Here is a 72089-nt window from a genome sequence, read left to right as displayed (position 1 = left end):
AAACCAGTTATTTAAAATTGTTTTTACTGTATTTTTGATCAAATAAATGTAGCCTTTAGCATTAGAGATGATCAGAGAAGGAACATCTAAGTTTATCTAAAAGAAATATATGTACATCTGTATGATGATTACATAATTGTCCCTAAGAAAATACACATGCTAAAAACAACAGAATATTTTCAGGGAACAGTGAGGGCCAGTATGTGTGTGTGGGTCTCACCCAGAGCCTGCATGCCCTCTTCTACTGTAGTGAGAAGCTGGAGAGAATGAAGATACACTTCAAGAGCCTCTGGACTCTCTGACCTACAACACAAACATTTGAATAACCCTTAATTCATATTTTGAAAATGAACATTGATGTGAATCCAGGGGGAACATATTCTCTTAATCTAGCAGCAGACAGAGGAATGAATAGGTTGGTAAACACCTCAGACAGACAGACAGATGAGCAGAAGGTCACATGACTTTAATTAATATGTCTCACCTAAGCTGCGTGGCGGCCTCAAGCAGAGAGGACGCGATGTCCTGCTGTATGTCCTTGTTTGGGTCACTCTCGCTGGGTGGGGTGGACACCCAACTCTTCATTATCTCCTCATCCTCATCAAAGAGCTTATCCACCAGCTCCCCAACCTTAACCAGCAAATCCACTGCAGAGAGAGAGAGAGAGAGAGAGAGAGATACTAGCTTAGAATAGAATTTTATAGAATAGAGTCTAGAATATTAACTTTATTATATATTATTTCATATATTAAATATGAACAATTTAAAAATGGGCAAAATATCTTAATTAGCTATATTAAGTTATAGTAAGAAAAATAATCAAACAATTATCTTCCTTAAATTTATAGAAAATATAAAATGTTAAGTCCCAGACTAGTAAGTGAAAAAAAGTTAAGAAAAATTAAAGAATATGTTAGTTAATAATTTAATCGGTTTATTTCATTTTTATTGCTTAAAACAAACAAAAATAAAAACCACACACATAAATAAATTAAAAAGTTAATAATAATAATTATTATTATTTTAAATGTTTATTTCTAAAAAAGCAAACAAAAATAATAAAATAAATACAACTTAATAAAACAAGTTAATAATAATAATTATTATTATTTATATGTTTATTTTAAAAAAAGCTAACAAAAATAAGAAAATAAATAAAAGTTCATAAAACAAGTTAATAATAAATTTAAATGTTTATTTCATGTTTAATGCTTAAACCAAAAAATAACAATAAAGTTAGTTAAAAAGTTAATAATAATAATTTTTTTTAATGTTTACTTAATGTTTATTGCAACAAGTTTATTTTATTGAAGTTTATTTCATGATCCTTCTGAATGAAGGAATACTCCAGTTGAGTAATGGCTGCTGAAAATTCAGAAATAAATTAATTTTATATTACATAAAAACAAAGGAAAACATATTTAATGTTTATTGCTAAAAACCATACAAAACACACACACGGAAATTTAAATAAATATATAATAAACAATACGTCTTACATGTTTATTTAATGTTTACTGCAAAAAAAAAAAAAAAAAAAAAACTTTAAAAAAAATGAAAACCTTTTTTTGCCCTATTCATTGAAAGTACCATTAGCAACATCATTAAACATCACTGACCATTGGTGGAGCTGCTCATGATGAAACACAGACTGCCACACACTGCGGGCTGATGCTGTATCCTCTCTAGCCACAGCGGGGAGACATCAGGCTGAGACATGCATGTTAGCAGAAGCCTGAAAAAGACACACACCGCCATTCAGAGAAAGTCTAATGCGTCATATATTGAGAAATGTGCTTAGAGTTTTGTAACAGGGCTTCATCAGAACTGACCTGCAAGTTTCCAAGAGTGTAGGTGGGTCATTGTCTCCAAGAAGCAGAAGTAACACAGCGCTGAGATATACAGAGAACATGTCAAACATGGTTTCATTTAACATAGCCTAGTTAGTAGTACTGTATTTACAAAACTAGTTCAATTAACCTGAAGAGAAACAGAAAGGGAAAAAGATGCTCTCTCTCTCTCTGTCTCTCTCTGTGTGTGTGTGTGTGTGTGTGTGTGTGTGTGTGTGTGTGTGTGTGTGTGTGTGTGAGTGAGTGTACATCTCACCCCAAGTCAGAGTTCTGGCTGAGAAAGACACATGTGTCATGGAAACAGGCCATATTACCCAGAATTCCAACACAGATTTCCTGTAACAAACGCTCTGGGTAATTGTATGAAGTCATAAGCAAGTAGCAAGGAAAATATGATATATAATTCAGCATACTGTACAAGCAGCATGTAGGGAAGTTACAGTGGTAAAATGACGTACAGTGAGCCGTGGACTGCGTGACTTTGCGATCACACCCAGCAAGATGTCTGGAGCCTTGAACTCTTGAAGAAAGATAGCCACGTCCTGGAGAGAAAAAGCATGTAAGGTGTATATAGATGATGATGGCTATGTAGGAGGGTGTTGAATGCAGTGTGTTACAGTTTACCTTATCCATAGCCATGTCCCATACTTTACACAAATCCTCTTCCAGATCATCCGTCAGTTCCATGGAAGAATCACTCTGTCCACTTTCTTGATCTGTCACCATCTATAAGGTAATTAAAGTACATATTAAGAAAGAAATGAAGGGGCAGGTGTCATTTGTGTTTTATTAAAAATTACGTTCTTTATGTTTTATTTTTGTAATATTGTATGTGTGGTTTTATTTGACATAAAATGTCATTTTTAATAACCAACATTATGCAAGCCAATGACTGAGATACCTGAATAAGGCGGGTCAAGGTGCTGAAGAGCCAGTGTTTGCTGTACACCGTCTCACCGATGGCGTCCGCCTCTTCACCGGCCTCAGTCTCATCTTCCTCGGGTGGAGGCGACGGGTTTCGGTCCATCTCCGGTGAAGCTGCGGTGGAGGATCCACAACTGTCTCCATCCACCTCCTGAGAGCATCTGTCATTGTGCTCTGATGAACAAATCAATATATGACATAAATGCATGAACAATCCTCTAAAGGATGCATGCATAACCCACCAATACACAGCATAAAGCATATGCATGCAAACATTTTGTAAGTATCTAAACACGTGCACAAACCTCCAATGCACACCAAATGCATGCAAAACTTACAGTAGATGACTACATGTAGGTATGCATTAACTTCTCATGCATGCAAAATAAATAAATACTTTTAATGCCTGACATAAATGCAAGTATAAATCTCCACTCGAGATCAAAACATAAATGAGTGAGCATTTACAGTAATAACGCGTATAATAATTCGAGTCAAGTCCACGCTTCAGCAAAATAAGTGTGAAATGCGATCTTAGAATAACTATTTGTGGTGTATGTTTAAAGCTCGAAAGGTTTTGCCGGCTTATTTTTTATAATAATACCGGTTAAACAACGTGACAAATATTGATTTAATTAAATAAACATTTACTGCAGAGAGGAGCAACACTAGTTTAATAACTAACCCAAATGTAATGACTTACCCATTAATAACGACTTTCCACAAATAACGCTAGATGCTCAGTAATATTAAGCATGCGAAAAATGAATTTTAAGCTTCATGGTTTGTTTGGACGTTTTGAATAAGCGCATAAACGTGTTGTACTTCCGCTCACAACTCTACAAAGCATTATGGGAAAGAATAAAAAAAAGTGGGTAGAAAGGCATTTGAACAAAATAGCGTCTTCAAATAAATGGGTGGAGCTTGTGTCACAGTTTGTCAAGTAAATATTTTTACTCCGCAACACATATTTGAAATGCAATGGCTATTAAAGAGTTTCAGTGTAATTCAGCTGAAATCATTCTCCTGAACCTGACAGAAGCTTCAAGCAACACATTGTCACATCTTACCTCTCTGTTTGAATGAGTTGAGGAGGGGATTTTTAATGTGTTTTTTGCAGGATTTTAACTTGTGTGTCAGTTAACGATTCTCGAATGGATTTAATTCAACGATTAATTTTTTTATTAGAGCAAAAACAACAACAACAACAACAACAAAAAAAAACGTTATTTGAATGCGGGTCAATGAGGGTTTCTGGGCCTCCGTTCGCCCCCTACAGGAAGAATCCGGTTTTTTTTTTGTCAAAGGTCCGTTCTTCCTTAACTCGTAGATTAAACGGCTAGTTTACCCAAAAATGAAAACTCTGTCGTCGTTTACTCTCCCTCAGGTTGTTCCAAACCTGTGTTAATTTCTTTCTTGTGCTGAATTCCAAAGAATATGAAGAATGAGGTAAACAAACAGGCCCAAGGCCCCATTGACTCCCATATGGGGGAAAAAATACGATGCGAGTGCTTAAAGGATGAGTTCACTCCAGAATTCAAATTTCCTGATAATTTACTCCACCCCCATGTCATCCAAGATATTCATGTCTTTCTTTCTTCAGTCGAAAAGAAATTAAGGTTTTTGAGGAAAACGTTTCAGGATTTTTCTCGTGGGCTAGCTAGGCTACTTCAATGTCAAACGGTCTGAAGATCTAAATTGCAGTTTCAATGCAGCTTCAAAGGGACTCACTGTCACACGATCCCAGCCGTAGCTCCTGAGCCAAATGACCCAGGGTTAAGTAGTTCAAGTGTGAAAAGCCTGGTTACCCACATTCTTCAAAATATCTTTTGTGTTTAGCAGAAGAAAGAAATTCATACAGGTTTGGAACAACTTGAGGGTGACTAAATGATGACAGAATTTCCTTTTTGGGTGAACTATCCCTTTAACAACAGTGTCTTTGTGCTTTATATCTCTTTATTGATCAATGATCTCAAACAAATGCACAACATGTTTCTTATGTTGTGCATAAGATTTTTACTTCATAACATTAAGCTTTCATGTTTCAGCGTTGTCTCAGAGTTTTGGACCGGCTACTGCAGTAATGTAATGTTCAACATTTCTGTAGTTTACAAATGATTCAGAATTTGATATGAGTCACAAATTGTAGTAAATTGGTCAAATCTACAGTTTTGTCCTCAACTCAATGGTCAGATTTTACACTTTCCTTAGTTTTTCTTTTCAGCAGAACTCTTGAACTGACTTGAACTCAGCACTTCTGATTAACGAGTCGATGTACTGCAGTCTTGACTTATACTGTAGACACATAACATTCATGTCAAATGAGGAAGTGTCAATAGAAACTCACAGCACTACAGCAGTGTTGGTTTATCTAATCAATGTTCTATATGTTTGTTCCCTCCCTTTGCCAACACTGTGCCCTGTTTCATGTAAGGGTATTTCTGAAGAACAGCTGTTTCTTCTACATTGTCAACTTGCGTTTGCGGTGCCACAAAGAGGTGGAGCCATCATCTCGCTTTACATGCACATCAAAAACCTGATGTTTGCCTTTGGAGGAACTTTTGTGCTACTGAGAGAAGTTGTTTGAATGCTTGGGCAGCTCTCAATATCATCAAATTATGATATTTGCTGTTGATTGAACAATGATTTACAAAGGAGTACCTAAATTTACTTTCTGTCTGATGGCCTGTCAGTCTTCCTATCTACTGTGTCTAGTAATAAATTGGGCCCTGTCAATATTCCCTTTTTGAGTTAAATTATAGGTATTAGGCTATATGTTCATAAGCCTTTAGATAAAAGGGTGTTTCATATTTTATTTTTGTATATCTTAATTTGAAAAGGAAAATAACATTTTTCAATTATGATCATATGGATGTTTACAGATGAATGCATATTTATAACTGCTGTGCGTTTAAAAGTATATTATATATGTATATAATTATATACGAGTGCATAATATATATATATATATAATTATATAATACATATAAAATATTTCTGTTTGTGAGTCCTTTAATATTTTTACATAATGTTTATAGCCTCCCTCTGTCTGTTTGTTTTTATATGTGTTTATGTATTGTTGATGTTCTGACTGATCATTGACTTTGTTTGTTTGAAGTTTAATTTAAAAAAAAAATCTGTATCTAGAGAAAAGTTGCTACTACTTTGGCTGCTTCCGAAAACTTAAAAAATATTGCTTTCGGAGGCTGCATTATCATGCATTATCCCATTATCTGAATCCTATGTTAGCTTCACTGAATTCCTCTCTCCTAGATGCCTTCATCTGATCGATTTATGACGGCACTGCGGCAGCATAGTTGTATGTTGTTTCCTCCGCTGATATCCCAAAATCCTGTGCTGTGCTTTGCTTTCCATTGTGTGACAGTTGAGATTGAGAAAGGAAAGATGGCGTCTGAAAATTGCGGTTGGTTGTCAGTTTGTGTGTAATGTAACGTTTTCCGCTTCTGATGTCTAACGACTATTATAGATATTAAATATTCGCTTAGTTCTCACCAAAGCTTGCTCTATTTTGTTGTAGATAAATAAACCGTTATGCTGCCTCATCTGTCCGAACTCCGAAATCAGTTTCGTGAGGTAGGCTATACAGTCGTGCGTGAACTCTGCCTGCAAAGTCATTGCCAAGTCATTGCCAAGCGAGGCAAGTCAGGCCCATTCACACCAAGAAGGATAACTATATTCGCGTCCTCACCAACGAACGATAACGGTATTTTTATTGTGGTTTGTGGCTGTGGTTTCAAAGTAGCGAAAATGGATGACCTGCTGCTGCTTTACATTACACAAAAACATCAAAAGAACAAGGCGCTTTTGGGTGCACGATATCCTTAAAGGGGTGGTTGAATATGATTTCACTTTTCTAACTTTAGTTAGTGTGTAGCCTAATGTTGCTGTTTGAGCATAAACAACATCTGGAAAGTTACAACGCTCAAAGTTCAAAGCAAAGGGAGATATTTTCTTTTAAAGGTGCCCTAGAATGTTTTTTTATTTTTTATTTTATAATGTTTCCTGGGTTACCCTTATAATGTTAGTATGTTTTTTAGATAAAAAATTATCATAATTTAGAAATAAATGGCATTTTTCCTAGCCTGCTTTTAGCCTTTGATTTGAACACTCTGTTTGAAGGGGCGTGTCTGCTGTGGGATTCAGTGTAACCGCGGCCACTGCTGTGATTGGCTGACATGCTTGCATATGAAATAGCTACGCATTACATGTGAAACTCTTTCCCGAATACTTTTACTACTGCTATTATACGTTTTTACTATAACAGCTATCGAGATTAACGAATCGTGAGATGTTTTTAAAGTATTTAGATCTATTCCCATCACATAAAATGTTGCCGTGATGAGCATTGAGCAGATGACAGTGTGTTGATCGCGAGAATGAAGATCTTATCATTGCAAAGCAGTTTCTGCACTCTCTCTGCTTTCACCAATGCAAACACGATGATGTAAATACAGTAAGAGCTTCGTTGTGCAGTAACGTGCGTCATTGATTTCATAACGAGTTTGGCAAGTGTCCAGATAAACTCACGCTGTGTGGAAAGATTGTTCTTTGATCGCTTTCTGTATATAATTTGTTCACAATTTAAATACGATTATTTTCATCCTACTAAAAGAAACGATGTGAAGCTGATATTTTAGTCACTGGCTTGACTTACTGAAGCATTAACAGTATTGAACGATTTTGAGAGAAAGATTACCTGTCTGAACTTGAACAATTACACATCAGAAAGTGTTGCTTGGTAGCTCGATCCGAGGCCAGCTCTGTATTGGCCCAAGTTGAGGAAACACTCGTGAAATGTTTGGAAATTTCCAGAGAAAATAAAATTAACCCATTGTTTCTTCAGAGGCTCAGATGAAGGAACTAAAAAATACTTTTGTGTTCATGTGTACATCCACACTGAGCAACTGCCATGCTTCGGCTGCGCAGTTCCGCCTGGCATTGAGGGCTGGCATTATGCAAATATTTGGACGCGTACATATTAAAGGTTCTCTAAGCGATCCTGGGTGACGTCACTTCTTGTTGACGTTCGAACTATTGTCAAACAAAACGGAGGCTAGCTAGACCCTCCCTCCTCCTCATCCGCACACTAACCCCCCAAACCACACCCCCAAACCCTTCTTGTCGGTCATTGGCTGGAACAGTTTGTTATGTTTTGGGGAGCGGGTCGCTGCAGTTTGTTTTTGGTGCTGTTTGTGAAGCATGGGCTGTCTACAGAGATCGCGTTTCTTTACAGTGTGTTCAGGGGACAGGCAGCCAGCGGATAGTGAGGAGATGTTTGCTGTATGTGACAAAAAATGTTTTGGCCTAAAAAACACATGACATCGCTTAGAGCACCTTTAATGATCCCGACTATTGCGTCACAGTCGGTATTGTGTGGAGAACCGACCGTTTTTCAGGGGTGTTTTTCATAAACGTGAATTAAATGAGAACGCGAAAACAGTCCAGTTTGAGATTCACTCTATGTCATGTCCATGCACTGAACTCTTGTTATTTGACTATACCAAGGTAAATTCAATTTTGAATTATAGGTCACCTTTAAATAAATTGTTTTTGAAGGACTACAACAAAAGGCTGGTAAGGACTACACGGCATTTCTCCCTGGTTAGTGACATCACTAACCCTAAAATTTACATAAACCCGCCCCCGGATTACTACACATAAGCTACAGAAATTCACCAACTAACCATTAGGAACTGTTGTCTACATGTTGTCACTTCTTCTTCAGTCTCTCCATCTTTCTGACTTTGGTTTGAACACAAAAGGCTAAACGTTTTTGAAATTGCCTGTGCATGTCTGTGTGAGGTAAAAGGACACAAGCTCTTGAAGGTCTGCCCTCTGTGCTGGGAGCAGCAGCTCATTTGCATTTAAAGGAACAGACACAAAAACGGTGCGTTTTTGCTCACCCTCAAAAACTTTAAACATGCTATATAAAAATATCTGTGGGGTATTTTGAGCTAAAACTTCACATACACACTCTGGGGACATCAAAGACTTATTTTACATCTTGTGAAAAGGGCATTATTATTATTATTATTAAAAGAAAGAGGAGTTGGGAGAATCCGTCACTCTGATTAGAGAGTTGTCATCTATTGAAGAAGACTATCACACTTTTGAATGAATCAATATCAGTTTCTTGTATTTACAACATTTTAACAGCATTGCTATTAACAGCTCAGCATGCTACGTTTCGGGCACATCTAAACAGTGAATCTAGTATTATAATCAATCTAATCTAACAGTGAATTTAGCTGATGAAGTCAATAGTGGAATAAAAACAACGCCTAGTCAACACCTTTATATACAACTCCTTTTTCACTGCAACTTCAAAGGAAGCAATACAATGTTGTGGAAACTAGTGCAGGATACCTGAGGTAATTTTGTTACACGATTTGCTAGCCTGCCTGCATAACAATCTCATCGTTAATTCTCACCATTTATTCCAAGGATACGACCGATTGCTTTCCATATATCCATTTTTTAACATATCCTTGAAAAGGGGATTTGACTTGTCAAACAGAGTGTTGTTTTTTTCTGTACCTCGGCGATTAACTTTTCCACAATGTCGTCTGCATTTTAAATGCTCGCGAGCCCTTTAAATTCGAGTGGATTTTGATTGGCTGTCAGTGTTTTATAGTTCGACAGCTGGGGAAAAAATCGTTCTGAAAGTGATCCCAACGATATCATTCCTCATATATCTTTATCGTTATAGTTGTAGTGTGAACTCTGGTATTCTTTAATATGGAGAGCGATTTTTAGAATGTTTATCGTTATCTTTATAGTCATCGTCCTTGATGTGAACGGCCCTAGTATCTCATTTCACAGATAGTTTGTTTCTGTATGCTATTGTTGCAATATCAACAATGTAAAGTATTTGCTCTCGTTCTTGTTTTAAATTATTTTCCGTTATTATGCTTCTTGTTGTCATCTGTTGCTGTTGTGCAGGCAGTGTGGCGGTTGGTCGGTGTTGTAATTGTCCCGCCCCTCCTCCACTGTGATTGGACGGCTGAGTAAAAAGTGACAGTGATGAGCGCTGCGTTTTACCCATGTTTTACCCAAAAAGTTGAACATTCTTCAACTCTCGGCGACCGGTAAAACGTAAAGCCCTCCCTCTGAAAACAGTTGTTAAAATACGCTAGCCTTCGGAAAAAAAGTTTTCAGACGCAGCCTTTGACTCGTGTATGGTGTGGGATTGTAGGCTATAGGTTAGTCGTCACAACATGCGAGAAAGGTTGACAAGGAACTCGCTAATTCTTGAACTTCCAATCACCCGTTTAAAAGAAACACCGAACAGAGGCTAACGTTAACGTACAGAGCTCGTAATAAAACGAGAATCAATAGTGGCTTGGCTTTTCGGAGATGGCGCGAACTGAGGCACTTGAAATGTTGAAAAAACGATCCGGAGATTGCGGTTACTCAACAGGTAACGTTAAGGTAATTTTACTGAACAGATAAATTGTAAGTCTGTGAAGCTTTATCTAAGTTACTTCAAAGGGTCATTTCATTATGAGTTGTTGTAACTTAAGGTTAGTGCTGTGCTGGAATTTATTTTCAAGAAAGTATCGTGTCTATATTAATGGGTTTTAGCTACAGTAACTTAATGTCTTCAGCTAACTTAACGTTAACAGTTAACGTTAGTCAGCTAAGATTCTTTCCATCTAGTAGTCAATGTGTAGCAGTTGTAGGATAAACGCTCTAACTTTTATTTAGTAATGAGAAAAAAACATATTCATCTGCACAGTCACACAGACACAACCAAAACAATGTTCTTCCTCAAAATTAATGCAGTTTTGTTTATTTAAAAGTTACCTAGTGAACCTTTAAAATCCATATAGAATTAGTTTAGTTTTTTTCGTTTGTTTGATTGTTTTTCTTTTTTTTTTTACACATTTTTCAGAACTTTTGACTCATCTACTAGGCTACTGTATAAATACTGTAAAGCCTTTTGATGACAAATGGTTTAATATTTGAATGAATCATATTTCTAAAGGTCCACAGGGTCAAGCATTATTAGTAAAAAAATACCCATGAATAAAGTTATGGATGACATCAAATTTCTCACAAGGCAAAAATCTTTTACTAGAAAAGGATCAGGATATGACCGCTGCCAGATGGTCAGTGATTAGTTTGTTTTAATTCACGAAAGCACAGGTGGCATTCAGGAGCTTGAGACACACCTGTGTACCTGCAAGGATGCTGAACGTCAAATTGTCTGCATCACAGACAGGATGTTCAAAGCTCACACGCAATCATACGTTGTCACTTGAAATGTACTGGCATTTGGCTGCACCTTGTCAAGAAACAGCTTGATGGAAAATTTGATTCATTTGTCATTTATGATCATATCCTACTTGAGAAATTCATACCATATGTCCGTTCAGGACGCTAAAGACTCTAAGTGTTTACACAAGACAATCATTTTAACCATTAGTCTTCATTTCATTCCCCAAATCAGCTGCTAAATGGTTTATTAATCATGTATTGTATATTTATTTTGCAGGTTTTAGTAGTGAATGTTATTTTTACTAATCCTCCTCATACATGTACACAGAAGCTGTAAATTATTCACACCCTGCCGTAAATATGAAATTCATTACATAAATTTTCATCAAACATCGTTCAGAGAGGCCGAGGAACTGCCGCCCACCTGCACACACACGCACGCGCACACACACACACACACACACACACACACACACACACACACACACAATGCCATCACTGGACTTTTGTAATACCAGGTCAGCGGTTTTTTCTGTGACATGCGAAGGCTGGTAGACCCTCCCTGCAGGGTGGTAAATGAGAAATGATATAAAAGGAATCCAACAGTACTGAAGCTCTACCTGTAGACCTTTCTCACCTCCCACCATGGAGTGGAAAACATCTGCAGTCTGCATACTACTTCTGGCGCTTACCGGCATTCAAGTGCATTCAAAGAACGGTAAGAGTTTAACTATTTATGTCATTTAAAATATAAATTATTTTTGTCTAAATCCTGTTCTTATGAATTTAATTATGTTACTGCAACTAAACAACAATCAGAAATGACTTGATACTTAATCATATAACAAAAATATGAGTTACCATTTGGTGTCCTCTTACAGTAATAAGATTTCTTTATTTTTTTTATTATTATTTTTTATTAATAAGTATTGGCAGTCGATATCCCATTTGAAAACTTTTATACTCAAGATCCATTATCTGAAATGTGTTTTAAAATCAATTAAACCTGAAATTATCTTGTCAGATAGCATGATGTTGTGGTTGGAAACAGCGTCAGTATCAACATCTGGAGAAAAAAAAAAGGAACCAACCACCTGATAACATTTGCGAACGTCATAGTTTCATCACTTGAACCTGATACTATCAGCTCCATTGATGACTTGCTTTAGAAGTTACTAAATATTCTCAGTTGTGAAAAATGTCAAAAGTTATCTTACTTTCCTTCATGATAACTTGAAATTTAGCTTGATCCTCTTTGTGAAATTTCATGGATTACAATATTTGATTTTAGCATTAATGTAAAAGTTAAGTTTGCAAACAGAAAGCATAATTGTAATTCAAATTAGTGTTTAAGGACATTAAAATGGAAATAAAGTCATGTAACTACTGTAAGCATAGAAGCATATTCTTTCTCATACACACTTACATTATGTCGTTGATCAACCTTTGAAAGGCCACTTACATAATTTCTTATCTCTATATTAAAAACTCACCTTTCTTTGAATTACAAATCTTTGTTTTCTCCCTTTTTTGCAGTCTATCCCAGTAACCATGTCAACAGCATCTGCAGCATGTGGGGAAACTTCCACTTCAAGACGTTCGATGGGGACGTTTATCAGTTCCCAGGCATGTGCGAGTATAACCTGGTGTCTGACTGCCAAAGCCTCATTCGCCAGTTCTCGGTTCATGTGAAGAGAACAGAACACACCAATGACCCGAAGATCGGCAGGGTTTCAGTTAGTATCAATGACATTGTCGTTGAGTTGACTGAGAAACAGGTCATGATCAATGAAGAAAAGTAAGATTCTGGGGAACCCAACTGCTGCTTATTTGCTCCCACAGCAAAGCCTTTAAAATGTGTTCTGTTTGGTCAATTTTTCATTTGAATCTTTTCAGAGTAACACTGCCCGTGCATATCTCAGGGATCCTTGTGGAAGAAAACACCATTTACACCAGGCTCTATTCCAAAATGGGCATCACTGTCACATGGAACAAAGAGGATGCAGTTATGGTGAGGTTATGTGGCTCGATATGAGTTCAAAACAAATTTAACTATAGATTCTCACATGGATATTAGTCTGATTTAAGTTTTACAAACCTAAAATACACTAAACTTATTTCAAAACATTAACTTGAGTCTATTTTGAACGATTGATGAATAAAACTGGCTCATACAATACGAGTAATCTCTTATTGAATCAGACACTGCTGGTGTATGTTTTTGATTTACTAAAAAGAACTGGCTCATATGAGTAATTTGTTAGTGAATCGGACTACACTTCTAGCGCACAATGATTCACTAAAAAGAATCAGCTTTGTGATCACGCTATATGCTTGTTTTAGCGTGTTGCCCACAAAAACAATTCAATCGAAAGACGGTTTCTTTCCACTAATTTGCGGTTCATGGTTTTTAATTTATATCCTCACACTCAGATCAGACAGTAAACTAGCATAAACTTGGGGAAAATAAGATTTATTTAGTTGTGGTGCTGTAGCTTAATCAAACGGTAGGCCTACATGAATCTGCGTAAGATTTGGTGTACATGGCTGCTTTTTGGATAGGAAAAAAAATATTTTTTTTTTTACTGTGCAATGTTTTACCATAGACTGTAAAAAGTGTCCTACGTGAGCGCCAGGCTTCTCTGTGTGATGATTGGACAAGCGCTCAAATAGGCGGGCAATGATTAAATTAAATAGGCAAATAAATTATTGATAGAACGCTGTAGATGGCGTTTTTTGTATTTCGGAGACAAAATGTAAATGAAGCAGATGTGTGATTGAGACATTACATTTTATGTTTATAACCATGTTTCATATATTCTAATAATACAGTTTTTGATTTGGTAAAGCATATTCGTAAGGCACTTTTTTGAGTAGTTGGGGGAGCAGAATTTATACAACATGACAGTGTTTAACTGAGGAAAAACTAGTTTACGCCACAGGAAACTGCCAGCAGACCTTTCAAGGGAGTAACTAACCAGTAAATGATTTAGCATATTGTGCAAACACTGCAACATGTGAAGTGAAATGCTATACAAGGCAATTTTCTGTTACACATTGAAATATCTGCATTTGTTTCCTTATGAACATGGTGACCAACAGTGAATTTCAGTCTGCAAGTTTGCAATATTCACTGGTGTATATTCACAAATACCATGGTATATGTATGTTGTAATAATTTAGTAACATAGTATTATTAACTGAGGCCATCATTATACCATGTTACTGGTCCCAAGGGCTTGCACGTGCTTTTTTTTTTTTTTACACAAGACTGAATACAAGTGATGTCTATTCCATATTCCAGTGTTTTCATTACTCTGATCAACTATCGTTAGTACTGACTTGATGTCCAAATGGCCAAAATACCAAGTCAAAAATGATCTAACCAAGGAGTTTTGTGTGGTATTGTGTTAGGTGGAACTTGACTCCAAATATTCCAATCGTACTTGTGGACTGTGTGGCGATTTTAATGGAGTTCCAGTATATAATGAGTTTATTGAATCCGGTAAGTTACTTTTACAGTCTGATTTCTTAATTTACTGTTCATAACTGACCCCCAATAATGATTACCAAATACAGTAATGACTAATGCTCATGTTTTCCTAATCTGATGAAAAATCCAAGCGGTTTAAGAATATCTAAGAAGATCAAGTGTCTATATCTTATCTTATTTAATATAGGACGGAGGGTTGGATATACTGAGTTTGGAAATAAGCACAGAGTTCCCAACCCAACTCATAACTGCGAAGATCCTTTTGAAAACATCGATGAGCAAAATGTGGTGGACCAATGTGAAAAATATGTAAGATACAGAAAAAAGTTGTTTATTCCAAATTAAACTATTAATCACTCCAGCTATGTCACAACAGCAACTCAGAATTCCAGTATTGTTAATATGGACCTTCCATGTCCTTTTCACAACAGCGGGCAGATTGTGCAGACCTTTTGGAGGATGAAAAGTGGTCTTCTTGTAGCTGGGTTTTGAACCCTGAGCCATATATCAAGGCCTGTACAAATGATATCTGTTCACGTCAACCTGAAGACGAAGACAGAGACACCACCGCACTCTGTGCGACTTTGTCTGAATATTCACGTCAGTGTTCGCATGCAGGAGGATCTCCGGCGACCTGGAGAACAGCAAAGTTCTGTGGTAAGAAATACCACAGAGTTCTGGTGGAAATTATAGAATTGCTCTATCTTGAGTGGTTTTTTTGGTTTGTATCCTTTAGTATATAATTCTTTTTTATTGTTTACACAGCTACAGTAAGAGGAATCCAGGCAATTTTCCTCTTTGAATTAATGTTTAAAAAAAGAATATAAAATATAGATAGACACATTTAAAGATTGAAAGAATAGAATAAAAGGTCTGAAATTATTATTTCTGTAATAATTATAAATGGTTTTCAACTTTTTTTTTTTTATCTTAATTTTGTAACACCGTGTCTACACCAGATGCGAGTGTTGCGACATGACAAAGGCAAATAGAACCCATTATAATCAGATGCTGTCTACACTGGATGCGGCGAGAAGCCTCAAGACAACTGTTGCGTCCGGTGTAGACACAGTGTAAGTCTCTTTATGACTTGTTTTCCCATGCAGCTGTGACGTGCCCCTACAATATGGTACATTCTGAAAGTGGCTCCCCCTGTATGGACACATGCTCACACAAAGACACAAACACACTGTGTGAGAAACACAATATCGATGGCTGCTTCTGCCCATCAGGTCAGTACGAGTATTTATATAATATTAAAAAAAGGTGTTTATAAATCCTGTTCTAAAGTTTGGGGCCAGAAAGATTTTTTTTTTTTTTTTTTACTTATATTCAATAAGGATGCATTAAATTGATCAAAAGTAACAAGGCATTTATAATGTTACAAAATATTTCTAATTCAAATAAATGCTGTTCTTTTGAACTTTCTATGCATTAAAGATTCCTGATTTTTTTTTTTTCACAGTTTCTGCAAAAACATGAAGCAGCACAACTGTTTTCATTGATAATGATAAGAAATGTCAGTGTTACATGAAAGGATCATGTAACACTGAAGAATGGAGTCATTTCACAGTATTACAATTTTTACTGTATTTTTAATTAAATAAAGTAGCCTTGGTGAACTAAAAAGACTTCTTTCAAAAACATCTTAAAAGACCCTAACTTTTGAATGGAAATGTATGTTGTTGTTTGCATTAATATCAACTTTATGTGGTTCTTTATTTAAACAACTTTCTTTGTTATAGGAACTGTGTTTGATGACATTTCAAACACGGGCTGCATCCCAGCAGAAAAGTGTCAGTGCAAGCATGACCGCGTCTACAGCACAGGAGAGGTTCTTCGCAAAGACGAGGAAGAATGGTAAAAAAATATAGGCTATCTGTAATAGGAATATGAGGATAACTAAGTAAAATGTGTGTAGCACTTCGGGTTTTTTTATCCTATTCTGTGACTCTTTATATATCTCATGTATTTTACTACTCATATATAGAAATATTTGTTAATATTAGTTTTAAATGCATATGCCTGACTAAATGCTAAATTATGATGACACTGGATCAATGGGAAGAATTTATAAAAATGTATAATAAAAAAGGAGAAGTGTGGTTTACCATGTTGGCATCTGAAGCTTGTTGTTTACTGTGTCAGTTTATAATTATATTGTGTGATTCAGTATATGTGAGGAGGGAAACTGGATCTGTATGAGTATGCCTGGCCCTGGCCTGTGCGCAGTAGAGGAAGGATCTCACTTCACCACCTACGACGGGAAAGAATTCACTTTCCATGGAGACTGCAACTATGTGCTCTCAAAAGTAAGCGTGTTGTAATTACTAATTACATCTTCTCATTTTGTTTGTATCCATGCTTGTATCCATTAGGAATATGTGAAATCCTTATAAAAGTCAACTTTTGCATTTGTGTTTTTGTAGGATTGTGAGGGGTCCAAGTTCATCATATTGGCTCTGATTGTTCCTTGTTTTACTCATGAAACGGACACCTGTTTGAAATCTATTGTGGTGCTGTTTGACAACGACAAGAAAAATGTGTGTATAACGATCTACTTCCACAACACAAAAGTCTTGTATATTTGGCTTTTATAGCAAACAAGTCATTTTAGGCAATATGAACAAGTAACATGAGCATGAGATGTAGCCTACATAATACACTACCTTTCAAAAGTTTGGGGATTTTTCTTGGGGATTATTTCTGTAATGACAAAGCTAACTTTTCAGTGTTCAGTGTCACGTGATCCTTCAGAAATCATTCTTATATGCTGATTTGGTATTCTCTGATGAATAGAAAGTTCACAACAACAGCATTTATTTAAACTAGAAATCTTTTGTACAATTTTAAATGACTTTACTATTACTGTTTCTTTACTGTTCAGACTCTAAACATTTAAACAGAAATGTAGCTTGTGTAAAATAAAACTATGACTGTGTGCTTTCTTCTTCAGCCTCTGATTATTAAAGCTGATGGGACGGTACAACACAATGCAGAAGTTTCACTTCCTTACATGACAGGTGAGGAATAAGAAGCTCTTTTTTGTTTCTGTGCTTTAAAGCCTGTTTGATAAAGATATATATGAACTATTTTTCAAACTCTTTGACTCTTTTCCTCCAGCTGACTTCACTGTGTTCAGGCCATCATCATTTCACATCATACTTCAGACCACCTTTGGGCTGCAAGTGCAGATACAGCTGGTGCCTCTTATGCAGGTGTACATCACTGTGGAACAAATCTTCAAGGGCAAGACTTGTGGTGAGACCTCTGTCTTAAAAAGCAAAAAAAAAAACTGAACTAAGAAGTAAATCCATCACGATGGCCAATGGTGCGCCATTTATGTGTTTGTGCAGGTCTCTGTGGAAATTTTAACAAAGTGCTGTCTGATGACCTGAAGACCCCTCAGGGAGTGGTGGAGGGTACAGCAGTTTCCTTCGCAAATGCCTGGAAGGCCCAGTCCAACTGCCCTGACCGTTTTGAGAGGATGGACGACCCCTGTTCCTACAGCAGTGACAGTGGTGAGAGACTTTTTGCATCCGAAGTCAGTATGGTAATCAAAACCGAACAGATGTTTTAGTTTTTGGCAGAGTATCCGAGGCACGAGCTGTACAGGCTCCACCCTCTTCTGGAAAGAGGGGCAGGGAGCAGCAGCCAATTTGCATTTAAAGACACATGTACGAATACAGCATGTTTTTATTCCACTCAAAAATTGAATAATACTTGGAATAATAAATGATCTATGGGGTATTTTGAGTTCAAACTTTACAGACACAATCTGGGGACATCTGAGACTTATATAACGTCTTGTAAAAAGGGGCAAAATAGGTTCCCTTTAAAGGTGCACAGGAGCACTACTGTGCATTCTCATGTGACCGAAAACCACACATACTGTATATAAATATACTTCTGATATAGTATACTTCCAATACTTTAGTATCTGCAAGTATTGCCACTTAACATTAGTTAGTGCAACTTTTAAGTTAGTATATGCATTTTGTTGTTAAGTAAGAGTTTTGCATAAAATACCATATGTTATGATGCCTTTAGAGCACTTTGCTGAACACTGGTGTTCCAAGATGAAGGACAAGGAGAGCCTCTTTGCCAAATGTCACACCACTGTCAATCCAGACAGCTACTACAAAGTATGATCTGAAACTGGAAACCTTGAAAATTGAACACTTAATTTTCCTTATTGTAATGAATGTTACCCAGCCTCTCATAATAACCAGTGACACAACATGTCTATGTGTTTTCAGAGATGCAAATACTCCAGCTGTACCTGTGAGAAGAGTGAGGAATGTCTATGTACGGTGTTCTCCTCATACGCTCGGGCCTGTGCAGCTAAAGGAATATTCCTCCAAGGCTGGCGAGGAATTGTGTGTGGTAAGGCGGAATGCTGTTTATTTGGCAGACAGATGATGGGTTTTCAAACCATGTTGTGGTCTGTGGAAAATTTCAGTATAAAAAAATATTAAAAGTCTATTTAAGAAGTAAAAACTGTATATTACTGTCATTCTGTTTTCTATTGACCATGTGATTATTGTGATTATTTAAGAACAATTCACATTGCACCGACAGACGGCAACAGACACTTTCGTCGGGTTTTGTCAGATGTGTTCGGCTTTGATTGTCTCTCGTTTTCGCCGATTGAATCGTTATGTTAAAAAGGCATTTGTCGGATCGTGGAATGTCTCTAATCTGGTGATTGATGTCGTCGGTGGCCATCTGTCGGTGCTGTGTGAATAGTTTTTCACTTCAACAAAGAAATGTATATAATTTTGTAGAGGAAAAATGCTCATCCCTCGTTCCTTGCGGTGTACAATAGTTTGTATTTGGAACATATTTCTTAGGAGTTTTTCCTTGGCACTATTCTCCGTAAAACTGCTTGAGAGCAAAGTTTATTATAAAAATGGGTAACACTTTATTTTAGGGTGCTTGTAATAAGCAGTAATTAACAGTTAATAAGACACTTATAAGACCTTATAAGATGCATATAAGATGCATTTAAGCATTAACTACTTCATATAAGGGTTAATTAAAGGTCCAGGCCCTGAAGAGATCAGGGAAACTACTCCCTCTTGGGAAGGTCAATTTTTAAGGGACTGGGAGTTTGTGTTACCATTTATGTTTGTTCGGCTGTTCTAAAAGTGCAATGTATTGATACTTGAGAAATTTATTATTTAATTTTATTTATTTATTATCATTAGTTAATGCTTATATGCATCTTATATGCATCTTATAAGGTCTTATAAGTATCTTATTAACTGTTAATTACTGCTTATTACAAGCACCTTAAAATAAAGTGTTACCTAAAAATGTCATATAAAATACATCTGAATAAGGTTTGCATCTAACATTAAAAGTAAAGTAAATATTTTCCAGATATTATTTTAATAATTAATTTGGTTTAGTTTTAGTACAATGATAATATGAAAGCTGATTATTTAATTTTGAAAACAACATGGCTAAATAATATAATGCTCACCATTTTATACAAAATATGTATAAAATATATCTATAGATGCTTTTATAGTTTAGGAAGGGCATCCTTCATATGTCCTTAATCATATTTCGATGTCCTTGGCATCAAAATGTTCGTAAACCCCTTATTTAAGCTAGAAGATTAGAAGAATGCTTGCCATTTTGCTACATGCACTTTTACAACGCATTCCTTTCAAACTGATCCCCACAGAGAAGTATACAGAGAACTGCCCGGCATCGCAGAACTACTCGTACCAGCTGCAAAGCTGCCAGCGTACCTGTATTTCTCTCGCCTCTGAGCGCCAAAGCTGCAGCGTTGACTTTGTGCCTGTCGATGGATGCGCATGTCCAGATGGACTCTACCAGGATGAGAATGGACTGTGTGTACCTATGGAAAAATGTCCATGTTACCACAACGGACAGAAAATCCATCCCGGCAAGTCTGTCACCATTAGGGATGAACACTGGTAAGTGGATGATAGTATTATTATTAGTGCTCTAGAACTTTACAAACTATTAATTTAATAGACAGTTTGAAAGTTTGATCTTATTTCTCTGTCCAGTGTTTGCATCAATGGAAAGTTCCACTGTCGTTCCTGGAAAACCCAAATTCTTGGTATGAAAAATTACTTTCATCTACTGCATGTTAAATAAGTATGCTTTTGGTTTACATGGACTACTATCACCAATACTGGGCTATCATGGCATTTGTTAGTAAGGCTTTATAGAGTTATCTTGTCAAATGTTACTGGAATTAACTGACTATCCAAGGTTTTGACAAACAACAGTAAACAGTGGTCAACTGATATGTTTTTTTTATTGATATAATGCAGATATAAATGATGATGCGCAAGTTAGTTTAAAGATTGTAAATAACTATGCTGCAATAAAATTTATTTTACATAATAATAAATACAAATGTAACAATCATAAATGATTTTATATACAGTATTTACTAATAATAATTAAACCAATTTGAAATTTTCTAAATATTTTTGTTGTATCAGTCTAGCACTAATAGTACATTATAGTAAATTGCTCAACATCTGTTGTAAACGTTCTTTAAATATGGTTTCTGATATAAAAAGTACATGAATGGTGCAGCATCTCCGTCTGATGTCTTTTGCAGGATGTTCCTCTCCAAAGATTTTCTTCAACTGCAGTACAGCAGGCCAAGATGAACATGGATTGGAGTGTGCACAGACTTGTTCGCAACAGGAAGTTGACTGTGTGAGTCCATAGTTTCCAGCATCTCTTCTCTTTCTTTCCCAAAGTTGATCGCTTGATTTTGCTGGTGGTCTTTATTTTTGTGTTTTCTTCCCTTCTTTCCAGTTCTCGCTGGACTGTCAATCTGGCTGCCAGTGTCCTTTAGGTCTATTGGATGATGGCAGAGGACACTGTGTTAAACCGGATAACTGCCCATGTAAACATGATGGACAGTTTTATGCACCAGGATCTGAGATAACCGTAGATTGCAATAAATGGTGTGTAAAACCAGTGTTATTTTAGTTTAATTCATATAATATTATATTTCTTATTAATATTTTGAATTAGTTTTAATTGATATATTTTCCATTTTAGTTAAAGTTTTAGTAATTTTGGGGTTTGTGTGTTTTTATCATTTTAGTTGTTTTTGTTTATCTATATAGTTTTTATTCAATTTTATTTATTTTAGTACTAAACTAGTTAAACTATATGGAAATTAGAAATGTTACAACTAGCTGTAAAACAGCTATATTTATTATTTATTTATTCTTTTAGTTAACGATGGTAACCCTGCGTAAAACAACAGCCGTCGCCACATTAAAGTTAAATTGCTATAAAAAACCTGAACAATGAGTTAATACACTAATTCGCTTTTTATGATCTATTAGTATTATACTGTAGAATGACACAAGATTTAATTCTACCTCTATATTTGCAGCACTTGTCGACGGGGAAAATGGAAATGTACACATAATAAGTGTCCAGGCATATGCACCATATACGGCAGCGGACACTATAAAACTTTCGATGAGCAAAGATTTGGCTTCAGGGGAGACTGCAGTTATATTGCTGCTCAGGTATGAGCTATGGGTGGACACAACAGCATTTGATCAGAGACTTCATGAAAATAAAGTTACAAATAAACCTCTTCCTTCAGGAGGTAAAAGGTCACGCTCTCTTGTTTTACAGAATAAGTGTGGAAATAAAACTGGCAATTTTCACGTGATTACCGAAAACATGCCTTGTGGAACAACAGGAACCACTTGTTCAAAGGCTGTAGGGATACTTTTGGGGGTAAGGCTGCAGTCATAGGTCTCATGCTCATTCAGAGTAAAATAAAAGATGTTTCTAAAGGGTCATTAAATACTAACGCAAGCTGGTCAGCATGTTAACATTTTTACATATGGTATAAGATAATGACACACATCAATTTTTCATTTAAAAGGCCAATAAAGGATTTTTGCCCTATTTTCTTTAACATTTGAAAGCAATATCAAGTGAATGCCAGTCACTGGATGCAATATCTGTTTTGAGAACTGACCTGTGCTGAAATGGGGTGTTTCATGACTCTTTAATTTTATCTATCATACGGTGTCTTTTTTTCTTCTAACTTTTCTCACACACTCACACACAGAGGACTTGGCTACTGCTTTCTGATGGGACTGTAACAGCCACTGATACTGGAAATGGTCCAAAGATCAAGTACAATGAGAGAAACGTTGGGATGTACCTTGTCATTGATGCTGACATCGGACTGACAATTTTGTGGGACCGCAAAACCACCGTCCGCATCATTCTGCAACCTCAGCACAGGGTGAGTTGAAGTCATGAATCCTGTTCTGCAGTTTTGCACTGACATTTCCAGACAATTTATATAGGTCCCTCAATATAATTGATTTGTAGCGCAACCTCTGTGCTTCGTTATATTTTCGCAGGGAGACGTTTGTGGCTTGTGTGGAAATTTCAATGGGAATGGAAAAGATGACTTTACCACTCAGGGAAATTTGCCAACTACAAATGTAATGGAGTTTGTGGACAGCTGGAAAGTGTTAAGCACCTGCCCTGATGCAAAACCAGACTTTAACCCGTGCCTTGAGACCCCCAATCGAGAGACATGGGCAAAAATACAATGTAGCATCATAAAGGAAGTTACGTTCAAAGACTGCCATAACAAGGTACAGATGGAAAGCATTTTGATTTAATACATTGAAGTTTTCTGTAATGTGGTATATAAGAATCCAACATCATAACATGTTCCCACAGGTGGATCCAAACCCATATTATGAGAACTGTGTGAAGGACTCGTGCGCGTGTGATGCAGGTGGAGATTGCGAGTGCTTCTGTACAGCTGTGGCAGCTTACGCTCAAGCCTGCAATGAGGCAGGTGTTTGTGTCGTTTGGAGAACACCTGAGATCTGCCGTAAGCATGTTTAATTCTAGTGCACATCTTAAATCTGTAACCTTTCTTTGAACAATGCATTGCCATTTTATTCCATTTCGTTTAGAGTCTGTTTGTTTGTACATGTTCATACTTAAATTCATGTTCCTCTGTTAGCTGTGTTCTGTGACTACTACAATGACCCAGGAGAATGCACATGGCACTACAGTCCTTGTCATACACCTTGCTACAAAACCTGTCTCAACCCTGATGGTATTTGCAATAACACTTTACCCAACCTGGAAGGTGAGTGCACACTAGTTTGCATTTCTGAAGACTGAGTGTACACACACTGGATATCTCTAGGCCTTAGCGTATATTTAGTGCTAAACTGGGATTAGATATGGTTCAAAGAATAAAAGAATAAAAAAAAACATTTTGATGGAAAGTAATAGAAAAGTTTTTTTTTTTGTAAAATGTATTATTTCTAATTGCTAGTAACTAACGGCTGGAAATGGCTGGGACTCTAATTTAGAAAAATTTATTAATTACTTTTAATGACCTGTCAGATGTGTATTTAAATATAAAATAATCTATAAAAACATGTAACATATTCCATGCTTCCTCCAAACATTTATTCTGATAATTAAAGGATGTCCATTGGCTGCAACCTGCATTTATCATGGGCAATCACGAAAGTCGACATTGCGATACCAACCGTAGAATACTCCGCTGCATTTATTTATTATATATCTTTTATTGCACTGTATTTTTGCTCTGAATTTGGATTCTGAATTTCGCTGTTGTAAGCTATTGAGTGAATAAAAGATAGAAATCCCTTTAATTTTCCTAAAAAGTGAACTTGAGCACCATCGCCTCCGCAAAATTCATTCCCTGGACTCCGCCCCACCACGTACCCCCACATTTACAGCCCTGGTAACAAGTTAAGAATGTTTTTTTTGTTTTTCTTCAATGATTATATAGCAAATATTTTCTCAGTAAGAGATGTCATGACATTTTCGAAGTTTTTCTCATCTGTAGCAAGCATTTTGAGAGGTATTTTGACAACTTAGAGCCACCGAATGAGGAATACGAAAAAACGCATAAGAAAATTTCGGACTCAGTGTGCAAGGACCTTTAATGTACTGGTAGACATTTCATTTATAAACTGGGACAAACTGATATGCCAGCATTTTTCATGTTTAAAATTTTAGAATGTGCCTGTTTGTATACTCTTCTGAAATAGAGTTTCTCATTTTGTCCAGTTAGATACATTAAGGAAAATAGCAGCGGAATGATTAGTGTCTAATCCCGAAGGATACTTTTTTAAAAAATGTTATGATTATTATTATTTTCAGGATGTTATCCAGAATGTCCAGAGGATAAGCCTATTTATGATGAAAAAAATCAGATCTGTGTGGAGGAATGTATGATTACAACAACACCAGAACCTACCACAACAACACCAGAACCTACCACAACAACACCAGAACCTACCACAACATCTACCCCTACATCGACAACTACCACAAAGCCTCCTACAATAACACCAGAACCTACCACATCATCTACCCCTACGCCGACTACCACAAAGTCTACTACAACACCAGAACCTCCCACAACAACACCAGAGCCTACCATATCATCTACCCCTACACCAACAACTACCACAAAGCCTCCTACAACAACATCAGAACCTCCCACATCAACACCAGAACCTACCACATCATCTACCCCTTTGCCAACTACCACAAAGTCTCCTACGACAACACCAGGACCTCCCACATCAACACCAGAACCTACCACATCATCTACCCCCACACCAACAACTACCACAAAGCCTCCTACGACAACACCAGAACCTACCACATCATCTACCCCTACAACTACCACAAAGCCTCCTACTACAACACCAGAACCTCCCACAACAACACCAGAACCTACCACATCATCTACCCCTACAACTACCACAAAGCCTCCTACTACAACACCAGAACCTCCCACAACAACACCAGTATCTACCACATCATCTACCCCTACAACTACCACAAAGCCTCCTACTACAACATCAGAACCTACCACAACAACACCAGAACCTACCACATCATCTACCCCTACAACTACCACAAAGCCTCCTACTACAACACCAGAACCTCCCACAACAACACCAGAACCTACCACATCATCTACCCCTACAACTACCACAAAGCCTCCTACTACAACACCAGAACTTCCCACAACAACACCAGAACCTACCACATCATCTACCCCTACAACTACCACAAAGCCTCCTACTACAACACCAGAACCTACCACATCAACACAAGAACCTACCACGTCATCTACCCCTACACCAACAACTACCACATTTTCATCGACAACAGCTGAGACTACGACACCATGTCTTATATGTGAGTGGTCTGAATGGTTTAATGTATATAATCCTACATTAGAAGGAGGGGATGACTTGGAGACTTATGAAAATATTGCAGGAAGTGGAAAAGATATCTGTGAACAGCCACAAGATATTGAATGTAGGGCTGTGGGCCAACCTAACATGACCTTTGAAGATTATATTCATGATTCAAAACAAGTTGCCCAGTGCAATGTTTCATATGGATTAATTTGTAAGAAAGAACAACAGGATTCCCGCCCCTATAAATGTGTTGACTATAAAATACGGGTTTACTGCTGTTTCATTTGTACAACACCACCACCATCAACAACAACAGTATTTACCACATCACCTATTACAGCAACACCAATAACACCAGAACCTACCACATCATCTACCCCTACACCGAGTACCACAAAGTCTACTACAACACCAGAACCTCCCACAACAACACCAGAGCCTACCACATCATCTACTGCTTCACCGACAACTACCACAAAGCCTCCCACAACAACACCAGAACCTACCACATCATCTACCCCTACACCGACAACCACAAAGTCTACAACAACACCAGTACCTCTCACAACAACACCAGAGCCTACCACATCATCTACCGCTTCACCGACAACTACCACAAAGCCTCCTACAACAACATCAGAACCTCCCACATCAACACCAGAACCTACCACATCATCTACCCCTACGCCAACTACCACAAAGTCTACTACAACACCAGAACCTCCCACATCAACACCAGAACCTACCACATCATCTACCCCTACACCAACAACTACCACAAAGCCTCCTACAACAACATCAGAACCTCCCACATCAACACCAGAACCTACCACATCATCTACCCCAACAACTACCACAAAGCCTCCTACTACAACACCAGAACCTCCCACAACAACACCAGAACCTACCACATCATCTACCCCTACGCCAACTACCACAAAGCCTCCTACAACAATACACGGACCAACCACATCATCTACCCCTACACCGACTACCACGAAGTCTACTACAACACCAGAACCTCCCACAACAACACCAGAGCCTACCACATCATCTACCCCTACGCCGACAACTACCACAAAGCCTCCTACAACAACACCAGGAGCTACCACATCATCTACCGCTTCACCGACATCTACCACAAAGCCTCCTACAACAACACCAGAACCTCCCACATCAACAACAGAGCCTACCACATCATCTACCCCTACACCGACAACTACCACAAAGTCTCCTACAACAACACCAGGACCTACTACATCATCTACCCATACACCGACAACAACACAGTCTGCAACAACTGAAACGATAAGTATAATTACTGGAGAAACAAGAAAAACTCCTATTACTATTACAGGAGTACCTGTAATTTCAGTATCTACCACATCATCTAACCCTACACGGACTACCACAAAGTCTACTACAACAACACCAGAACCTCCCACATCAACACCAGAACCTACCACATCATCTACCCCTACTCCAACAACTACCACAAAGTCTCCTACGACAACACCAGGACCTACCACATCATCTACCCCTACACCGACTACCACAAAGTCTACAACAACACCAGAACCTCCCACAACAACACCAGAGCCTACCACATCATCTACCGCTTCACTGACAACTACCAACAAGCCTCCTACAACAACACCAGAACCTCCCACATCAACACCAGAACCTACAACATCATCTACCCCTACACCAACTACCACAAAGTCTACTACAACACCAGAACCTCCCACAACAACACCAGAGAGTACCACATCATCTACCGCTTCACCGACAACTACCACAAAGCCTCCTACAACAACACCAGAACCTCCCACATCAACACCAGAACCTACCACATCATCTACCCCTACACCAACTACCACAAAGTCTACTACAACACCAGAACCTCCCACAACAACACCAGAGCATACCACATCATCTACCGCTTCACAGACAACTACCACAAAGCCTCCTACAACAACACCAGAACCTCCCACATCAACACTAGAACCTACCACATCATCTACCCCTACTCCAACAACTACCACAAAGTCTCCTACGACAACACCAGGACCTACCACATCATCTACCCCTACACAGACTACCACAAAGTCTACAACAACACCAGAAACTCCCACAACAACACCAGAGCCTACCACATCATCTACCGCTTCACTGACAACTACCACAAAGCCTCCTACAACAACACCAGAACCTCCCACATCAACACCAGAACCTACCACATCATCTACCCCTACACCAACTACCACAAAGTCTACTACAACACCAGAACCTCCCACAACAACACCAGAGCGTACCACATCATCTACCGCTTCACCGACAACTACCACAAAGCCTCCTACAACAACACCAGAACCTCCCACATCAACACCAGAACCTACCACATCATCTACCCCTACTCCAACAACTACCACAAAGTCTCCCACGACAACACCAGGACCTACCACATCATCTACCCCTACACCGACTACCACAAAGCCTCCTACAACAACACACGGACCTACCACATCATCTACACCTACACCGACTACCACGAAGTCTACTACAACACCAGAACCTCCCACAACAACACCAGAGCCTACCACATCATCTACCCCTACGCCGACAACTACCACAAAGCCTCCTACAACAACACCAGGAGCTACCACATCATCAACCGCTTCACCGACATCTACCACAAAGCCTCCTACAACAACACCAGAACCTCCCACATCAACAACAGAGCCTACCACATCATCTACCCCGACACCGACAACTACCACAAAGTCTCCTACAACAACACCAGGACCTACTACATCATCTACCCATACACCGACAACAACACAGTCTGCAACAACTGAAACGATAAGTATAACTACTGGAGAAACAAGAAAAACTCCTATTACTATTACAGGAGTACCTGTAATTTCAGTATCTACCACATCATCTAACCCTACATGGACTACCACAAAGTCTACTACAACAACACCAGAACCTCCCACATCAACACCAGAACCTACCACATCATCTACCCCTACTCCAACAACTACCACAAAGTCTCCTACGACAACACCAGGACCTACCACATCATCTACCCCTACACCGACTACCACAAAGTCTACAACAACACCAGAACCTCCCACAACAACACCAGAGCCTACCACATCATCTACCGCTTCACTGACAACTACCAACAAGCCTCCTACAACAACACCAGAACCTCCCACATCAACACCAGAACCTACAACATCATCTACCCCTACACCAACTACCACAAAGTCTACTACAACACCAGAACCTCCCACAACAACACCAGAGCGTACCACATCATCTACCGCTTCACCGACAACTACCACAAAGCCTCCTACAACAACACCAGAACCTCCCACATCAACACCAGAACCTACCACATCATCTACCCCTACTCCAACAACTACCACAAAGTCTCCCACGACAACACCAGGACCTACCACATCATCTACCCCTACACCGACTACCACAAAGTCTACAACAACACCAGAACCTCCCACATCAACACCAGAGCCTACCACATCATCTACCGCTTCACCGACAACTACCACAAAGCCTCCTACAACAACACCAGAACCTCCCACATCAACACCAGAACCTACCACATCATCTACCCCTACACCAACTACCACAAAGTCTACTACAACACCAGAACCTCCCACAACAACACCAGAGCCTACCACATCATCTACCGCTTCACCGACAACTACCACAAAGCCTCCTACAACAACACCAGAACCTCCCACATCAACACCAGAACCTACCATATCATCTACCCCTACACCAACTACCACAAAGTCTACTACAACACCAGAACCTCCCACAACAACACCAGAGCATACCACATCATCTACCGCTTCACCGACAACTACCACAAAGCCTCCTACAACAACACGAGAACCTCCCACATCAACACCAGAACCTACCACATCATCTACCCCTACTCCAACAACTACCACAAAGTCTCCTACGACAACACCAGGACCTACCACATCATCTACCCCTACACCGACTACCACAAAGTCTACAACAACACCAGAACCTCCCACAACAACACCAGAGCCTACCACATCATCTACCGCTTCACTGACAACTACCACAAAGCCTCCTACAACAACACCAGAACCTCCCACATCAACACCAGAACCTACCATATCATCTACCCCTACAGCAACTACCACAAAGTCTACTACAACACCAGAACCTCCCACAACAACACCAGAGCGTACCACATCATCTACCCCTACACCAACAACTACCACAAAGTCTACTACAACAACACCAGAACCTCCCATATCAACACCAGGATCTACCACATCATCTACCCCTACACCAACAACTACCACAAAGTCTCCTACAACTACACCAGGACCTACCACATCATCTACCCCTACACCAACTACCACAAAGTCTACTACAACACCAGAACCTCCTACAACAACACCAGGACCTACCACATCATCTACCCCTAAACCGACAACTACCACAAAGCCTCCTACAACAACAACGGGACCTACCACATCATCTAACCCAACAACTACCATAAAACCTACAACATCATTTACATCTACACCAACTCCAACTCCGCACTATGACTGCCCTGAATGGGACAAAAACGTAAATTTTTTAATATACTTTCATTTAATTTTGGCCTAAATATAAGTGGTGTGAATTTTTTTCTAAAGTAGAAATGTAGTTATAAGAGTATCCATGATCCCATTTAGATTTCCAAGAAAACAACATAGACTATATCGTGATTTTGCATGTATCAGTCTTTCTAATTCCAGTGTATTTTTCATTATCTCCAGACAAACGAGACCTTCATCCTGTGTAACTGCACCATGGCGAGGTGCATAGAAGACAACATTATTGAAATTATCCCATTTGAATGCCCTCCATTGCAGAACATCACCTGTGAAAATGGCAAAAAACCTGTGCTTGTGTATGATGAGCATTACTGTTGCCAGTATTACCAATGTGACTGTGAGTATACTGGTCTTCACAATTTTTATAAATAGCAATGATGCCAAATGTGCTTGATTTAAACTGTTATGCTTTCATGATTTCAAAAGTGCTTTAAATTTTGAATGTATTACTTGAAAATGCTTGTTTTTTTTCCACCTTGAACATCTAGCATTTTAAAAGAAGAAACATATTTTTTAAAAAACATTTTATTATGCGTGATTTACTTAGGTTTCATTAAGTCTCTGCTCTGATGTGGCACAAGTAAATAAAATGAATCGTAATTGGCACCTGCTTGCCTGTCACAGATTACAATGAAAAAGTGGTTGTATATTCAATTCTTCAAATGTCAACAGTTAATATACACAGTATAGACCAAATTCAGGTAATTCAGTTCACATATCTGAAGGCTTTTTGTTATTGTTCGTAGGCTTTTGTGAAGGCTGGGGTGACCCACATTACATCACATTTGATGGACTTTTCTACAGTTATCAAGGAAACTGCACTTATATATTAATGGAGGAAATAAGGCCTCAATACCATTTAAAGATCTACATTGACAATGTCTACTGTGACCCTATTGAGCATGTATCCTGTCCCAGATCCATTATTGTGTCTTACAACAAACAAGTCATAACACTAACAAATCATAATTTCATCGGAGGTGCAGACCTAGAGGTGAGACTTTCTAGATTTGGAATGATGAAACATGTTCTTTTTGTGCATTGCAGTATAAGTAACCTATGTTTTTCTTGTAATTGTCTCTTGTCCTAACAGGCTGTTAAGGACAATGTTAAGTTAAGTCTGCCATATGCTTTTAATGGTGTGAGGGTTATAAGCTCAGGCCTAGACTTGTTCCTGAGTATTCCACAGCTTGGTGTTGATATAACATTTGGAGCCACTGGCTTTGGCATCAACCTGCCATTCCAGCATTTTGGAAACAACACACAAGGTCACTGTGGTAAGTTAGCCACCCCCTGATTTTTGTATGGATGGTGACATCACAATGTGGATGGTAATGTGGAGTGTTTTTATGCATTTTTTCATCTAAATTATTCCAAATAATTATCACTAAGGAACATGCAACAACAACAGAGCTGATGACTGCATGATCCCTGGAGGGATCTTGGTGAACGACTGTGCGGTGATGGCGGATTACTGGCCAGCCAGTGGTGTGAATGGTGAAATTTGCACTCCACCAACTGCATTGCCTACAGTTGGGGGTGATCTTAAACCTACACCTAAGCCATGCGAGGCCCATCCTGAATGCAACCTCCTCAGTAGCGAGTGAGTTGATTCTGTGTGGTGTTTTAACTATAAACTTCAATAAACGGAGCTTCCAAAGTGATATTTACTACTACTGTCTTCCGCAGGTTGTTCGAAGCATGCCATTCCCATGTGTCCCCTGACAACTTCTTTTTAGGTTGTCAATATGATAGTTGTCATATGAGCAACCCTGCCGTGGTGTGTACCAGTCTGCAGAGCTACGCAAGGGCTTGCTCTCAATTAGGGGTCTGCATACACTGGAGGAACTACACTAACCTTTGCAGTAAGTTGCATTTGATATCATATTGTTTCTTTAGATTTTCCAAAACCCCAAATAGTGTTTTTGTACCTCTGTGGGTTTAAATTCCTTTTTTACATTTTAGACTCAGACTTTTGGACCCAATATTCTTCGAAGCTATGGAGGTTATTTAAGTGTATTTGTCTTTTCATCTCCAGATATCGAATGTCCAGCAGATAAAGTCTTCAATCCTTGTGGTCCAGCTGAACCACCAAGCTGTGATGATATGTACGCCCATTAATTCAAATCTTTTAATAATTTAGACAGTTGTGGAAATTAAAGTTTAGTGCTTATTCAGTATTGAGGAACATGGCAGATATGTACTTCAATATTGTCAACATTATTATGCAGTTTAAGAGTAAATAAAGCCTGTTATGCAGATTTGTTCCTCTTTATTGGTGATGTATTTTAATTGCAGACCTGAACGGAGCACCATTACAGTGCATACAGAGGGCTGCTTCTGTCCTGAGGGAACATTGCTCTTCAACAAGGAGTCAGGAGTCTGTGTGAACAAATGCGGTAAGAAGCCTCTAATTCAAGTGTGTGTGTGTGTGCATTAGGCATTCAAATTGAAATGTATAAAAAATATGTGCCTTTCTGCATCATCCTGCATGTCTTGGCCAAATTTTGAAAACATTTCTTTTGATTTTGTTCTTCCCTTTTTATTTTTAGGATGCCTGGATGCCTCTGGGACACCACGTGAGGTGCGGCGGTGTTTAAAACCATACTCAATATGAGCATTTCATTTCATAGTTCTTAAATGTATTAATTCCAGAATGCATTCCGACAATCTATGATGATCGGATGATAGAACTGGAGAGAGAACTGTGACTTATATTCATCCTTATAATTCATTCAGTTCTGAAAAGTATCCATAAAATAGTGCAACTATATTCGTACCAGTATTCTTATGTGATATGCATTTTTATGCTTATTAGATTTAAATTTTAGCTTATTGTGAGTACTCTTTATGTGAGTTGCGCTATTTGTAGTAGCTGCCTATGTAGAATTTCAAATCGGTCATTTATGAGGTTCTATCACTGGCAAACCAACAAAAATGTACAATAGTGTAAATAAAACGTAAGTAGTGACTGATCTTTTATTCCATATTATGTATTATTTTCATCAGAGTTTAACGGATTAATGAAAAGAAAAAGATGTAGGGTGGGTAATTGGTTCTATCATCAGTTGTTGATTGGATTGGATTGTTACAAGCTTGCACTTCATTGTGGAGGGGATGAACTGTATGCATGGAAAAATCATTTAGAAAATAATCTATAACACGCATTTACAAAATCAATTGGGTGAATTTATATTTAATGCCAACTTTAAAGAATTATCTCTAGGACTTTATAACCGGACTTTTAACTGAATCCTCTTGTTTTTTTTTTGTGGCAGTTTGATGAGGTTTTCGAGTACAACTGCGAAGAGTGTATTTGTGAAAAGGACAGCAAATCGGTGTCCTGTAAGCCCAAGAAGTGTCCTGATGTGAATCCTGAGAGCTGCACTGAGCCCGGCTTTGTGCTAGTCAATGTCACCGATCCCTCAGATCAATGCTGCAGCAAACAAGTTTGCAGTAAGACGAGTTTATTTACAGTTTTTAAAGGGGTTTGTTTTAGGTATGCATCGCCTAAGTCTTCTCTACTCTGTTTCGTGTAGATTGTGATGTCAGCATTTGCCCACCTTTGGATAAAAAGTGTGGAGTCGGATATGCGCCGGTCCTGGAAGTGCCTAACGGAAAATGCTGTCCAGAAATCAAATGCGGTATCACTATTATTCACACTTCACTTAATTTTTGTGATATTCTTATGCCTGTTTTCATTTCAGATGCTGTCTGTATCCCCTTGAAAATCATTCTATATAGTTTTGTAATCTTTTGTCGTTTGCTTCCATAGAGCCAAAGAAAGTTTGTGTCCATAAAAACACAGAGTATGAGGTAACTAAAATGACTCTAATATGACCATTATTAAAAATCAAATATCTCAAGTTCTTTTTTTATTTATTTAAATAATTAATAATGAAAGTTTTGCACGCTCAACTCTCTCCCCTCACTTCCCTCAGCCTGGTACCGACATCCCCGTCGTTGCCTGTCAGGAATGTAGCTGTACATGGGATGTGGATCCTAAAACACAGTGGTTCAAGATCAAATGTGGATTTGTGCAGTGCAATGAGAAATGTAAACCTGTAAGTTGTTTGACGAGTTTCTGATCGGCTTGTCTCAGGAACGAGTTTAATTATGTTGACTTCATTTGATGTTTATATTTCCCAGGGTTATGAATATATTGAGACAAGCTTTGACGACTGCTGTGGAAAGTGTGTGCAAACTCACTGCATCGTCAACGTCAATGGCGTCGAGCATATACTGCAGGTAAGGTCAAACGTCAAAAGCGCAGTCATCTTGAGGTGTGGCTGAAAAGGACAAAATTATAAATGTTGGAAGAAATTTTTTTAACTTATCATGTCAAAAACTATTTTTGGGGCTCAAAATGAAACAGTTTGTGCTGCTTTTTTTTCCATACAACAGAATTGAATTGTCCTCAAAAAAACAAAACAAAACCTGAAGCTGGACAAAAAAGCATTATAAAATTAGTTTTCTGAATGTGTGTGAGAAACAGCAAAATTTAAGCCATTATTCCATGAATCTAAATCTTAAATGTTTTTGCAATGTCCTTTAACTGAATTTGACTTGTTCTCTTTTCCTTTATAGGACGGAGCCAGTTTGCCCTCTACAAACCAGGGCTGTGACAGAATCACGTGCACTAAAGTTAATGGACAGTTCATCACTGACAAATACACAGTCCAGTGCCCTCCTTTCAACGTTTCAAACTGCCAGCCTGTCAGTACTTCAAATCTCACACAAACACACATTTACATGTTATACTGACCAGTCATTGTGATTAAATCACATTGATGACATTCTGCCCTTGTGATTCGCTCTACAGGGTACCGTTCAGCTGTCAGCTGATGGCTGCTGCCATGTTTGTGAGTATTTATAAAAAAGAAAACGATTACATTTTTTGTTGATTTGAGTCAATTATTAACGTGTCCTTGTGCATTCAATTGCCTGTGTTTGTAGGTGTGGACCAAGTTAAGGGATGTAAAGTAAAGACTGTTAGCGATTACATAAATCACATGGACTGCCAGTCAGAGAAGAAAATGGACCTTACATTTTGTAGTGGAGACTGTAACAGTTTTAGCAGGTGAGTAGGTTTCTGTTACGAAACCTAAAAGCAGCATCCTAACTGAAACAGACAGTCATAAGTGACCGATTTGAAATGCTTTTTTCTCTTTCATACATAGGTACACTGCACCTGGATTGTCTTCCTGTAGCTGTTGCCAGGCCACGCGCTCAAGTAATCGCACAGTGAATCTTGGTTGCGTAAATGGAGACATAGTAGCCCACTCGTACATCCATGTTGAAGAGTGCTCCTGTAGCAGAACTAACTGTCACGTAAATGACGCACTCATTGAAAACAGCCAAAGAAAACGCAGCTTGGGACTTCCGTGAGCAGCAGCGGTGAATCATCAAACCCATGCAAAAACTAAATGTCTCTCAAGTATCTTAGTGAAAATTTGTAATCAGAATTTAACTTAAATGGCACATTCTTTAACATTTCTTGCATTTTATCTATAGGTCTCTTCTTTTTTTCTTTGCTTGATAAAGGTGTACTCTTTTGCTTGTTTGAAATGAAAATAAATAAAAAAGCATGTTAAACCTAAACACACGTGTATTGAGTCTTGCACTAAAACATTTTATATTTTGTTTATGTTGTTCACATATTTCTATATTCCCTCTAGAACAGGACAGATACTGTATATTAAAATTTACAGCATTTGTCATAACCTTGGTGTCACTTGCACCATGATCTACTGTTTGAGCTACAGAAATACTATTAAAGTAAATGACCAAATAATGTAGTCAGCTGTTAAAATAACGTTTTACTGGTAGTGAAATTGTATAATACTATTAAATTGCTTTGAAATGTTAAGATCATCAAAGCATGTAAAATCAAGTGCACAATTGGCTTTGCTGAAATGATCTACTGCTTATATCAGTTTGTCCTCTGACATAGCATGACAGGCATTTAAGTTTTGCTCTTACCATAAAAAAACAACAATAGTCTTCAGTTACTGAGTCTTCATTTTCCTATCTCATGGAAAATGAATTGTCGGTATGTTGACTAAAATGGTATGTTTATGTTATGGTCGGTGTGTTATCCTGTTGTTAAAAGAGCAGCTTTCACTGTGTGAGATCTTCCTAATCTTTAGCAGTGGATTAAAGACCCCGTATTTAAAAAAAATACATGTATTAATCATGAAAAAATATTTAAAAGTCTGAATTTGTAAGTAAGAATTTTGTAATAAACCAGACTGAAACTTGTATTGACAGCATGTCTATACAATGTTATCAAGTATCAAGATCTCTAACAAACATGGTTGTATTTTGGGGCGATGGAAGACCACTCTGTATCGGTTTGGTTTATTATTATGTAAATACACATATAGTCCTGGTTTCACTTTGATAGGGTTTACTGTAGATTACGCCAGGATAAGATAGGTTCAGTTAGGACATTTGTAGCTTTTATAAATATGCCATTGCAAAAAACTTTACTGGTATGCATCTTGAAACAAAATGAGACAATTCCACTGACATATTTTAAGATATGGCTTAAGCCTTGTCTGTGAAACTGGGGGTTAACGTAAAAATTGTAAAGGTAATGCGACGCATACCCAAGTTATTTGATAATACCATACATCCTTAAGTACTGTTTCTTCGCATGCAGTGCAACAGAAACAAGGAACATTAAACATGAAACAGGATATGGATTTTGCATAAGATTAAATTATTAAATAGAAAAGCATTATAAACAACAGTGGATCAGCTGGTTGTTCGAGTCATCTTACATTGTATTCTATCAGAAACATTTATGGCGTTACAGCATGCCATTCTGTGGGATGCTCTGCGACATGCAACTGTTGATCCTGCTTTGGCTTTGTTTGAAACTATTTTCATTTGTAGAGTGAAATATAGACAAAATAGATACCAATATTGTGTCTTACTGCAAAACGGTCTCTTAAATCTAAATGCAAATCTCTTGCTAACCCAGAACTAGTAATTAGTAATTAAACCCCCACTGTCAGAACTCACATCCTTGTTTAGTTTGAGATGATAACACAGATACATGCAGCTTTGTTCATGAGAAGGTGTTTCTCACAAAGGTTTGGATAACCATTCTCAAATACAGCTAAATAATATTACACATTCATTTGATTAAAAGATAGAATCCTGTGGAAATGCATTAGCCGGGTTCCACCTTCTGATCACAAATTACATTCTTCTAAAGAAATCTATTCACTATAAAAGAGCAAGCGCTAATGGACAGCTCACTTTAGCTCTTGAGGATGGATCTTGTCTCCACAGGGACTGTGAGGATGTCCCAGATGTGGATGCTGAGATGGGTCGTTCTACTGGTGGGGCTGCAGACAGTGCAAGCAGGTTAGAAGATTAATAATATTGAAATCAGTTTTGTTCTCATTTTACAATGCACATTAATATGTATCTCTGTTTTTTATGTTAATACAGACAGTTATATGGAAGGAATGGGTGACTCTGAGTCTGTAGTGGACTTCATGACAACAGCAGCTGGTAACTATTTCATTTTCATGTGTGCTATGTATTAAAGGTATTAAATGGAGTCAATTTAATGCCTTTTTATGAATTGTCGTGCTGGGAAAAGTAACACATTCTTAATAAATAAAGAGGGGGGGGGGGGGGGGTCATGTGTATTTATTAGAATCAGAATAAAATATACCATTACACAAATATTATTTAAAATACAGTTTACTATATGTTCATCCCACATTAATTTGCTTCAGTTTGTAAATAAACAGCATTTATGATGTTTAAATGTATTAATTGAACAGACTAATCACAATGAATCATGGAAAACTGTTTAATTAACAAGTAAATGTTTTAAATTCACAGCCCTATTAATTGACATATCATGAAAACATTTAGTCTAAGTACTAATTTAATTGATTTACAAAGAATTAAAATAAAATAATTAAATAATAATAATTTTTAGAATAATAATAATGTATCTTGATAAATTTCTGAATATTTTAAAACAAATGTCTAAATGAACCTACACATTGTCTTGTACAATAAATACCCTCACCAATTAATTAGGGATGGTAATAACAGCAGAAATCTTAAAAACAAACTCTTCCTCATCATCTTTTTTTTTTTTTTAGTTTTCCCTCCCAACATAAATACTATGATAGTAACTAGAGGTATGTATGAAGTCTTTCATAGTTATTTATTTTTCGGTAACGCTTTAGATTACAGCCCGGAAAGTACTGTGTAATTAAGAGGAATTTACAGTGTAACTTTCTGTAATTATAGTGTACCTATAACGTACTTGCATGTATAAGGGACCAATATGTAAAGTTTGGGGAATAAAGGGATAACAACCAGGAGAATTAAAAAAATATTTATACTGTAAGTATTATAGAACTAAGGGGTACTTATTCTACTATTATGATACAACAATCTTACATTTGGGAGCAATTTAGCGAGAACGTACCTTTTTGTAATAATTGTGTACCAATACATACTGTATAGGCTTTTTAAAAATGACAGGGTACATATCTATGCATTTAAAAAAAAATCTTTTTTATTTTTTATTTTTATAGCAAAAGTGCAGATGTTTATGTTTGGGCTAACATGTTTCAAGGCAAGAAAAGCTAAGACTATTGCATTTTTTTTTAAATATACTGGGAAATATATCTGGTTTCATGTGGTTACAGGGTAAGTGGTGCTTGTATAATAAATAAAGGTTTCCGAGTCAGTGATATAAGATTGTGTGTATGCATTTTTATTGTACTTACCCTGTAACTACAGTAGAGGGTAACAAACACCACATTAATTTACGGCCGCAATGTCACACTTACCCTGTAACTACATGGAACAAGAGGGTAACAAGCACTACATGAAACAAGAGTATCTTTCCCAAAAGTTGCAATAGTTTTCATTTTCAGTGCACTTTTGTTAAAAAAATTACTTTATAAATGCATAGATATGTACCCTGTGATTTTTAAAAAGCCTATACAGTATGTACTGGTTCACCATTATTTCAAAAAGGTATATGTTCTTGCTAAATTACTCCCAAATGTAAGATTGTTGTATCATAATAGTAGAATAAGTACCCCTTAGTTCTATAATACTTACAGTATATATTTACTTATTTATCCTGGTTGTTACCCCTTTATTCCCCAAACTTAAAATATTGTTCCCTTACACTTATATTGTAAGTACGTTATAGGTACACTATAATTACAGAAGGTTACGCTGTAAAATCGCTTTAATTACGCAGTACTTTCGGGGCTGTAATCTAAAGCGTTACCTATTTTTCTTTTTAATAATTGAAACTGCCTTTTCAGTGCTAGTACAGATATATTATTGATATATATTCTCTCTTGAGTTTAGCCGAACCGAATCCTGATCATCAGTCCATGATCTGCAGCACATGGGGAAATTTCCACTTCAAGACATTCGACGGTCATTTCTTTCAAGTGCCAGACACGTGCAACTACGTTCTGGCGGTGATGTGTGACAGCACACCACCTGATTTTAACATCCAAATGCAAAGAGAGACTGTGAATGGCTCAATCATTTTTAGCAAAATCACAATAGATCTACAGGACGCAGTCATTAAACTCACCAACAACGACATCATGATGGACGACCAAGTGTGAGTTTATTTTTACTAACTTTTGAACTTTTTACTAACACATCTTTCTTTTGTTGACTGTTTTCTTTTGCAACTTGCTCTAACAGGTTGAATAATTCAACCTATAAGAATGGAATAACAGTCGAGCTGAGCACATCAAGTGTAAAGATCTCTAACAAACATGGAGTGACTGTCTTTTGGGAGAAGGACCAATCTTTATTGGTATGCTTTTTCTCTGTTCAAATATGCAATTACTGTATAGTATATTTGTAAGCTAGTGTGTCAAAAAAGGCCTGATCTCATTCCTCTAAAAATCTTATATTTTTATATAATATTCCAGATTGAACTTTCTGAGAAGTACAAAGATCAGACCTGTGGACTCTGTGGAAACTTCAATGGCGACCAGGCTGATGATTCAGTTGACAATGGTAAACCTCATTATGATAAAATCACCTGCAGTTCAGTAATTCTTATTTTATTGATATCTCATTTTGATGAAATCTTTTTTTGATACAATTTGAAACATGTACAGATGTTTCTGATCTGGCCAAATGGAAGGTGCCTTCACCTGAATCCTGTGGCGACGTCATTCTTCCCCCCAATGATCAGTGCGAAAATCAGGTATTATGACAAATTAGTAACAGATTTTTGGGCTGTGCTCACATTTCTTGAAAAATTTTTTTTTAGAAACATTTCTTTTAACATTTCTTTTCCATATTCTATTACATTTTATAATTTACTTATATAATTTATAATTGACTTCTTTTAAATTTTATAATACTCCAGCATTTGTTCAAATTTGTTATGGTTCTATATTGTCTTAATTGAAGGGCCTTTAAAAATGCTAAAAATCACCAGTGGAGTTCTATGGTTTTTTTCTTTTTAATCTCCCAGACAAGTGTTTGCCAGCAGTATCTCAGCAGTCCAGGGTTTAGGAACTGTTACAATGTGATGGACATGGGTTCATTTGAAGAAGCCTGTGTGAACGACCTGTGTCAATGCTACGGCAATCACGACTGTCTCTGCAACACACTCACGGAGATTTCACGACAGTGCACACATGCTGGAGGAAATCCAGGAACATGGAGGACAGAGCAGCTCTGCCGTGAGTATCAGTTCTGGAAGCTTGCTATAAACAAATGAAATCAATAGATAGATTTGTGACTTAATATGTGTTCTTCTGTGGAGCAGCAAAGACATGTCCTCTAAACATGCAATACCTGGAGTGTGGAAGTCCGTGCAAGAACACCTGCAAAGATCCAAACGCAAGTCTAATGTGTAACGAACACTGTGTGGACGGCTGTTTCTGCCCTGAAGGTGAGAAATTATTTACAAAATGCTAGGTGTTTTTTTGCACCTAAGCATTACCACTTGATGCGTCTATTTTCAAATGAAGCTTCTCTTTGCAAGAATAACATTATCATGCTTAAAGTATTACATTAGATGCAAGCAGAGCTTAAGTATCAGAACTGTTTGGTTTATTATGTTCTAAATAAACTTTGCCTACTTTTTGTGAAGGCACCGTTGAGGATGACATTGGTAATAACGGTTGTGTTCCTGTGAACGGCTGCCCATGTGAGCACAATGGCAACATATACTCATCAGGAAAGTCATACACACAAGCTTGTAAAACATGGTGAGTCGTTTGTAATAGACCACATGCACCAGACAGACCTGACATTTGACAGAACATACACACGCTAACACTGCTGTCATACTGTCTCAGTGTGTGTGCTGCTGGATATTGGAGCTGCACGGATCTGGAATGTCCCGGAATCTGCTCTGTTGTGGGAGGGTCTCACATCACCACTTACGATGGGAAAAAATTTACTTTTAATGGCAACTGTGAATACATCCTCACTAAGGTCTGCAACTCTCAATAAAGCAAATGCACCTTAACCTGGACTAAAAGAGACTCTCTGAAAAAAATCAATTATTTAAATTATGAATTTTATTGTTTTGTTTGTTTGCTTTCAGCACTCTAATGACAGTGATATTGCTGTCGTGGGAAATCTGGCAGTGTGTGATCCGGACCGAACAGACACATGTCTAAATTCAGTGACCCTTGTCATCTCGGGGACCACTGTAAGCTCTGTTTAATATTCATATATTTATTAATTTCTATATGACCTCATAATAATTAAATCATCTTTTAATCTCAAAATGATAGTCAGACTTGTCATACTATGCTATACTGGTTTTCAGCTAAATTTAAAAAGTAAAACAATCATGAAAACAAGACAATTCATGAAAAAAGTTTAAAATTTTTTTGTTAATTAATACATTCCATTTCTATAAACTCTAAATAAAAGCACAACTTTGACTTCAGGAAAAATGTTTTTTAACTTTTCAGTTAAAATCACCTGTTTACCCAACCGTGTGTTTACAAAAATTACAAAAATATTCATTGTTTTTCTAATTTAACAGAAATTATTAATTTAAGAGGGTTTCGAACTAACTATTTGCTAGAGAAAACAAGCAATCACTGCTAGAGGAAACAAGCATTTGTATAATTGAACTTTTGACTCAGAACCTCATACGCTGAAAGAAATTATATGATCAACATGACAACATATGATTTTTTATTGCTTTAGCTCATCAAAATAAGTTAAGCAATTTTCAACGTTTTTATGTTATATAAGATTCAGCTCATTTTTATGTCAGTTTAATGTGATTTAAGTTAAAATTACATCCAAGTTGATTGTACTTAAAAAATGTAAGGCAGCAACTAAACAATTTAATGGAATTTTTCATCCAAAAATGAAAATCCTGTCTTCATTTCCTCACCCTCACATTGTTCCAAACCCATACAAGTTTTTGAAGAATGTATTGGTTGCTTTTTTAATGTAGTGACAAAGAATGGAGCTGGAGCTTTCAAGCTTCAAAAACCATGTAGAAGCACTATGCAAGTATCATAAAAGTAATTTAGATGACCCAACGCGCTGCTGTATGATTTGTGAAGAACAAAAAGAAATTTTGCTAGTAGTGATGTTTACCTGATTTATTCTTTGAATTATTCTTTTGAGTCATTCTTTATTCGGATCACAAACCAGTCTGAATGAATCATTCATGAACTAGAATGATTTAGTTGTATTAATTGCACTATGGTTTGATCACAGCCATTAACAGCTGTCATTTCAGTGAAAAATGACTTAAATTTCAGTCGGTTTCAGTTTGTTTCTCACAAAAATAATTGGATGGCTTTATGAAAACGTGTAGTGTGCACAAGTAAATTTTTTTTTTTTTTTAAACCCAGATACTTTTTTGGTTCTTTTGCATCTCATTTTAAAACTTGAAATCTTACATGAAAAATTGGACAATTCTTGAAAAAGTTTCCTTTTGTGTCCTGAGGAAGTCAATCAGGCAATCATATTGGTTTGGCACAAGGACGACACAAGGATGATATGATGACAGAACTATTTCTATTTAATTACCTTCATACTAGCATGCAATCTTGTGTGCTTATTTTTTGTTCATTTTATTTCAGTAATCTGGATTTTCTTTAAAAATACATTCATCACAGTAAAACAATGTTGTTTTAAAAAATGTTGTTGCTGTTTTACTTTCAAAACAGATTAGTTTTTCCTCCAGTGGATCCGTTATACTGAATGGACGTCCATATCTGCTTCCTGTCCTTGAAGGTGGGTTGTCCCCAGCAAACACAAAATGCTCATCTTACGTTAGTGTATACAACAAATTGTATGTCCCATACATCCGATCTCTGTACAACCAACAGAGAACTGTTAGCTGGGTCATATAAATCACTTCACTGTACCTGTCTTACAAACTTTATTAATACTCAAAATGATCATCCCTCCTTATGGTAGTTTAGTATTTTCTATTTTTATCTTCATTTATTTTCTTATTGTTTTTATTTTACTATTTATTTTATTTTGGTGTCTCCATGTATGCATGTGAATCTTTATATAGACATAGCCTATATATATATTATTTATTTATTAAGGTGTTCCTCTCAATCAGCTCCCTTCCTAGCTTGTGAATCACTTTATCGTGTACACAAATTCCCGTACTGGCTCTGGAAGTGGTTGAAAGTGGACAAGTTCAAATTGTTTTAGACCCCATTTATACGTGTATTTAGTTTTGTCCATTTGTGATCCGATCGACCAAAACACATCTTAAAGGTTCTCTAAGTGATCCTGGGTGACGTCACTTCTTGTTGACGTTCGAACTATTGTCAAACAAAACGGAGGCTAGCTAGACCCTCCCTCCTCCTCATCCGCACACTAACCCCCCAAACCCCACCCCCAAACCCTTCTTGTCGGTCATTGGCTGGAACAGTTTGTTATGTTTTGGGGAGCGGGTCGCTGCAGTTTGTTTTTGGTGCTGTTTGTGAAGCATGGGCTGTCTACAGAGATCGCGTTTCTTTACAGTGTGTTCAGGGGACAGGCAGCCAGCGGATAGTGAGGAGATGTTTGCTGTATGTGACAAAAAATGTTTTGGCCTAAAAAACACATGACATCGCTTAGAGCACCTTTAATACCAGGTGTAAACAGTGCAAATAGCGGTTTGTTTTTTCAAAACTTCTATCGCGTGTCATGATGTGTATTGTGTATTTGGCTTGTGCAATTTATGTTTTGTGCTTCAGAAAATGTAACAGAATATACGATAAGGGAAAGTGAGCATGGATGCACCCTGGTTTTTGTGGTGCATTGCAATTGAGACAGCCTTTAAAATGGCCAAATCCCTGGTCAATGACCTGACTACTGAACTAGGGAGCTGATGATTGAGATGAAAAACTCTTTTGTGCCTGGTTTTATTTCTTACCCACTCATTTTGTTGTCCCATGCAGGTCCTGTGAGCATCTTCCAGCCCTCCTCCTCCTTCATTATTGCTGATATGAAGAGTCTTCGTCTAGAGATCCAGTTGGCTCCAGTCATGCAGTTGTATATTGTAGCCAGCACTGAAGAGAAAGGAAAAATGAGTGGTTAGTAAAAAGGACAGCAAATCATTTTGTAATTTTGATTGTAATGATGTAAGTAACAACTCTACCCTCTGCACATATATTTTAGGAAAAGACTTGTTAAACAAAGTATATATCATTGACAAAATTAATAAAGGAGTATGTTATGTCCGTCTCTAACTTCTTGCTCCTCTCAGGTCTGTGTGGAAACTATAACGACGTCCAAGAAGACGACTTTAAAACGGAATCAGGCATTACAGAGGGCACACCAACCACCTTTGTCAACTTATGGACGAAAAACTTGTTCAGTTGTACAGATGACAAAAACAAAATTTTCACAGAAAATCCCTGTAGCTTGATTTCGCAGACAGGTACAACATTAATACAACATGCACTGATAAAAGGATTTTGGGAGAATATAAAAATAGTTCATAGTATAAATAGAGGCTTTGTTTTCCCCTTCCTGATGTTTTTGATCCATGTTATTTGAGATACTAGAGAACAAGGACAGGATAGGGTTAAAATTCAGGTGTGCTGAATGTTTTTATCCATTTCATTCAGATAAAATAACTAAAGACTGGTGTTCCCGTATCACAAACCAAACCGGAGTCTTTTCCCCATGTCATTCGGAAATATGTCCTGAGATCTACTACCAAGTGAGTCTTTTTGCACTTAACAGACTCTTTTCATTTAAATGATATGGTACATAAATGTAAAGAGCCCCCTTTATTAATGTAATTTGGGTTTCATCCTGTGTAGTGGTGTGTCTATGACACCTGCAAGTGTTCAGATATTAGGAAGTGTATGTGTGCAGCTGTGTCCACTTATGCCCACGCGTGTGCTGCCAAAGGAATCATTCTCCAGGGCTGGATGGATTCAGACCCCTGTGGTGAGAACTTCATGTATTTGTTTGTTTATATGTATGGCATGAAATGTAAATGTGAATGCGAGTATTATATTATTAACGTGCATTTGAATCACATTGTGTTGATTTTGCATGAAATGAAACAATGAATCATAACAAAAGTGTGGTAATCTGTCTGGACAGTGACTGAGTGTCCAGGCAACATGAAGTACTCTTACGGAGTGACCAGCTGTGGAAGCACCTGCCGCTCTCTCAGTGTACATGATAACACCTGCCAAGGGTCCTTCACACCTGTAGACGGCTGTGTCTGTCCTGTGGGAACATACCTCAACGAAGCCGGCAGCTGTGTACATGCTGACCAGTGTCCTTGTTACTATGGTGACAAGGTCATAGACGCATCAGGAATATTCTACAATAATGGTGTTAAATGGTAAAAATAGTAGTTAAACATGCTCCATTATTGACTCATTCATTATTGATAAAAATCCTGTAGTTACTCTTGATGTTTCCTTGTCCTTTTTTGTCATGTTACAGCAAATGTAACCATGGCAAATTGAACTGCTCAAGACAAGCAGGTGAGCCGAAGATATCTCTTTAGCAATACCATCTGCCAGATTCAAACTTAAGACATCACTGAGATACAGCAACATTGGTATGATGTGTGCAAGTTTTCTGCTCCTCATCCATGTGCTATTCTGATTTAGACTGTGAAGATCCAAAGGTCTTCTTCAACTGCTCAAATCCTGGAACAAGAGGGGTAGAGTGTCAGAGGACATGTGGGAAACAAGACCTAAACAATTGTGTGAGTTGGAATGGATGGATGTATATATATATATATATATATTGGTAGGGGCATAATGTTGTACTAATGGTGGTCCTTCTTTTGTTTACATTGGCTATAGGTGAGCACAGGGTGTGTATCAGGGTGTATGTGTCCAGACGGCCTTCTGGCTGATGGCAATGGTGGGTGTGTGGAGAGGGAAAAATGTAATTGTATCTACAATGGATTCCCCTATTCTCCAGGGGACCAAGTTCAGCAGGACTGTAACACCTGGTAAGCCAGATCCAATCATCATACATAACCCACGTTGTTATAGTCTATTGTTAACAATGATGATAATTGTTTAATACAAATGTGGATTTATGTTTAATATTTCAGCACATGCACAAACGGGATGTGGAGTTGTACAGAAAAGACATGCTACGGCACCTGTACCATCTACGGTGAAGGTCATTTCAAGACTTTTGATGGCAGGAAATATTCCTTCCACGGAGACTGTGAACACACCTTAGCCCATGTATGTTTTTCCTTGTCTGTGTCCCTCAGTAGTGGATAGTAACTAAGTATTTTTTTACTTTGTTACTGTAGTCTAATTAAGTACATTTTCAAGTATCTATACTTATTTTAAAGTAAAGCCTTTATTTCATTATACCAAAGCAAAATATTAATATATGTAAGGAATAATTGACTCCGGGCTGTTGAATTATTAGAAAATAATGGGTGGGTGTGCGTTATATCATATCACCCCATATTGCAATTTAAATTTTATTTCGATTGACGTATAAAAACAGTGCGTGCATAATTATAATGCAAGTTGATATTCTAATCATATTTTTTTCCAAGAACATTTTACCAATTTCAAACCACATCAATCTCAATAACTACCATTCATTTCGTGTTTATAAGTGATATATAATTAAGGAAGGCTGGAAGTGAAAAGGCCTTTTATTCAGGTGTGCATAATTATTAAACAGGTTTTCTTTTACAGGTAAAATAGCTAGGCCAAAAAAGAGATTTCACTCGTACTGAATTTTAAAATTATTAAACGGGTTAAATCTCTTTTTTTGGCCCATTTACCTGTAAAATAAAACCTGCTTAATAATTATGCATTATCCTTACCAATTATCACTTATAAATGATTAACCACAAATAATATTAAATGTGCTCTATAAATAAAACTTGAAATAAAAGGGGATCTGGTGTCCTCGTCGTGCCAGGTAATCGTGAAGGATGGGTGGTGAAGAGATGGGATGGGTCCAGGTAAGGGGGTTCTTCACGCATGGTTCTCGGAACGCGGGTCCGGCGACTCACAACTCCCTCGGGGCGGGAATCCCTCCGCGCTCCCTCCCTGGACCCACGATGACACCAGTGTACATGCACAGGGAAGAGACCGGTCTCTCGAGGAGAGGTGCGCTCAGCATTTAACAGTGGCGGTGATGAGGCTTCATTCTCGACAGGTGTGCCTCAACCGACGAGTTAAGGAACGGGGTGGCGCTGATTAGTAGGGAGAGGCAGTCGATCCGTCACAACAGATACATTTCTTGTCGCTGAAATCTTATCGCATTGCGTCTGGTTAGGACACGGTGTAATGCTCTTATAATGAGAGTTAATTGACATGCAGGCCTAGTTGCAAAGTTACTTATAGTCAGAATAATGAATATTCATTAAATTCCCCCCTCTGTGTCAACTTCTTCACTGCTTGACATTTTAGTGTATGTGTGTGTGTGTGTGTGTGTGTGTGTGTCACCCCTCTAGGATAATTGCAATATGGACCAAACTCCCACCTTCCGCCTTGTCACAGAGAACAAAGTCTGTGAGACCACCAGCACCATCTGCAAGTCAATCAGTCTCTCCTTTGGGGTGAGTTTATTTCATAGCTCAACCTGAGCATGAATGCAGTATTAGAAAATGTGTATATGTATAATTTATATAATGGGGGTAGATATTTAAAATACAAAATCTGTACATACATATTTTTTGTCCTTAATGATAATATCATAAGATAAATATATCCAATTACCTATATCAGATTTATGGAGAATGTTTTGCTACTCATTATTCAAATCCTGCAGCGATACGAGATACTATTATCAGAAGATGGAGTCAATGTTGTTGAAACCAATGGCACAGATTACCAATATCAGATCCATTCTGCGGGGATATATATTGTCACAGAGGTCAAAGGTCTTTTGAACTTAATCTGGGACAATAAAACAAGCCTGATGCTCCAGCTCCATCCCAAATTAAAGGTATGCATTCCATAAAGGTACAGCCATTCAGACACAAACACACACAAATACTTTATCCTTTATTCAACTACTCACATAAACATCCACATGATTTCTGTGGCAGGGCAAGGTGTGTGGACTGTGTGGAAACTTTGATGGTAATGCGAACAATGACTTTATGAAGCACAATGGAGAAGTGGTGACCAATCCAGAGGAATTTGGGAATAGCTGGAAGTTGAAACTCACATGCCCAGATGTGACAAACGCAGTGGACCTTTGTGAAGAACATCCACATCGGAAAGCCTGGGCGGAAAAACGATGCAGCATCATTAATAAAGAAGCCTTTAAAAAATGTAATGCATATGTAAGTATCAGTATAAACTATTTTTAATATAAAGGTGATTTGTTAAAGGTTTATTATTTTTTCAATGTTGAAATATATGATCTGACTAAATGACAGATAACTTATTTGAAATCAATCATTATTTTTACAATTCCATTTTGTGATGCTAGTGGCACAGAAAATTATTATTTTAATAGTGTATTTTAATTTAATTTGTTCTACTAACAGTAACCTCTTGAGGAAGTGGAAGCAAAAACTTTTTCTAATCTTCTGCCATGAAGAACATGACGGAAGCTGTAAAATCTATTGTCTTTCTGTTCCTAGGTGGCCCCTCGCCCATTCTATGAAGCGTGTGTAAGGGACACCTGTGCATGTGACAGCGGAGGTGACTGTGATTGTCTCTGTACTGCAGTGGCAGCTTATGCTGCTGAATGCCGTAAAAAAGAGGTTTACGTGACATGGCGGAGTCCAGCATTTTGCCGTAAGTCACAAATTTTCCAAAAAAATAAAACAATTTTGGTTACTTTTATCTATAAACTTTAATTTGCACAGTGTCATATAACTTCTTCGAGAATATTGTCATTGTGCTGACTGAAATGATTGTTTTTGCAGCTTTATTCTGTGACTATTACAACTCCATTGAAGATTGTTACTGGCACTATAATTCCAGTGGACCTGCTTGCGTAAAAACCTGCAGAAACCCATCAGGAACCTGCTCTGATCAAATTCCTCCTCTTGAAGGTTATATTTTTACATTTACTTTTGCTCTACCAGTTGAACTTCAAAAAAACTAGATTTGACAAATCTAAGAACATATTTTTATAAATGTCCAACAGCAGAGGATTCTTTTTAAACTTTACACAATTCGCAAGAAGTCTGCAACAAGTGATGAGCATAAATACATGATAATGGATTTTAAATAAAAATACAAAATACCTCAGTTTAAATAGATCAAAATAAAATACAAAATACTATGGGGAAAATATATTAAAATACAAATAGTGGTTTGTATCTGGACAATACACAAAATAAATGTAATATTGGCCATACAGTGAAATATCAGTATTGGGCTGGACCTGTTCTGAATGCAAATAACTTTTTGAAAAAAATTTTCCCCGAAGATAGGTAGTGAACTCTCTAATGATAATTGGACTAGCTCGTAGCTGGCTGATGGCTAGTTTTGATTTCCTCATTGTTGATAAGAATTGTGTTGATTGTGAAAGAGTATCATAGCTAACTTAATATTTTAAAGGAAGCTCCGCTCTCACATGACTCTCTTTGCTGGGGATGGTTATCTGCGCAAAGCGGTTTGGGTCCCGTGGCTGCTAAGGCAAAAATTGGGTTGTAGGGATTGGAGATGGAGCTGCCAGAGGAATTTGAGACAGCTATTTCCCTTTTCCGGGCTTCACCCTCTAGCTCTGGCCAAGAGAATGTTATTATCACATCTGACTCCATGCCATGAAGAAGATGCCGGTGCTATCAGTTGTTTGATAGCTACTGTGGTTGCCACAGAGGCAGCTTTGGTATTGACCCATCCTTCAGAAATAACTTTTTCGCAAATCCAGCTTTGTACTGACCCTCATTGGTGAAGCAGTCATGCTTTAAATGATTTGCGCAAATATATAACATTTTACCGACATTCTTCGGCACATTTCCGTCAAAAATAAAATTCAACCACGGTGTCCTCAGTGGCTCGGATCCCAGGAGTTTATGGAGACTTGTATGTTCGTTGGTACATCCACCAACATAACAATTATAATGTATTTAAGAGCAGACATTGTAATACTAGCAGAAACAGAAGGTAAAGAGTAATGGGGGACTGCAGCTTCTCACTCAGGGCGGGATCTATGCTAAAGGGCAGATCATCACCTGTCGTGGGCGGAGTTTCCTTACTCTTACGTAGGAGTAGGGGGAAATTTGAAACAGTTTGTTCTGAGAGATTGAAAATGATCTATGAGGATTCCAAAAAAGTATTGGGTGGGTTTTTACCATTATAGGCTGGTTGTTTACACACACTGTGGACACACATCTGTGTTCACCTTATAAAAGTGAATTTTACATAATAAGTCCCTTTTAAAATTATACTAGATAGCTTATAGATAGTTGTTGCAACGCTATAATAAACATTTTTTTTTAATCCCCATATGACCTGTCAATAACCAAGTCTCTTTTTTGTCTATTTCTGCTTTCCTTTTATTAAACTAGGATGTTTTCCTAAGTGCCCTTTAGATAAGCCATATCTGAATGAGATGACCATGAAGTGTGTTGCATGTTGTCCAGAAATGTGTATAGAAACATTCACAACATCAACAGCGACACCTACAACCACTTCTACAACAACTACAATTACTAAAACAACATCTACAGAGACAGAAACAACACCTTCCACAACACCAACAGCGACGCCTACAACCACTTCCACTACTACTACAACTACTGTAACAACAACATCTACAGAGACAGAAACAACACCTACTACAACAACATCAACAGAGACACCTACAATCACATCTACTACTACACCAACTACTGGAACCTCGACACCTACATCAACAGAAACACCATCTACAACTAGTACAACTACTGGTACAACACCACCCATTGTTTGGTCAACATCTACGTCAACAGAGACATCCACAATCACATCTACTACTACACCAAGTACTCGAACATCGACACCTACATCAACACAAACACCATCTACAACTGGTGCAATAACACCTACGTTTTGTTGTAAGTTGTCAGACTGGTCAGACTGGTTTGACAGCAACAAACCCAGCACAGGACCACAAGGATTGGAAACTGAATCCATTGATGCTTTGTGGACTTCAGAAAAAATAACCTGTCAGAAACCAGAAGAAATTGAATGCAGGGCAGTAGATTATCCAGAAAAGCCTTTGAAAGAATTGCAGCAAACCGTGCATTGCAATGCATCATATGGTCTGAAATGTTCAAATAAAGAAAATTCACGTGAAATGAAACCATATTGTCATAACTATGAAATTCGTGTATGTTGCAGGAAAAGTGATTGTTCTACAACCTCTTCTATTACTACAACTACAACTACAATATCTTCTGCAACAACAACACCTTCTACAACAACATCAACAGAGACACCTACAACCATTTCCACTACTACTACAACAATTACTGTAACAACAACATCTACAGAGACAGAAACAACACCTTCTACAACTCCTACAAAACCAACATCAACAGAGACACCTACAACCACTTCAATTACCACAACAACTACTGAAACAACAACATCTACAGAAACAACACCTTCCTCAACAACATCAACAGAGACACCTACAACAACTACTGAAACAACAACATCTACAGAGACGAAAACAACACCTTCCTCAACAACATCAACAGAGACACCTACAACCTCTTCCACCCCTACAACAATTACTGTAACCTTTACAGAGACAGAAACAACACCTTCCTCAACAACACCAACAGAGACACCTACAACAACTACTGAAACAACAACATCTACAGAGACAGAAACAACACCTTCCTCAACAACATCAACAGAGACACCTACAATCACATCTACTACTACACCAACTACTGGAACCTCGACACCTACATCAACAGAAACACCATCTACAACTAGTACAACTACTGGTACAACACCACCTATTGTTTGGTCAACATCTACGTCAACAGAGACATCTACAATCACATCTACTACTACACCAAGTACTCGAACATCGACACCTACATCAACACAAACCCTATCTACAACTGGTGCAATAACACCTACGTTTTGTTGTAAGTTGTCAGACTGGTCGGACTGGTTTGACAGCAACAAACCCAGCACAGGACCACAAGGATTGGAAACTGAATCCATTGATGCTTTGTGGACTTCAGAAAAAATAACCTGTCAGAAACCAGAAGAAATTGAATGCAGGGCAGTAGATTATCCAGAAAAGCCTTTGAAAGAATTGCAGCAAACCGTGCATTGCAATGCATCATATGGTCTGAAATGTTCAAATAAAGAAAATGCACGTAAAATGAAACCATATTGTCATAACTATGAAATTCGTGTATGTTGCAGGAAAAGTGATTGTTCTACAACCACTTCTATTGCTACAACTACAACTACAATATCTTCTGCAACAACAACACCTTCTACAACAACATCAACAGAGAGACCTACAACCATTTCCACTACTACTACAACAATTACTGTAACAACAACATCTACAGAGACAGAAACAACACCTTCTACAACATCAACAGAGACACCTACAACCACTTCAATTACTACAACAACTACTGAAACAACAACATCTACAGAGACAGAAACAACACCTTCCTCAACAACATCAACAGAGACACCTACAACCACTTCCAGTACTACAACAACTACTGTAACAACAACATCTACAGAGACAGAAACAACACCTTCCTCAACAACATCAACAGAGACACCTACAACCACTTCCAGTACTACAACAACTACTGAAACAACAACATCTACAGAGACAGAAACAACACCTTCCTCAACTACCTCAACAGAGACACCTACAACCACTTCCACCCCTACAACAATTACTGTAACAGCAACATCTACAGATACAGAAACAACACCTTCTACAACTCCTACAACACCAACATCAACAGAGACACCTACAACCACTTCCATTACTACAACAACTACTGTAACAACAATATCTACAGATACAGAAACAACACCTTCCTCAACAACATCAACAGAGACACCTACAACAACTACTGAAACAACAACATCTACAGAGACGAAAACAACACCTTCCTCAACAACATCAACAGAGACACCTACAACCTCTTCCACCCCTACAACAATTACTGTAACCTTTACAGAGACAGAAACAACACCTTCCTCAACAACACCAACAGAGACACCTACAACAACTACTGAAACAACAACATCTACAGAGACAGAAACAACACCTTCCTCAACAACATCAACAGAGACACCTACAATCACATCTACTACTACACCAACTACTGGAACCTCGACACCTACATCAACAGAAACACCATCTACAACTAGTACAACTACTGGTACAACACCACCCATTGTTTGGTCAACATCTACGTCAACAGAGACATCTACAATCACATCTACTACTACACCAAGTACTCGAACATCGACACCTACATCAACACAAACCCTATCTACAACTGGTGCAATAACACCTACGTTTTGTTGTAAGTTGTCAGACTGGTCGGACTGGTTTGACAGCAACAAACCCAGCACAGGACCACAAGGATTGGAAACTGAATCCATTGATGCTTTGTGGACTTCAGAAAAAATAACCTGTCAGAAACCAGAAGAAATTGAATGCAGGGCAGTAGATTATCCAGAAAAGCCTTTGAAAGAATTGCAGCAAACCGTGCATTGCAATGCATCATATGGTCTGAAATGTTCAAATAAAGAAAATGCACGTAAAATGAAACCATATTGTCATAACTATGAAATTCGTGTATGTTGCAGGAAAAGTGATTGTTCTACAACCACTTCTATTGCTACAACTACAATATCTTCTGCAACAACAACACCTTCTACAACAACATCAACAGAGAGACCTACAACCATTTCCACTACTACTACAACAATTACTGTAACAACAACATCTACAGAGACAGAAACAACACCTTCTACAACATCAACAGAGACACCTACAACCACTTCAATTACTACAACAACTACTGAAACAACAACATCTACAGAGACAGAAACAACACCTTCCTCAACAACATCAACAGAGACACCTACAACCACTTCCAGTACTACAACAACTACTGTAACAACAACATCTACAGAGACAGAAACAACACCTTCCTCAACAACATCAACAGAGACACCTACAACCACTTCCAGTACTACAACAACTACTGAAACAACAACATCTACAGAGACAGAAACAACACCTTCCTCAACTACCTCAACAGAGACACCTACAACCACTTCCACCCCTACAACAATTACTGTAACAGCAACATTTACAGAGACAGAAACAACACCTTCTACAACTCCTACAACACCAACATCACCAGAGACACCTACAACCACTTCCATTACTACAACAACTACTGTAACAACAACATCTACAGATACAGAAACAACACCTTCCTCAACATCATCAACAGAGACACCTACAACCACTTCCAGTACTACAACAACTACTGTAACAACAACATCTACAGAGACAGAAACAACACCTTCTACAACTCCTACAACATCAACAGAGACACCTACAACCACTTCCATTACTACAACAACTACTGAAACAACAACATCTACAGAGACAGAATCAACACCTTCCTCAACATCATCAACAGAGACACCTACAACCACTTCCAGTACTACAACAACTACTGTAACAGCAACATCTACAGAGGCAGAAACAACACCTTCCTCAACAACATCAACAGAGACACCTACAACCACTTCCAGTACCACAACAACTACTGTAACAACATCTACAGAGACAGAAACAACACCTTCCTCAACAACATCAACAGAGACACCTACAACCACTTCCAGTACAACAACAACTACTGAAACAACAACATCTAAAGAGACAGAAACAACACCTTCCTCAACAACATCAACAGAGACACCTACAACAACTACTGAAACAACAACATCTACAGAGACAGAAACAACACCTTCCTCAACAACATCAACAGAGACACCTACAACCGCTTCCACCCCTACAACAATTACTGTAACAGCAACATTTACAGAGACAGAAACACCACCTTCTACAACTCCTACAAAACCAACATCAACAGAGACACCTACAACCACTTCCATTACCACAACAACTACTGAAACAACAACATCTACAGAGACAGAAACAACACCTTCCTCAACAACATCAACAGAGACACCTACAACAACTACTGAAACAACAACATCTACAGAGACGAAAACAACACCTTCCTCAACAACATCAACAGAGACACCTACAACCACTTCCACCCCTACAACAATTACTGTAACCTTTACAGAGACAGAAACAACACCTTCCTCAACAACACCAACAGAGACACCTACAACAACTACTGAAACAACAACATCTACAGAGACAGAAACAACACCTTCCTCAACAACATCAACAGAGACACCTACAACAACTACTGAAACAACAACATCTACAGAGACAGAAACAACACCTTCCTCAACATCATCAACAGAGACACCTACAACGACTTCCAGTACTACAACAACTACTGAAACAACAACATCTACAGAGACAGAATCAACACCTTCCTCAACATCATCAATAGAGACACCTACAACCACTTCCAGTACCACAACAACTACTGTAACAACAACATCTACAGAGACAGAAACAACACCTTCCTCAACAACATCAACAGAGACACCTACAACCACTTCCACCCCTACAACAATTACTGTAACCTTTACAGAGACAGAAACAACACCTTCTACAACAACAACAGAGACACCTACGACCACTTCCACCACTACAATTACTGGAACAACAACGTCTACAGAGACGAAACCAACACCTTCTACAACAACATCAACAGAAACACCTACAACCACTTCCACCACTAGAACAACTACTGTTACAACAACATCTACAGAGACAGAAACAACACCTAGAATTCATACAACACCAACATCGACAAAGACACCTACGACCACTTCCACCAATACAACAACTACTGGAACAACAGAATTCAAGGAGACACAATCCAAAACTACACCTGGTATTTCTTCGACGGAGTCTTCTTCACACTCCACAACCAGCAGTAGTACCACCCCATGTAACCCAGAGGTAACCTAATCAGAAAATAAACACACTTGTATTATTGGGCTAAGCACCAAATCTGTGTTGGCCTAGCACCTAGTGCTGTCTTCTCTCAATACTGAGGATTTGAACAAATCCCTAACCCTAACTATATTTTCAATGTGTGGCTTGTTCCACAACTTTTGGGCTTCAGACATGAATAAGGCCTTAAATTATGCCCTTTCTGAGGAGTGCTATTGGATGAGAATGTGCTATTTCTTTCTAAGCAAATTCAATTACAAATGTCATAGATTTACAGTAAAGGAGGCACCTTAGTCAGATTTAAAGCTGCATTCCGTAACTTTTTTGGGTGAAAAATTATCCAAAATAATTTTGGGAGCAAGTACATAACCAGCCAGTGTTCAAAACTATCTGCTTGCCTTAGCTCGATTTTAAAACGGTAAGCTTGTAATAATGTTTTTAATTCCAGTGGTACTGGTGGATTTCCGCGGGAAATTCGAGCATGTCTTTGCGTCATTACGTGACATCTGTACACTTAAAGAAGGTGTCTCGGCTAGTAGGCTATATTGTGTGTGAGGATGTTAGAGGTGGAGATTTATAGCCTTTTCTCACAGCACTTGATATAATTAAACGTATCAATTTGATAGCGGATCCAGAAAGGTTCAAACGACAATTACCAGTGACAACTGGAGATTTACCCGTTGTAAAATGCAAAAGACTTAGTTCGGACTTCGGAGTGGCTACAGAAAAAAAGAGACTGCAACCGGCCCATGTGAAAACAAGGATAATATCGGAAGGGGATAAATGTAGTCACGCAATGCTGATGTTGTTAACATTAACAATTTGAGAACAAAGTATAATTTGCACAGTTTGACATGATATGATAAGCGATCGTTAGATATAATCAGTGTGATTTACTGCAATGCCTTTCCCCCCTTACTTGTTCAGATGACATTTTCTGGTGAAAATTCTTATGTTGGTCATACTTCCAAAAAGTAGAATCTGTGATTCCGAATGCAAGTATCCACACCAGCGTGGTGACTGACAGCCGCACATTCTCCTCAAAACATTGAATTCATCCGCGCTGTGCCGTGCCGAGGCACAACCTATGTAAAGTTGATAATTCCGCGAATAACTGCAATTGCAGATTTCGAACAGAGATGGCAACAAAGAGGAAAAACTACGGACTGCAGCTTTAAGATCTAAAATGATTGTTATTTTGATTTGGGCTAGTAAGCTCCTAGGAAGAACCCTAGCAAAAGCATAGCAGTGTTCTAACAGATGAGAACAGGAGTGCTAACAACTAAAAAAATTAATGAAAATGTAATTAAATTATCTTATTAAGCACAGCAAAATACAATGACTGAATACTATATAATGTTAATGTATAATGATATTTAGTAGGGCTGGGACGATACCCCATCTATCTACCGATTCGATACTATCATGATACTTGGGTGCCGATACGATATGATTTGCGTTTTTTTTTTTCAAGAATTGCGATTCTACAAGTATTGTGATTCGATATTGCAATGTATTGCATTTAAAAAATGTTGCGATTTGATTTTGTCAAAGGTTTAACAGACAGACAAATTGGAAGAAGATCACCTGGGGAAATCACAGTCATTAATCATGCTCTATTGTCTTGTCTCTCACTCCGCATATGAGTAGCGCGAGGGCTTTTCAGTGCATTCCATCTCTGCATTTGAAATTCTCACTGGACGCAATTGGATAACACTACGACCAATCACAACAATACGTCCCATACGCTTAGCTACCATTGGAGTTAACTGGTAGATTAGACTCTTGCCATATCCGGTCGGCAAAACAGCAAAAACGTCCTTCTTGCAAAGGAACGATTCAAGCATCGTCTTCTGTTCCTCTTTTAATGACTTCGACGTCACAGCGCAGTCGTCATCTGTTTAGCCTGCCTCTGGACCGCCTATATCAGATGCACCGATGTGATTGGTGCAGCTCGGCTACAAGGGCATAGTTAATAAGCATCATTACTCGATGCCAGAGTAACTCGCTGAGCAAATTCAAATTGTGCTATCGCGAGAACTCTGGATTTCCAGGGTACTTAACACTTATTAACGACACATTTCATACTCTGTTGGAACAAAAGTGGCTAACTTCTACCAACCTCATCTATAAACAAAGAAAAAAAATAAAGCAATTCAAACAAAAAAAGCGCGATAATTTGGTGAATCGATTTTTTGTCCCAGGCCTATTGTTTAGTATTTTGTAAAACTAGAGTTCAGTTTATAGCTTATGTAAATCTACGTGAAGTGACGTGTAGCAAAGTATGATGTCCCATAGGCTACTCGTCAACTACCTACATATCGTCTTTGTCTTTATATATTAATTTTATATTTTATATTAATTAATATTTGTTTATTTATGTACACTTTTAACTGTGCAACTCAATCCCTATACAGTGTGACCCAATCGATGAAACCAATTTTTACTGTGTCAATGGATTTCCACCTGAGAAAGTGTATTATAACAATGGCTCCTGCTGCAAGTATGAGTGTGAATGTGAGTTTAATCTATGCTCAGCTAAATTGTATTATTATTAATATTATTCCTAATGGTAATATAAAAACAAAAAAATATTAATATTGTCTTTTCCAATGCATTATATTTAAACTTTGTTTTAAATGTTTTTTCTCAAACAACAGGTAGATGCAACAGCTGGGGTGACCCTCATTACACAACCTTTGATGGATATTATTATACTTTCCAAGGAAACTGCACATATGTTCTGTTCCAAGAAATTATCCCAAGATACAATATCAGTGTCCATGTTAAAAACTTTTATTGTGATGTTAAAAAAAATCTTGCCTGCCCAGAATATGTCATTGTGAACTACAAATCCTATAAAATCAAGCTGACAAGCAACACTACTAAAGTCCAGGTGAGTGGCATGACTACTTAAAAAAAACATTACGGTTAAAAAACATTACGGTTTTCTATTACGGTTCGGTTCAGGTCGGGACTAGGGTGGCCATGGCAGAACCTTAATTTTGTAGTCAGTAACCAATTTACTGTTGTTGTTGTTTTGTTGATTTTGATGTTTCCTTTGATCATTCTGATGGAAAACCCTACCACGGCCCAATATATAATTTCTAGCAGAGGCAATAAGGTTTTTTTTTTTATCTGTTGGTATTTGATAGAACCTATGATGCCAAATATCTGAACAAGATATCCAGCCCCTCAGCATTAAAGATACAGCAGTATATTTAATTAAACACACGTGTGTGTTTGCTGCCAAAAAGCTCATCATTTTTTAGTTTTCGGAATTCTCCAGCTGTGATCCTTGGAGAGTCTTTTGCCACTTAAACTATCCTCCATGCCTTGCATTAAGACAATATAGACACATCCTCTTCCAGGCAGATTCATAGTATTTTTTGGTGATTGGAAATTCTTAATTATTTCCCTGGTGATGGAAATGGGGATTTTCAATGCTTTAGCTATTTTCTTACAGCCACTTTCTACTTTGTGAAGCTCAACAATCTTTTACTGCACATCAGAACTGTGATAGATGATTAAGAGAATTTGGCCTTTGTGTTTCCTCATATCCTGTGAAACAAGAGGTCATGGCTGGACAATTTCATGTTACTACCCTAACTAAAAATGTAAATATGAATGGGAAAATACTTCAAAGATATTTTTTATAATAATACCGATAACTGTGGCCAACGTTTTGGAGAAACACAGTTATTTGATAATGTGATTTTTAGCCCACTTTCATTTGTTTTACTTGTTGAAAGCTAAGATTTTTTGTGATTTTTTTTTTAACAATGCAGATTTACTTTCACTGCCTTTGATCATATTTACCAAAGGTTCCAATAAATCTGACCACAGCTTGCAGGCCGTTGTTCACTGCATAAAAAACAATGTGGACCACACAAGCCCGTTCATCATTTCATATGAAACCATATTTAATGTAAATGGGTTGTAAATTCTTTTACCCTGAATAATTTTGTTCATGATTAACTAACCACCATCAAGAATCTGGGTCGGTCACATAACATCCATTTTAGCATCTGCCTTATTTGGAAAGCATTTTCTTTCTTTTAAAAGGTGGTGAGGTTACTTATACTTTCTTAATTACACATAATACAGTTCATTGCATTTTATTATTATTTGCTTTTCACGCAAACTATTTAGCATTGTATTTCTCTGCTGTCCACAACTGTCAAAATACTAATAGACTTTAGATTAATTTAACGGACTTCAACCCACCAGTTGAGAACCAGTGCTGTCATGTTGTTCATGGCAAAATAACATAATATTCTAGAACATGATTCATCATAACTCCAAAATGCCTTTTGTTTCTCACAGGTCTATGTTAATGATTTAATGATAACACCAACCTCCCAGCTGGGAGATATAATCATCAGCACAACTGACATTGCAGTGCTAGTGAATGTGTCTGATATAAAAGTTGAGATTTTAGTCAGTAATCTAGCTGTCTCTGTCAAACTCCCATTCTCGTACTTCCATGGTAATACTGAGGGACAATGTGGTGAGTACAGATCTTAAGTCAAGTCACCTTTATGCGGGATAAGAATGAGATAGACAGACTAATAGTGTAGATATCATTCTTCTTATGATGTAACGAGTACATCAGTTGTTATAGTAAGTGTTCCCAGTTCCGGCTGACCTAATCTATGCAGCCTAACAATCATCTAACTGATTTGAAAAAAGAAAAAAGATAATGTGTTATGTGTATGCCAGGTTAAAGAGATGTGTTTTTAGTCTAGATTTAAACTGACAAGAGTGTGTCTGCTTCCTGAACAATGCTAGGAAGACTGTTCCAAAGTTTAGGTGCTAAATATGAAATAGCGCCTGCAGGTGATATTCTAGGTATTATCAACTACCCAGTAGAGCATTACAATAATCTAGGCTTGAGTTCATGAATGCATGAACTAACTGTTCCGCATTTGTCATTCACTCAACAAAAAAAATTATGCCTTTTTTTGTTGATTTATACATTGTAATTAAAAGTAATATTCCATCAAATTGAACTGAATAATCCTTACATATTTTAATTGAACAATTTAACAATCCTTAATCAATTGAAATGTGTAAGTATATTATTCAGTTCAATGGAATTTTACTATTAATTGAAATGTGTAAATCTTTAAAAGGCTTAATTATTTGAGTGTTGAGAGCATGACAATTATGTCAAAATTTAGATATATTTTTAAGATGTTAGAATGGGGTTTTACAGATAGAAATGTGGCTTTCAAATGATAGATTGGTATCAGAGAGCACACCCAGGTTCCTTGCTAAATACGAAGACTTGACACTTGTAAAATGACAGTGTTAAATAAATTTGTTGTTGAACTTATCCGTTGAACTTGTACAAAGATCATTATCTTTGATCTAGTATAGCCTAATTCAAGTTTTTCTAACTACAGTTGACTTGTTTTTTTTAAGGGGTTTGTGACAATAGCACAGCAAATGATTGCAGGCTCCCTAATGGAACAATTGACAAATCTTGCGAACACATGGCACAGTTGTGGATGGTACCCCCAGGATGCAATCCTCCTAATGTAACTACACCTCCACCAACCTGTACACCGGAAGTGAACCATGCCTGTGAACTCATCAAGGGAAAGTAAGGCAAAGCCAAAACTTTAATCTTTCAAAATATAATTGTAACTGCATAATAGCTCTATTCCAACACTTAGCAAGCTGCTTACGCAGGCATACGCATGCTTCTGACTCCAGAAGTTATATAATCATGCTGCCTATGCCTTTTGGCCACATTTAGCAAGACATTTTGCTTGTTGACCATTCCTGACAATGATTTCAGACTATTTACTCTCCTTTTTTTTATACCACCCCACCACCTCAAAATAAAAATAAATAAATAAAAACAATTCTGATCTGACCCTGACTGTTACAATGTGGTAGCAAGGCAGCTCACTATGTTTTGGAACAGAGCTTGTGACAAATTTCATTTATGACATAATGTAGTTTGTTTGTAACACTGAGTAGCATTATTAAACTTTATATTATTAAACCGTGATATACTGTAGTTTTGCAGTGTTTTAAAGGAATATTTCACCCAAACAATGAAAATACTGTCATTCTAAAAACTCGGTAACACTTTATAATAACTACACGCTAATTATCATTAGTTAAGCATGAGTAAACAGTTAATTCATCATTCATAAAGCATTAATAGACATTAATAAGCAGTTTATAAATACAGCTATAAATGCTTTCTTCTTGATTTACAAGCATATCTATAGTTTATTTAATAATTGCATTTTCATCCTTTATTAATGATCAATTTATTATTTCTAAATGAATAATTGCATTTTTTATAAACCAGTTATTTAAGAGTTTTCAGTGGTTCATAAGATTACTTAGAACGTGTAAGTAAATGATTAATAAACTATTTAAATGTACATTCATACATCTTATTATTCAGACATATAGTGATGGTTACTTAGTGTGTTAATAAATGCTTTATTAACATGTATTTATGCTGTAATTCAGGGTTAATTCGGGTAGTTATAAAGCATTTAGTAGTGGTCAGTTAACTATGTTTGTGAGCTCATCTAAAGTGAGGACTATTCATGCCTTGTAAAGCATTTATAAAGGAGATTTAAAGGCTGTTAAATATTTCCATGTTCTGTATCACTGTGTTGTGTTTGTTACATTTTACTGTTTAGAAGATTGATGAGCCTTTAAATCTCCTTTATAAATGCTTTACAAGGCATGAATAGTCCTCACTTTAGATTAGCTCACAAAATAGTTAACATACCACTACTAAATGCTTTATAACTACCTGTATTTACTACATTTACTTACACTTAAGTGATCTTATGAATGACTGACAACTCTTGTTTGTAAATAATGCTATACTTCATTTAGAAATTATTAATTGATCATTAACAAAGTATGAAAATACAATTATTAAACGCATTATAGATATGCTTATAAATCAAGAAAAAAAGCGTTTATAGCTGTATTTATAAACTGCTTATTAATGTCTATTAATGCTTTATAAATGATGAATTAACTGTTTACTCATGCTTAACAAAAGATTAATAGCATTCAGTTATTATAAAGTGTTACCAAAAACTCTTTCTTCTGTTGGACACAAAAGGAAATGTACAACGCCTGTGAACTGCTTTTTCCATACAATTAGGCCTACTATTCAAAGTGAATGGGCAGCAGGTATTGTCAAGCTCCAAAAAAAAACCTAAAATGCACGACATTTTTCGTAAAATCGGTCAATAGGAATTAAGCATTAAATTCCTTTTCTTTACATTTCTTTTAAATTCTTTCATTTTCATTTTCTGAAACCATACAGCAACACTCTGTGACAGAACGACATTTAAATATTGATCTCCACTCAAGTCACATTTATTTATTTAGCGCTTTTTACAATACAGATTGTTTCAAAGCAGCTTTACAGAGATAACAGGAAAATAATGCAACAAAGTTTGTTTCCAGAAGAAAATAGCATCACAGTCCAGCTTAAGAAAGTTAAGTGATGTTTAATTTTGTTGTAAAAAGTTATCAATTTAGTTCATTTATATATATATATGGAGAAAAAACCTTGTGAGAAAACCAGGCTCAGTCGGGGGGCCAGTTCTCCTCTGGCGAACAAACTATCAGTGTTTGATTATGATTCAGGCAGCATTATTGGTCAGAAGTCAGATTGGATTTGAATATTATACAGTTACATTGGGTTTAAGATCGGAGTCATCACACCGGTATGGAGAAGGGTTTGTTGAGGATCAGTGCCGATTGCTGTTGTGTCTAGTGAGAGTCTAGTTGACAATCTCTCTTGACACTTCAAGGATGCGTTGTGGTTGTGTCTAGGTGCAGGTCCTCCATTTGATCTGAATCCACTGAAGCTCTAAATTCAATTATGGTGCCTAAAAACACATTTTGCCAGGTTTTAGATCCCTTTAGGGAGCTTGACATCACCAATTCCCATTCAGCTTCAGTATTTGGGTTCTTTAAAAAAAAAAAAAAAACTCAACTTTTATCACGTGATGAATTTCCCTAAAGGGAATGTCCCTAATTTCCCCAATGTCCTTTAAAATTTGACCATTTAAGTTTTTTTTTTTATCTCTGACATTTTTTTGTTGTTGCTAATATTGAAAGTCACAATTTTGTATTTTCTTCACAGATTATTTGAAAAATGTCATGAGTTTGTTCCATATCAACACTATTATGAGGCATGCAAATATGACGTGTGTGCCCTTAAAAATAAGTCTGTTGCGTGTACCAGCCTGGAGGCCTATGCACAGCAATGCGGCCTGCAGTCTGTTTGTGTGGACTGGAAAAACTCAGCTGATCTCAAAGGGCTATGCGGTAAAACAGCTAAATTAACCCACCATTGCAGTACTTTATAGCAGAGTATATTCTTTCAGTATTTTTAAGGCATTTTTTAATTTTAATTCTCCACTTAAATACTCCTCAACTCAACAATTCATTAGGTTGATATAGTAAACATACCTAACACAGTTCCACTTATAAGAGGATTCTGAATTTATTAATTGTTGGTTTCCATAACAGAATACAAGTGCCCAAGTAACAAAGTCTACAAGGCATGTGGGCCTAAAATAGAACAAACCTGCAGTACAAGGTAATGGTCTAATCTCTAGTCATGACATAACATCATCTTTGTGTGGAGTAAATGTAATACTAAATGCTCCAAATAGTACAGTGTGTAACAGTCTTCTTTTGTATTTAAATACCAGATACAATGATATGTTTGTGGAGAAAGATTGCCAAGGCAAAAATTGTCAAAACACATTCATGGAAGGTTGTTTCTGTCCTAACAACACATATCGAGTTAGTTCAACGACAGATAAATGTACACCTAACTGCGGTAAGAAATGTTACTTCATTTACTGTCTGTGTTTATAGATGAAGGCTCTTTATGCCATACTTTTATTAATTTTGTATTAATCCCTCCTTGTAGATTGCATGGGCCCTGATGGGTTACCTAGACTGGTATGTCTCTGTTGTGGATTACATTAACTACAGTAGTTACATTAACTAACTAGCATTAACTAACTGTCACTAATGATCATCTTTTGTAGCCCGGGAATACCTGGATCTTTAACTGTACCATATACAGCTGCTCCAATGACACCTTTGGTATTACGAAAGAGATTGTTAAGTGTCCCACCATTAAACCCTGTGGCAAAGAATACAAAACAACAATTAATGACTGCTGTCCAACCTGTGGTTAGTCAAAATGAAAATAGTTTTTAAGTCATTCTGAATAGCAAACTAAAACAAAATGACTAAATGATTTGCTGTTTCATCTCAACCCATTCAGTGTGTGATTTCGAGCTGTGTCTTCAGAAGAAATGTGATGTGGGATTTGAGTTGTCAGCAAATACGACTAATAATAGTTGCTGTCCAGCCTGTGGTAAGTCTCAGATTTTTAGTTCATCTGCATTTAAACCAGTAGTCTGAGTAATTGTTCATATTATTGCTGTTACAGTATACATACTTTACAAGTAAATTCAATGGACATATTGAATTTGAATGGGCATATACACTCACATAAAGGATTATTAGGAACACCTGTTCAATTTCTCATTAATTCAATTATCTAATCAACCAATCACATGGCAGTTGCTTCAATGCATTTAGGGGTGTGGTCCTGGTCAAGACAATCTCCTGAACTCCAAACTGAATGTCAGAATGGGAAAGAAAGGTGATTTAAGCAATTTTGAGCGTGGCATGGTTGTTGGTGCCAGACGGGTTTCTAGGGTTTACAAAGAATGGTGTGAAAAGGGAAAAACATCCAGTATGCGGCAGTCCTGTGGGCGGAAATGCCTTGTTGATGCTAGAGGTCAGAGGAGAATGGGCCGACTGATTCAAGCTGATAGAAGAGCAACTTTGACTGAAATAACCACTCGTTACAACCGAGGTATGCAGCAAAGCATTTGTGAAGCCACAACACGCACAACCTTGAGGCGGATGGGCTACAACAGCAGAAGACCCCACCGGGTACCACTCATCTCCACTACAAATAGGAAAAAGAGGCTACAATTTGCAAGAGCTCACCAAAATTGGACAGTTGAAGACTGGAAAAATGTTGCCTGGTCTGATAAGTCTCGATTTCTGTTGAGACATTCAGATGGTAGAGTCAGAATTTGGCGTAAACAGAATGAGAACATGGATCCATCATGCCTTGTTACCACTGTGCAGGCTGGTGGTGGTGGTGTAATGGTGTGGGGGATGTTTTCTTGGCACACTTTAGGCCCCTTAGTGCCAATTGGGCATCGTTTAAATGCCACGGCCTACCTGAGCATTGTTTCTGACCATGTCCATCCCTTTATGGCCACCATGTACCCTTCCTCTGATGGCTACTTCCAGCAGGATAATGCACCATGTCACAAAGCTCGAATCATTTCAAATTGGTTTCTTGAACATGACAATGAGTTCACTGTACTAAAACGGCCCCCACAGTCACCAGATCTCAACCCAATAGAGCATCTTTGGGATGTGGTGGAACGGGAGCTTCGTGCCCTGGATGTGCATCCCACAAATCTCCATCAACTGCAAGATGCTATCCTATCAATATAGGCCAACATTTCTAAAGAATGCTTTCAGCACCTTGTTGAATCAATGCCACATAGAATTAAGGCAGTTCTGAAGGCGAAAGGGGGTCAAACACAGTATTAGTATGGTATTCCTAATAATCCTTTAGGTGAGTGTATGTCAGGATTTACTGAACTGAATTATTAAGCAGTTTCTAATATTATTTATTTTTCTGACCAGTTCGCAAAGACGTCTGTGTGTACAATAACACTGAATACAAGGTGAGGTGCAAGGTTCATTATTTTACTCTAATTAAATACGATAGGAAAAGCCGGGTTATTCTAAAATGACACAAATGCATAAACCACTGTTAAATTAAATGTCATGTTTTCCTGTGGTCTAATTTGTCAGTTCTACCATGTTGGTCTGCATTTTCACAGATTTGAAATTTTAACATTAATGATAACCTTTTGAGAAGCTTTGAACAGAATGAGGGTGGGTAGATGACAGAAGCAAATGTGAATGGATCATATGTACCATATTGTTTTAGACTTTTTTTGACATTAATCATGTAATTTAATTATTACAAATACACAAAATCTGACGGGGTTTGGATAGGCATGATGCTTCTGGCATAAAGGAAGTCCATCGTCTTTTTTTAAACTGTGAACAACAAATGTTGGGTTCACATTCCTTACTTTGCTCTTCTCTCTAGCCTGGAGTTAAAATCCCTATGGAGCCTTGTGTGGAATGTCACTGTGAAATGGATAAAGACCTAAAGACTCATCTACATAATGTGACATGTTTTACTAAAGTCTGTGCACCTTGTGCTGAGGTAATAATTCAAATTTACACTTGTAGTAAGGCGAACAATAAATGTATAATTATTTTTTCAAATTATAGTTTGGATGGTTACAGTATCAGTCATGTGTAGTTCTACTATAAGAATGTGACCGATTTACATTATACTGTAAACTCCCAAACATATATAATATATAGAAGGTCACTGTACATTCTCTCACATTTGGCTATACTGTCTGTTCATACCATTTCATTTAAAGTATGTCCTGTACCTCTCTACCGACCTCTTCCTCCCTGTTGTCTCTGCTCACCTTCCCACACTATTTGCAATCCTGGTTTGGATGTCTTCTTAATTTCACACACCCATTTCTTGGTCCTCTAGAACTCAGAAAGAGAATCACTGGTTATCACCTCTTGCTCTTTCCTCAACCCTTCACTCATTGTAGAGTTAAGTAATCTGAGTAGTAAATGCAGAAAAGGTGATTATTAAAATGACAAACTTGTTTTTGCACCTCAAGGGCTCTGAATATGTGAAACAAAAAGGAGAATGCTGTGGAACATGTGTACCAAAGAACTGTACTTACATGGCGCCAAAGAACTGTACTTACATGGCGGACAACACTACATATACTCTCAGGGTACATCTGAAAAGATTTTTGAACTTTTCTTCATTCTTTCAGTTGCCCAAACAAAGAATCTGCTCTTTTATTCAATCCTCACGAAGTATGTCTGTCTTTTGTTAGGTTGGAGAAGTCCACAATTCCAAATGTGAAACTGTTACCTGTCGTGAAATTAATGGCTTGCTTGTGACTGAGAAGAGCATAAGAGAATGTCCTTACTTGAGTTCACTTAACTGTGGGCCTGTAAGTAGAAGCACTAGCTTTAGCTCCACGCATGGCACACTTGCTCTGGATGTATTTTGCATGGCTGTCGCTTTCTGAAGTAGCCTATCAGCATGATTTTAAAGGGGTGATATTGCCTTCATGTTTACCAGCTAAACTTTTACATACAACCAAATAATCTACAAGTAATCAGATTGACGGCTTTCTTTAATTAAATATGTATTGTATGCAGCTAGTGTGGTAATGCTTAACATTTGTAACTACACAATACATGCATTACACATCTTAACTGTGGATTTTAGACAAGTTGGAGGTTATGTTAACTTTAAGATGTTATTTGCAATGATTTATAAAAACATTATTTTCAAGAATACAAAATATTCTTAACTAAATTCTTAAATTGAAAACAAGAATGTTTTGTGAATCCGATCCCGGTTGTTTTTAAAAGGAGTGAAATTTTCAAACTAAAACATGTTTTTACACACAGGGGCAATCATATGTGAAAAAAGTTGGAGAGTGCTGTGGAACATGTACACAAGTGGAATGTATATATGATGCGCCAGACAACACCAGACATGTTCTCAAGGTACATTCTCAAACTTTTCTTCATTCTTTCAGTTCACTAAACAAAAAATCTGCTGCATTCTTCAATCCTAATATAGCCTACACTGTATCTGTCTTTTTGTTTAGGATCGAGAGGGGTACAAGTTCAAATGTATGACTGCTACCTGCAATAAAGTGAATGGCTCGTTTGCTATTGTGGAGAGCGTTAAAAAATGCCCTGACTTTAATCCAGGGTACTGTGAGCCAGTAAGTACAATCTCTATATTCAACTCCATACATGACACACTTGTTCAGTTTGTATTTTATATGCCTGTTTGCTTTCTGCAAGAGCTTAAGTATTTTTCCCCATATTTCTCCAGACTAAGGTCAATGTTCAAAACAATTAACAGGGCAAGAAAAAAAGGTTGCAGTTGGGTTTTAGTATATCAAAGAGGGGAAAAATTCCTGTCATCATTTACTTAACCTCATGTTATTCCAACCAATGAAAGAGGATGAGGGGCCATGGGTTGTCAGGTTCATAAAAACATTACAAGTAGCCCATACAACTCTTACTCCAAGTCTTCTTTACAATATGTGAGGAACTGGCCAACATTTAAGTTGTTGTTTGAACAGCCATGGCCAACATTCACGTGCACTGTCCAAAAAAGACCGGCTTGGAAATTCTGCGATAAACAACACCTTTTGTGTTTCATACAAGAATACAAGAAAGAAAGTAATAAAGGATGAGTAACTAATGACAAAATGGTGTGAATTATTCCTTTAATACTCTAGATGGCAGTGTTAACTTCAACCTGGGATTAGAAACTTTTTGTAGTAAAATATGTACTTTTTAGTATGAACGTGCAATATTGGATCAAATTAGATGCATGTTTTGAGAGATTTTACCATATTTTGAGAAATGCGTAAATAATGTTCTCTTTTCTATTATTTGTGTCTTTACAGGGAACAATTAAATTTGACATGGATGGATGTTGCGAAATCTGTAAGATAAACTTTATACCTTCCTGACACAAAGTATTTTTTAATGTTAAAATGGTTTTGTCCACCCTATTGTGTTTATGTAGCACATTTTATGTTAAGTAAATACAAAAAATATTATAATAGGCACTACTTAAAATGCAATGAATGTGCTGTTCATGAGATTTAGTCACAAGCTTACCTGCCTGCCTCTATTATCTTTCAGGTGAACCCAGCAACTGTGTTCTTGGGAAGAACGTCACCCGTCTGCATGTCGATGATTGCACTTCCATCGAGGATGTAGAAGTCACTTCCTGCACTGGCCACTGTGACACCAAATCAATGTGAGAGCATTACACACCTATTGATCACACACATGGTCTTAAATTCTTAACCTTTGGGAAATGTGGATCGTCAACCATAATATAATGTGAACGGTTTTATTTTAATTTTATTATATTATTGTTTGGCAATAAAGATTAAATAATTATCAATATTATGATATAAGGAGAAAAAATCAGCTTGATTTTAGTTTTCACTTTAACATCATTTGTAAGCAGTAGCCATTTGGTTTGATATTTTGTCAGGTATCCAAAGAAATTCATACACTTTTTTAGTGTGCCTTAGCATCCAGACCTTTGTGTGGATACTGTATATTAGGATAAACTCACATCCAGCTGTGCTACACACATATGACTGGTGTTTTCTTGGAAACCTGCACAGGTATTCGATGGAAAAGAACATCATGAACCACAGCTGTTCTTGCTGTCGAGAGAAGACAGTAAAGAATCGAGAGGTGATGCTGAAGTGTGCCAATAGCAGCGAGATCCTTCATCACTACATGCACGTTGAGAGCTGCTCATGCACTCCTACCAAATGTGTGGACTAGAATAACTCTGGATAAAAAGATCCTGCTTGACTTCTGCTGATTTAAAGATGACTCAATAATCTGTCACTAAAAAGCAACAATTTTAAAATATATTACTGAAATTGACAATAACGATGATTTAAGCTGATTGTTGTAGTGCATTAATGGCTAAAATTATTTTGGCAAATATTGCACCACTTATTTTTTCTTTGTGGTTTGATCTAGGGGTAAAGTTAACTCTAAGCATAATCTATGTAGTCGTGTTCTTGAAGGGGGCATTTTTGTATTCTTTAGACTCTCTGGTAATGCATGATATAATGATGTACTTTTCTTTCCAATGAAATTAATTCAAATCAAAATAAAGCATAATAAGGAGCATCAATTATAGTGTCCTGAATTTTTTTCTGAAAAAATGTCAGGCTGCATACAATGATTGAAGAAAGCATTGGAGTAAAAACTTTGAGCTGAAATTAATTGTGGCTGTTTCACTTGATGAAATGTAAGTAAATTGAATGTTTTCCTCACACAATAT

The 72089-nt window shown here is 37.3% G+C and overlaps 3 protein-coding genes across 4 annotated transcripts in view; 2 read left to right on the top strand and 1 right to left on the bottom strand.

Moving 5' to 3' along the window:
- The window catches only part of saal1 (serum amyloid A-like 1), a 6240-nt gene extending 2618 nt beyond the window's left edge, over positions 1–3622 (bottom strand). For both annotated transcript variants that reach the window (XM_056239287.1, XM_056239288.1), the window contains exons 1-9: positions 3478–3622; positions 2752–2948; positions 2475–2576; positions 2309–2392; positions 2107–2186; positions 1833–1892; positions 1620–1735; positions 485–647; positions 221–303 (exon numbers count right to left, since the gene is read on the bottom strand). In XM_056239287.1, the coding sequence (XP_056095262.1) occupies positions 221–303; positions 485–647; positions 1620–1735; positions 1833–1892; positions 2107–2186; positions 2309–2392; positions 2475–2576; positions 2752–2948; positions 3478–3481 (889 nt within the window). In that variant the 5' untranslated portion in view covers positions 3482–3622. The remainder of the gene's footprint in view (positions 1–220; positions 304–484; positions 648–1619; positions 1736–1832; positions 1893–2106; positions 2187–2308; positions 2393–2474; positions 2577–2751; positions 2949–3477) is intronic.
- An 8002-nt stretch (positions 3623–11624) lies between these two features.
- LOC130073693 (mucin-2-like) lies at positions 11625–36046 on the top strand. Its single transcript, XM_056239252.1, has 45 exons — positions 11625–11733; positions 12552–12813; positions 12912–13026; positions 14430–14520; positions 14696–14817; positions 14940–15165; positions 15615–15740; positions 16254–16368; positions 16682–16820; positions 16938–17051; positions 17465–17531; positions 17632–17769; positions 17865–18029; positions 18559–18653; positions 18768–18894; positions 20204–20459; positions 20556–20608; positions 21122–21222; positions 21325–21476; positions 21917–22055; positions 22168–22272; positions 22613–22792; positions 22914–23153; positions 23242–23398; positions 23534–23662; positions 24715–26102; positions 26610–26622; positions 26986–30416; positions 30608–30782; positions 31192–31439; positions 31539–31722; positions 31838–32048; positions 32135–32310; positions 32484–32553; positions 32744–32844; positions 32998–33029; positions 33724–33901; positions 33985–34089; positions 34221–34261; positions 34387–34509; positions 34595–34693; positions 35033–35161; positions 35268–35307; positions 35402–35525; positions 35626–36046. The coding sequence occupies exons 1-45, from the start codon at positions 11661–11663 to the stop codon at positions 35831–35833; spliced, it is 10563 nt and encodes a 3520-aa protein (XP_056095227.1). The 5' UTR covers positions 11625–11660; the 3' UTR covers positions 35834–36046.
- Positions 36047–37728: 1682 nt separating this feature from the next.
- LOC130073692 (mucin-2-like) lies at positions 37729–71578 on the top strand. Its single transcript, XM_056239251.1, has 47 exons — positions 37729–37822; positions 37910–37991; positions 39780–40079; positions 40166–40280; positions 40399–40486; positions 40591–40679; positions 40953–41163; positions 41250–41375; positions 41577–41694; positions 41785–41923; positions 42036–42143; positions 43633–43699; positions 44869–45003; positions 45177–45350; positions 45541–45635; positions 45739–45868; positions 46028–46274; positions 46379–46419; positions 46549–46646; positions 46747–46898; positions 47004–47142; positions 48381–48485; positions 48698–48874; positions 48978–49217; positions 49521–49677; positions 49809–49937; positions 51402–54782; positions 54969–57010; positions 59422–59521; positions 59665–59900; positions 61331–61514; positions 62432–62612; positions 65151–65335; positions 65540–65609; positions 65725–65855; positions 65949–65980; positions 66070–66217; positions 66312–66404; positions 67766–67806; positions 68241–68360; positions 68845–68964; positions 69070–69189; positions 69656–69754; positions 69859–69978; positions 70675–70714; positions 70916–71033; positions 71413–71578. Exons 1-47 carry the CDS (start codon positions 37729–37731, stop codon positions 71576–71578), a joined length of 11283 nt encoding a protein of 3760 aa, XP_056095226.1.
- Positions 71579–72089: the final 511 nt, after the last annotated feature.

This window comes from Rhinichthys klamathensis, unplaced genomic scaffold (genome assembly GCF_029890125.1).
Source record: "Rhinichthys klamathensis goyatoka isolate OS25496 unplaced genomic scaffold, OSU_Roscu_1.1 h1tg000557l_1, whole genome shotgun sequence".
In the NCBI taxonomy this organism is placed as follows: Eukaryota; Metazoa; Chordata; class Actinopteri; order Cypriniformes; family Leuciscidae; genus Rhinichthys; species Rhinichthys klamathensis.
This window is presented reverse-complemented; position numbering and strand designations above follow the sequence as displayed.

Bases quoted from the DNA above. Each gene is read 5' to 3' on its own strand.
- LOC130073693 (XM_056239252.1), top strand. From the start codon at position 11,661: ATGGAGTGGAAAACATCTGCAGTCTGCATACTACTTCTGGCGCTTACC. The intron at 13,027-14,429 runs GTGAGGTTATGT...GTATTGTGTTAG, and splicing joins ACAAAGAGGATGCAGTTATG to GTGGAACTTGACTCCAAATA. The intron at 18,895-20,203 runs GTAAGGCGGAAT...TGATCCCCACAG, and splicing joins CTGGCGAGGAATTGTGTGTG to AGAAGTATACAGAGAACTGC.
- LOC130073692 (XM_056239251.1), top strand. From the start codon at position 37,729: ATGGATCTTGTCTCCACAGGGACTGTGAGGATGTCCCAGATGTGGATG. The intron at 40,080-40,165 runs GTGAGTTTATTT...TTGCTCTAACAG, and splicing joins ATCATGATGGACGACCAAGT to GTTGAATAATTCAACCTATA. The intron at 61,515-62,431 runs GTGAGTACAGAT...GTTTTTTTTAAG, and splicing joins TAATACTGAGGGACAATGTG to GGGTTTGTGACAATAGCACA.